At 40.6% G+C, this 60,948-nt stretch overlaps 1 protein-coding gene across 1 annotated transcript; it reads left to right on the top strand.

Moving 5' to 3' along the window:
* Positions 1 to 14,518: 14,518 nt before the first annotated feature.
* Positions 14,519 to 19,220, top strand: LOC149752682 (uncharacterized). The gene is made up of 2 exons (XM_089925684.1): positions 14,519 to 15,966; positions 18,882 to 19,220. The coding sequence occupies exons 1-2, from the start codon at positions 14,882 to 14,884 to the stop codon at positions 18,889 to 18,891; spliced, it is 1,095 nt and encodes a 364-aa protein (XP_089781810.1). The 5' UTR covers positions 14,519 to 14,881; the 3' UTR covers positions 18,892 to 19,220.
* The last annotated feature ends 41,728 nt before the right edge of the window (positions 19,221 to 60,948 follow it).

Below are 60,948 nucleotides of genomic sequence, written 5' to 3'. Positions count from 1 at the left end.
GGCTATAGGAGGTTGAAGCTACAATTGCAAAACTACAATCTCAAGAGGAGTAGAGAGGGGGCTTGACGGCAGAGGAGCTGGGGGAGCTCAGAACTCATTTATCCCTTTATGACTCGCTCCTTCGACAACAAGAGATCCTATGGAGGCAGAAGTCGTAGATTCAGTGGATCTTGGAGAAAGACTAGAACACTAGATTTTTCCACTAGACGGTGATTATTCGAAGGTAGAGGAACAAAATTAGAGCCATCAGAGGGTCGGATGGTTAGAAGACGGAGGAGCCAGATGACATTAGATGGGTGCTGGAGCAGTTCTGCAGGTCCAGATGGACGAATTAGGTTGGCAGTGAGAGCCCGCCCATGATGCCGGTGCCATCGGTCACAATGCTGCCCTGGTCAGGCTGGTGTCAACGGAGGAAATCTAGAGGCATTTTGGTTTTCAGTTGAGGACAAGGCCCCAGGACCAGATGATTTTTCCTCAACATTTTTCAAGAGATATTAGGTTGTGGTTAGACAGGATGTAGTAGAGGCCATCTAGCAGTTCTTCAGCACAACGGTGATGCCTGAGGATTGGAAGAGGACCTTCGTTACCTTGATCCTAAAGAAATCAAATACCACGGAGTCGGGCTACTACCATCCGATCAGTCTTTGCACCACCTTGTACAAGCCTATGACGAAGATCCTGGTGGCCAGATTGAGGAGCATTTTGTCGAGGATTATTAGTTTGGAGTAGAGAGCCTTTGTGGGAGGTCGGATCATCATTGACAATGTTCTTAGTGCTCAGGAGTTCATGTTTGATCTCCGGAGAGCCTCGAGTCAGAGTAACTTGATGGGGATCAAGCTAGATATGAAGAGGGCCTATGATAGGATGAGTTGGGGCTTCCTGAGGCCATCACTAGTGAGCTTTGGATTTCATGAGAGGTGGATTGATTGGGTGATGGGGTGAATCAGGACTCCTTCCTTCGCCATCATAGTGAACGACACAGGCACGCCTACGCAGTTTTTTGTGTCTTTGGTAGGGCTATGCTAGGGATGCCCGCTATCTCCACTACATTTCATCATGTGCGTGGATTTGCTGTCTAGAGCCCTTCGGCGGGCTACCGAGACCCAGGTTCTACAGGCCTATAGGCCGGGGCCAAAATTTCATTCAGATCTCGCACCTGCTATTTGCAGATGATTGTTTGCTTCTAGCTCCGGTGACAAGGCAGACGATATTGGTCATTCAGAGGATCTTCGAGGATTATTGTGCAGCCTTCGGCCAACGGGTCAATCTGGCCAAGTCAGCTATTTGTTTTATTCCATGGACCAAGTCTCAGGTGAAGACCTACATTAAGCAGATTTTGGAAGTGGGCGAGCAGGAGGGTACACTAAAATATTTGGAGGTATCTATCACTAGTCGCCGCCTTCGATGCAAGGATTGCTCCTCTATTGAGCAGAGCATTAGACACAGGCTTGAGGGGTGGCAGATGGATGCTCTCTCTATGATAGGCAGGGTGACATTGGTGTGGGCGGTCCTCAACTCGATTCCGGTATACCTGCTATCGAACACCATCATGTCGTTGGCACCTTTGAGGTCTTTGGAGCAAACTCCATCTAGGCAGGAGGGAGGGCAGAGGTGGCATCCACTTGGTGGCATGGGAGGTAATTTGTCAGCTGGTCAGGTTTGGTGGGTTGGGTGTGCACTTTTTGGAAGTGAGAAGAGAGATCCTGGCGGCGAGACATGCAGCCAGGTATATTCTGGAACTAGACAGCCCCGTGGAGTGCCCTTATGAGGGGCAAGTATGGTGCACACATTGCGGCGGCTAACTTCCGGGCAGGGCACCATTGCTCCTTCATTTGGAAGGAGATTTGTGCCTATGCTCCGACGGTGCTCTCTGCGATCAGGTGGTTCATTGGCGATGGACATACGATGTGTTGGAGGACTCTTGGGTGATCGAGCCGCCGTTGGGTCGGATGCCGGCAATGGTTGATTCTATGAGGCTGGCCGGTTGCAGAGTCAGTGATCTGATCTCCAAGAGTGGGTAGATGGAATGAAGTGCTTATCTGGGACACATCTGGGGAGTAGTTGGCTGAGAGGGTTCTGACACTTTCGATTCCTGTGGGGAGACGACGGACAGACTTGTTGGGACTTCGACAAGGCGGGCGAAGATACGTGCCAAGGACTTGTAGGTACTGATGGGAGGGGAGACAACCTAATAGATCGATGGTGGGTGGATTTGCAAGATGTGTATGCACCCTCGCGTAGTCTTGTTCATCTGAAAGGTGGCGGGGCTTTGTGATTAGGGATCACAACTCCAGACTAATTTTCGCGGGAGGGCGTCGCACCTGTGACATGACAGCCATTGGGGCGGAGCTCAGGGCAGATTGGGAGGGCATCACCTTCGCGAGGCGTATTCTAGGGGTTGACAATATTTTTCTGGAAGGAGACTTAGTGACGATGGTCGAGTGGATTCGGGATGAGGAGTGAAAGGGAGATGGCCACCCACTGCTCAAGAATATCTATAGGATAGCGAGAGACTGTAACTCATTTCAGGTTGCTCATGTATATCAAAAAGCAAAAAAGGCGATAAATTGGGTCGCCTCCTTTGCTGCTTACCACTCGGAAGAGATTCTTTGGACATGTTTTGTAGCCGCCCCTCCACTCTTGTGTCATCTCTTTTTTTCGACTCTATTAGTTGCACTTACACTAGAGCAGTGTGAGAAGCCGTTGTACTTATAAAAAAAAGAAGAAAAAAAAGAGATATGACGAATGAGGTGGCATGGAAAAAGCTAAACACTTCACAATTCATCTTCCAATAGTGCTAGCAGTCATGCATGACTTCAGTCTGCTGCCTTTCTGATGTCATGGCAGTATAACAGTTTCCTTGGGTGAGGGATCATACAGGAACAATAGTGGATGAAATGGCTTCACAATTCATGAGCAATGCTAAAAGCGAGAACAGATAGCATGTACATAAAAAATTCATTCATTGTTTAAAAGCCCATTAATAGTAGTGAATTAATTGTCTGCTGTGATGAATGACGAGTCCATATTTAAGCATTTAGGCTGAGAAAAGGTGCATTAGTAGACTCTTTTTGGAATAGTGATTCCACAAGTTATTCTTGTTTTTATTTAGCAATCTCGGGAGTAACTTTAGACTGCATTTTTTTTTCTGTCCAAAGAAGGAAAGAGGTAAATAAATGGGAAGTTTATGGCAGGAAGAAATTATGCCAGAAAACTTATTCTGGCTGTTCCTTATTCCTGTTTGGCCGGCACAAAATTTATTCGAAGAACCAACCGCTGCCTTAATATCATGTAAGAAATGTTTCTAGAATAACATCTGATGATGAAGGATCCAAATTAGAGAAAAGTGCCTTTTGTTGAAAGGCTTATCTAAATCTCAAATGCAAAATCATTCCAAAGGACAAGAATAGTGCCTTTTATTTGGTATGTATAATACTAGCATCATAAAAATTCAACGAAGAGTACAAAAGTTCAATGCGTTTTCCTCTGGAAATTTATTAATCCAGAGTGCCAATAAATAACTAGAAGCCCCACACCAAGCAGCCACGGAAATATCCCTGAAACTGTTAAAGCTGGGTAAATATTCCGTTCAATCACTGACATGGCAGGCTCCTATTTCACCGCTGAAATGGTGGTTATATTGTCTGCTCAGTTTGAGAGAAGTCATAACCAAGCACATCTTTGTTTCTAATTAATCTATTCAACATCTGTTTTTCTAATTAATATATTCAACATCCACTTGAGCAATTTTCCTAGATTAAGATAAACAAATCGGCTAAGGCTCAATTTGGTAGAGCTGTTGGCAGTAGAGCTTTTTGAACTAGTACTTTTATATAAAACTATTTTCTTTTTTTTGTAACTATATTTCTAAAGTACTGTAGAATTTTAATATATATTTGATAAATAAACTAAAAAAGTACTTTGGTATAACAAAATGATCATAAAAAATATTGCATAATATTATACAACAGGACATAATGAGATATAATATGTATTAATATATAAATATATGATATAGTATAATATTACTATAATGTAATATAATATTATTATAATATAGTAATTGATGAGAGGCAACATGGATCGTCCTATTCCAGTGTGGAGCCACCCAATTCTGGCCAAGCATATTTCAGAGCTGAGCAGGCCAGACTTCGGTCCCGCTAAGAGCCAGGTCGACCTCGGACCCCGTCGAAGGCCAAGCTAACCCGTCCGAGGTCAGCGTGGAGCCTCCCTGTTCCGTCCGAGCCGACCTCAGACCTCGCTGAAGGCCGAGCCGACCCTGGCACGAGGCCGAGGCGACCTCAGCCCTTTCAACCTTGATCTTCGTGATTCACGTCGCCTCCAGCTAACGGCCAGCTGATCACAGCTCGGCCCGAGACTACAAGTAACGGCCGAGACTCCCACCTTATAAAAAGGGGATAGAGAAAGGCCCTTCGTAAGCTATTAAGAGCGATGGTAAGCCACACTTGTCAAGAGCCATACCCTGTCACACCTGCCAAGGGCCATGCCCTGCTACACCAGCCAACACTACGCCGTGCACAAGGACTGCCCAAACCGTGTGCCTCAAGCGAGCCCTGGCCTTGGCTGCACGCCACCTGGCCAAGACCATCTCCTTCCATGACGAGGATGGACCATATCTCAGTCACCTGGGCACCCTTGTGAGGACTATAAATAAGCCATATCAAAAACACTCAGAGACTTTTCTCAGAAAAATGCTGGATCAACCCAAACTTAGTCATCGGAGGGCTTTCGCTGGAATCTCCGGTCAAGGCTTTGTGCAAGTACCCCAGAGCGTAGGAGGTGGCCCTCTTTTTCGGGCCAGGTCGGCGTCTTCTCGGCTTTTTCCGGCGTGGTCACCCTCAGGCCAAATTTCAACCCCAACAGTAACATAATATTGTATACTATTGCATAATAATATAATATACTTTGATATTATATAACATAACATATCAATGTATTATGATATAATATAATATAATATAATATAATATTTATAGTATAAATAATAAAGATATAAAATATTATAATTATTATCATTATATATTAATAAATATAAAGGAACATTGTCTGTAATTATAATATTTTATCATGGGTATTTTAGTCCAAAAAGAAAAAAAATTATAAATCAAAATAACTTTTTTTTTGGTAAAAAACAGCTACTCATTCATATAGATCTAATATGAGTACAACCCGCCACGTCCGTAGAAATAAAAGACAACAAAAGAGAAGGAGCGTCTATAGCAGACGTCCACAAAACATCCCCGGAATGCCGGGCCACAAAAGAGGCGACCCAGTCTGCGGCCCCGTTCGCCTCTCTAAACACATGACCAATCTGGAATCTGACCATCATCTGAGCCATCCTCCGAGTCTCCCGAATAAGGGGGTGACCGTCACCGTACCTGTCCACCCCCCGAATCCAATCGATCACCACCACAGAGTCTCCCTCAAGGAACACTCGCTCGGCGCCAAGGACCTGCCTGGCATAGGATAAACCCTCCCAAGCAGCCCGCAGCTCCGTTCCAACAACTGTAATCCCAGGTACTTTTGATGCATGCTAAAAGTACTTTTTCGAAGAAGCTCTATTTTGGAGCTTCTCCTAAGAAGCTATTTTAGCTTTCTGGCAAAACTAAAACTGCTTCCCCTTTTTTTACGAAACACTTCTATTTCATCCAAAAGTACTTTCTGGCCAACCAAAAGCTTTGCTAAATGGGGCTTAAGTGGTTCCCAAGCAGCAAAGGAGGGGGGCATAGCTTATGATCAAGTGAATGCTATGGAGCTTCCATGACATGTGCACGAACAGTACTCTTGCCATGTGATAAGAGAGAATTAGGTAACTCGTAAGATTTGTTACAATACATATGCATTGGTCGATTATAAAATTATAAAATCTGCAACTGTAAGCTCCATGAACCTTCGAGGCATGCATGATCAAATATTCAACCTTTCACTGTCTCGACCCGTTCTCCACAAATAACTTGCCTAGATCATGGTTGTCTCTCTCCTATCTAGACGTTGAGCTAAGTTGTCTTTTTCCCAAAAAAGTAATTTTAAGTTAAAACTTCGAAACTGTCTAAGAAAGAAGTAAAAATTAAAAATTTATCATGCTTTATTGATTTAGTTATTGATGGGAGGCGAAATGGATTGTCCTATTCTGGCATGGAGTCACCTAATTCCGGCCGAGCAAACCCCAGAGCCGAGCAGACCGAAGAGGCAGACCTCGGCCCCACCGAGAGCCTGGCAGACCACGGCCCGCCAAGAGCTGACCTCGGCCCCGCCAAGAGCCAGGCAGACCTCGGCCCCGCCAAGAGCCGACGTCGGCCCCCGCCAAGAGCCGACGTCGGTCCTCGCCAAGAGACAGGCTGACCTCGGCCCCGCCAAGAGACAAGCGAACCTCGGCCCCGCCTAGAGCCGGGCCAACCTCAGCTCGCCAAAGGCCGAACCGACCTCTACTAGAGGCTAGGCCGACCTCAGCCCACCAAAGGCTAGAGCCGATCTCGCCAAGCGCACATCGCAGCCTCCAAGCTTGCCCGACCTTGGCCGTGGCCATACCTGGCCATGCCATGATGCGCCAACCAAGGGCCACACCCTGCCACACCTGTCAAGGGTCATAACCTGCCACACCTGTCAAGGGTCATACCCTGCCACACCTGTCAAGGGTCACACCCCGCCGCACCCGCTGACATGCTATCTCCAACTATTGGCCCGTTGAACACATCTCAGCCCGAGATTTTAGGTAACATCCATCATCCTCACCCCATAAAAAGGGGATGGGGAAGGCCCTCAGTAAGCTTTACAAGCCTTTACAAGCTTCTACAAGCTATTATAAGCTATTTTAAGCTACAAGAGGCCATCCAAGGTACTCAGATACTTCTCCAAAAGCCCAGCTAACTTAGCCATCGGAGGGCCTTCGCCGGAATTTTCGGCCAAGGCTTTGTGCAGGTACCTGTTAGCATCTCTCATATGCCATGAAAATTTCGAAATAATTTTCAGATTGCAGCGGAAAAACATATGCGGGATCCGTTCATCGCATGAACGTATTTTAAAACCTTTCGTTTGTAGATAGATTAGAATTAAATTATTTTAAACCATTTTAAAATCATTAAGAAGATCAGATCTTCACCTTGTGCGGGTAGATGGTCTCCGCAAATCTGATTTACGTGGTATTTGATCAAGGCTCAGTGGAAGCCGCACACGCGTCCGGCCTCTACAGGTATCCACACGAAATAATGATTCGATCGAAGCCTTTGGATCTCCCTGGGGTGCTAGCTCCCTTGCAGAGAAGGCTATTGATGGCTGAAGTCCTCTCCTTTGAATCAACCTTTGATTGGCTTGAGAGGAGGAAGAAGAAGGAAATGCCAAGGAAGAAGAAACAAAGGCTCTTCGCAGCCTTTTACTTTCCCTTGCGCTAGAACTAAAAGAAGAAGAGAAAGGAGATGACGCCACCTTTATTTTCTTTCCTTGCTCTTGTGGCTGAATGGAGGAATGGGAGATGGTTCCTTGCTGCCAAAAATCCCAAGAAAAATCATGAAAAATTCGTAGCCCCTTTGAACCCCTCTTTTATAGTGTGTGGATAGAGATGAGCTCCTAAATTTTAGGAGCTCATCTTTATCCCTTTGTGAATTCAAATTAGGAGGGGGGTGGCCCCTCCTTTTTTCCTTCACGCCACCAGCCAAGGGAGGGGTGTAGGCCCCTCCCTCTTCTTCCATTTGGTTAGCCCCACTTAATCAAATTAAGTGGGGATTGGTTAGGACTAGTTCTAGGTCCAATCCTATTCAAAATAGGACTAAGTGCACCCAATTTAATTCCTCCAAATCCTAATCCAATTAGATTTTAATTGAACTATGACTCAATTGAACTCTTCAATCCTAATCCAATTAGGAGTCATTTAATTAATTAGATTAAAATTAAAATTAATTAGGACTTAAGAAAATCCTAATCTAATTAGGACTTATTCAAATTTCAGCCCTAAGATAATTAGGACTTTAGAAATCCTATTCCAAGTAGGACTCTAATTTAATTTGAAATCCTAATCCAATTAGGACTTCATGAATCCCACTCCAAGTAGGACTCATGATCAAGTCCAATGAATTAAATCCAATTAATTAAATTAAATTGTAATCCGATTGCAATTATTCCTTCTTCTAACCACTAACTCTTAGCGGGTTATCCATTTATCAATCTAATTGATTATTTGTGATTCCTAATCACATTCAACCATCGGATCGGTCAATACCTCTAATGTGTGTGACCCCATAGGTTCTATTCTGACTGGTAGTGAGATATATTGCGATCTCTATCACAATATCATTGAAAACTCCTTTTAATGGGTTGAAACATTTTCAACTCAACTCACCTGGAATTATCGACCATCAAGATGATCCCTGTGAGTCTCACCATCCAACAGTGACACCTAGTAGTATGTAGTGGCTATCCAGCAGAATAGAATGATGAACCTCTAGGTGCAGTTTTCGTATGATATAGTCCTTCTATCATGGATCCCTACAGACAGGAGGTTATGGATAACTCGTCAAACCCCGTCGTCTGTCATATGTCTAGATTTATTCGACTTGAGTTCGAGAGTAGAAAACTTTTTTCCACTATGTATTCTGCCCTGGCTAAGGTCTTAGAACTCAGTCTAATAAATCACATAGGATCACTCCTCTTCTATCAAGGTCGATAGATTTCATATAGGTGCATACCCTACTCCTACAGTGAACCTACTGCAGCTAATCTACACTATAAGGACTCAAATGACTAGAGACCATGTATATGTGCAGTCAAACTACAATAACCTCACTGTGAATAGCCGAAGCACCGTAGATCAAAGGACCAGTCACACTACTGCAACATCAAGCAAGCATTGACGAGTGGATAGACATCCAAGTGATTTCTTGTCTTGGTCACGCTCAGTACCCTTGTTCTCTAATAAGCACCTGCACTATCACTTCAGTGTCCCTACACTGTGGACTCGAGTCTCGTCCATCCACAAGGAAAGCGATCTGTGCACTGATCGGATCGATCACCGTCCTCGTGATGATCCATTGATCAGGAGCATTTAGAAATTAATCACCAATGATACATGACTCAAATTCTCAACTCTTGAGAGTATGCATCATTATCTTATTAATTTCTTGGACCATTCATAGACACATAAACAATATAAATGAAAAGATTGCCTATTTATTATTCAATAATAATAAAGTCAAGTACAAATCTATGTCCCAGAAATAATAATGTGTCCGCCATATTGGCTTCTAGGGCATATATCTAACAATCTCTCACTTGCACTAAAGCCAATCAGACATATATCTAAGTTCCATCTTCTCAAGGTGGGCTTCAGTCTTCTGCTGACTTTGCTGCTTAGTGAGCGGGTCCACCACGTTGTCCGTGGAGTCTACTCTCTGTACCTCGACATATTTCTTCTCGAGGTAATCGCGTATGAGGTGAAAGCGCCGCTCTATATGCTTGGACTTTTGATGAGACCTTGGCTCCTTAGCAAGAGCTATGGCGCCATTATTATCGCAGTAGAGTGGGATGGCATCTGATGGCATTACATCTAGCTCTGCAATGAATTTCTTGAACCAGAAGGCTTCCTTTGTAGCTTCAAAGGCGGCGATATACTCAGCTTCCATGGTAGAATCAGCAATGATCGGTTGTTTGGAACTTTTCCAATTTACCGTACCACCATTGCACAAGAACACATATCCAGATGTAGACTTTCTATCATCAATATCAGTCATGAAGTCTGAATCTGTGTATCTTTCTACCTTTAACTCTGATGCTCCCCCAAAGACCAAGAACAAATCTTTAGTTCTTCTTAAGTACTTAAGAATGTTCTTCACAGCTGTCCAGTGCTCTTCGCCTGGATTCGACTGATATCTGCTAGTGATACTCACAGCTAGGGCTATATCAGGTCGTGTACACAGCATGGCATACATGAGGCTTCCTATTGTAGAAGCATAAGGAATCCTGCTCATGCGTTGAATCTCTTCAGATGTGTTGGGGCACATCTTCTTGGAGAGATGAATCCCATGCCTAAGGGGTAATAGATCCCTTTTGGAGTTTTCCATGCTGAACCTTTTCAGCACCTCCTCTATGTACATCTTCTGTGATAGGCCAAGCAACCTCTTAGATCTATCTCTATAGATCTTAATCCCTAAAATGTAGGATGCTTCCCCAAGGTCTTTCATGGAGAACTCTTTTGACAACCAGACCTTAACCGAGGTTAGCATGGGAACATCATTCCCAATCAAGAGGATGTCATCCACGTACAGTATAAGGAACACGACAGCACTCCCACTAACCTTCTTGTAAACACACGGTTCCTCTTCGTTCTTGATGAAATCAAATGATTTGATCGCATCATTGAAACGAGTGTTCCAACTCCGAGATGCTTGCTTTAGTCCATAGATGGACCTTTGCAGCTTGCAGACCTTGTGATCTCCATCACTAAAAGTGAAACCCAAAGGCTGCTCTATATAGATATCTTCATCAAGATATCCATTCAGAAAAGCAGTTTTCACATCCATCTGCCATATTTTATAATCATGAAATGTTGCAATGGCAAGCAATGTTCGAATAGATTTCAGCATGGCTACAGGTGAAAAGGTCTCCTGATAGTCAATGCCTTCGCGCTGACTATACCCTTTTGCCACTAGCCTTACTTTATAGGTCTCTACCTTTCCATCCGAACCTATTTTTCTTTTGTAGATCCATTTGCATCCAATAGTTACTATACCTTCTGGTGGATCTACTAAGGTCTAGATTTGGTTGGAATACATGGAGTCTATCTCTGACTTCATGGCTTCCAGCCATTTCTCGGAATCGATATCAGATATTGCCTCGTTATAGATATTGGGATCCTGTACATGTTCCCTATCTCCCATGAGGAACATTTTCTCGGTGTCCTCTACTAGTATACCTAAGTATCTATCGGGAGGATGGGAGACCCTACTAGATCTACGAGGTGGAGGAGGTACTATGTGTACTGTCTCTGTATGAATAGGTTGTATAGGATCCATAACTCGTTGCTTTTCATAGACTCTCTCTTCAAGCTCAATTTTCCTCCCACTTCCTCTATCAAGGATAGACTGTTTTTTCAGGAAGACGGCATGTCGGCTCACAAATACATTGTGATCCTCTGAGAAGTAAAAATTGTATCCTAATGACTCTTTAGGATATCCTATGAAACGAGCACTTATGGTCCTAGGCTCTAACTTGTCCGCCTATAGTCGCTTGACGTGGGCCGGACATCCCCAAATCTTGAGATGACCAAGACTCGGTTTCTTACCATGCCATATCTCATACGGTGTGGTAGGAACGGATTTAGAGGGAACTTTATTCAATAAGTAAATTGCGGATAATAAGGCATCTCCCCAAAGAAACATAGGTAGATCTGTGAAGCTCATCATGGATCGGACCATATCCAATAGAGTCCGATTTCTCCTTTCTGACACCCCGTTGAGTTAAGGTGTTCCTGGAGGCGTCCATTGTAAGACTATGCCAATCTCCTTGAGATAGACCCGGAATTCCCCACTAAGGTATTCTCCTCCTCGATCTGATCGAAGAACCTTAACGGTTTTTTCAGTCTGTTTTTCTACTTCATTTCTGAACTCTTTGAACTTTTCAAAAGACTCAGATTTGTATCTCATAAGATACACATACCCATATCGTGAATAGTCATCGGTAAAGATAATGAAGTACGAATAATGACCCCTGGCTGACACATCAAATGGGCCACATACATCAGTGTGTACCAGGATAAGTATTTCAGTGGTCCTCTCCCCATGTCCTACAAAAGGTAATCTAGCTATTTTTCCTTGAAGACAGGACTCACAAACTGGATATGACTCGGAAGTCAATGGACCGAGAAGCCTATCTTTCTCCATTTTGTTCATTCTGTCCTCTCCAATATGGCCAAGCCTGAGGTGCCACAAATACTTCTGGTTTATCTCATCTTTGGATCTTTTAGATTCTATGGCACTCACTACTTGCTCAGACACATTCACTAACACATCAACATGCAAGTGATAGAGACTGTCAATCATGAAACCACGTGCAACTAATTTATTTTTGAAATAAATAGAACAGCAGTCTTTGTCAAAGGTCAAAACATGACCATCCTGTGCTAAACACGAAACAGAAATCAAATTCCTGCTAGCAGCAGGGACATAATAACAGTCTCTAAGCAATAAACTAAATCCAGACGGTAATCACAGAGGATAGGTGCCCACAGCTACAGCAGCAACTCTTGCCCTGTTGCCAACCCGAAGGGTTACTGCACCTTCCGCCAGCCTCCTACTTTCCTTCAGACCCTGCATAGTAGTGCACAAATGAGCACTAGAACCAGAATCTATAACCCAACTAGAAGTAGAAGAAACCGTAAGGTTAGTTTCAATTATGAGCAAGTCTAACATACCTTCAGAAGGTGTGTCCTTTTTGTTTTTCAGGCTCTCGAGGTATGAAGGGCAGTTCCTTTTCCAGTGGCCATTGACGTTGCAGTGGAAACATTTTCCTTTGTCATCAGCCTTTTTCTTGTGAACTTCCTTCTTAGGCTTCTTGTCTTTCTTTTGCTTCTTAGCAGGCTTCTTTTTCTTCCAAGTAGACTTTCTCTTGGAACCAGAAGTCAGCTCAGCAGCTAGAACAGAGCCCCCTTCAGCAGTTACCAACATATTCAACAATTCAGTCTTAGTGCATTCAATCTTATTCATATGGTAGTTTACTATAAACTGCCCAAATGAATCAGGAAGGAATTGCAGGATCAGATCTATCTGCAGTTCCTTATGCATGGACATACCGAGCTTCTCAAGCTCCTCGAGGTCCTTGATCATAGTCAGACAATGATCATGGACAGTGTGGAGTGATTGATTATAACCCTATTTGATTTTGATGAGCTCAAAGCATTTGAGTATATCTTATGTTTACTAATGAATTCAATCTAGTGTTTCAGTGAAAATTCTTATATATTTATGGTTAAGTGTCTCTAGATTTGGTTCAAGACATTTTGGATAAGTTAAGAAGTCAATGTGAACCAAAGTCTGAGACTCGAGTCGACTCCGGGAGATTACGAGTCGACTCCAAGCGTATCAGAAGCACTGGCACAGGCTCGAGTCGACTCCTGTACATTACGAGTCGACTCCGACTGAGAACAGACAGACGAACAGAAAGATCCAACTCAAAATCTGTCAATGAGTCGACTCCTGAAGAACGCGAGTCGACTCCGATACTGCCGAGTCGACTCCAGGGTAGTACGAGTCGACTCCAAGGAGTTACAGACAGAAAGACAGAGAAGTTATTTTGGACCCTGAGAGCCGAGTCGACTCCTAAGGAACTCGAGTCGACTCCGATGGTTGGCAGGTCGACTCCAAAGGAAGCGAGAGTCGACTCCCAGTGTGATACAAGGCAAAAGTCAGAGAGCAACTTTCGGACACTGAGAACCGAGTCGACTCCCGCAAAGTTCGAGTCGACTCCAAGACAGCGCGACCCTAAAAGACAGAAGACGGTATTTTCGTCTCTGAGAGGTGAGTCGACTCCAAGACAGTTCGAGTCGACTCCAAGGCAGCGCAACCCCAAAAAGACAGAAGACTGTTTTTCGGATACTGAGAGCCGAGTCGACTCCAAAACAGTCCGAGTCGACTCCAAGACAGCACGAGCCAAAAGACAGAAGCTCGGGAGTTCGGACTCTGAGCGCCGAGTCGACTCCCAGAATTTTCGAGTCGACTCGAGTGAGCAAAGTTGAAGAATACATCTATGGATTCCTTGGAATGAGCCGACTCCAAAAGTGCCAGGTCAGCTCCAGACTTTGGGGAGTCGACTCCAGGTTAAGTCGAGTCGACTCCCAGTCGAGAAGAGCACTTTAATTCAAATCTGGAACAGTTGCCGAGCCGACTCCAGAAAAGCATGAGTCTACTCCTGCTGCAGCCAAGTCGACTCCAGATCGCGCGAGTCGACTCCGATCCCAACGGAAACATTGTCAGGATGTGCAGAGTGTGCAGAATGGCTAGAAGATTGTGTCTAACGGCTAGTTTCCGTGGGGAATGGCTTAAATAGCCACAGAGAACTGTAGCAAGGTAGAGAAGCGACATTCCATTCAAAGAAAATAAGAAATCTTCATCTACCAAAGGATTTCAAAGGAAAAGAAGGAAGAGGGCCATTAACTCCATTCAACCAACTCTTCCCAGCATTAAAGGAGTCTCCTTCAGTCTTCAAGTCTTCAAGACATTCAAGAGGAGACCCCGAGTTCCAGAAGCCCTCCCTTACATCTTCATAAATTTGTTTGAGGGCTCTTAACTTCTCTCTTATTTATATCGCTGTATATCTGCTTGTTTAGAAGCTTTATTTTTCTGTTTGTGTTTGTTCAAACCGTTTGTTCCTTACTTGATTCAATCAGGGGATTGAATCAAGGGTGTAAAGGTTTGTTGGTGAGCCTAGGTTGAAACCAACGTGTAAGGGTTTGATTGTGAGCCCGGGAAAACAATCGGATGGTTCTAGTCGGTGAGCCTGGAAAAATCGACCGAGTTCGTTGTGATCTCGCAAAACAACAAGTTAGGTTGTGAGCTTGTAAAACAACCGGCTGTAATCCGAGGGGTTATAGTGAATTCCCAAGTGAGGCTTGGGGAGTGGACGTAGGAGCAAGGGTTAGCTCCGAACCACTATAAATTCCTTGTGTTTGTGATTGCTTAGTTGTCTCTTACCTTCATTTCATTCACTGCACATAGCATCTAATTAATCAACTTGCAAAAAGTATTAATTAGTTATCCACAAACATTTTAATTGTAATAATTATTTTAAAACCCAATTCACCCCCCCTCTTGGGTTGTCTATCTGGGCAACAAGTAGTATCAGAGCCGGAACTCTATTACCCAAAGAGTAAAAGATCAAAATGACAACCCCATTTGGATCTTCTCATATTGAGGGCCAGTCCACCCAAAGACCTCCATTCTTTAATGGATCCGACTACTCATATTGGAAGGCAAGGATGAAAATATTCATCCAAGCACAAGACTATGAGATGTGGACCATCATACTTAATGGACCATACGTCCCATCAATTTTTGTAGAGGGTGTAACTATACCCAAACTTGAAAAGGATTGGGATGACAATGATAGAAGGAAGGCACAACTAAATGCCAAAGCAATGAATGTGCTTTATTGTGCTTTAGATAGAAATGAATTTAATAGAGTCTCTACTTGCAATTCTGCAAAAGAGATTTGGGATAGACTTGAAGTGACCCACGAGGGCACAAATCAAGTAAAAGAATCCAAAATAAATATATTAGTTCATAAGTACGAATTATTTAAAATGGATTCTAATGAAACAATCACTTGCATGTTCACTAGATTTACTGACATTGTCAATGGCCTAAAAAGCCTTGGCAAAAATTATACTAACAGTGAGCTTGTCAGGAAGATTCTTCGTTGTCTACCAAGGTCATGGGAAGCCAAGGTGACGGCAATCCAAGAAGCCAAGGACTTAAACAAGCTGCCACTCGAGGAGCTACTTGGATCCCTCATGACGCATGAGCTAACAATGAAACAACACAATGAAGAAGAGTCCTCTCACAAGAAAAAGGTAATAGCACTAAAATCTGTTTCAACTAACAAAGATTTGTCTTGCAGCAGTAGCAGTGAAGAGGAAGACAATGAGGGAGATGATGATGAGGCTCTCCTTGTAAGAAAATTCCGTAGATTCATCAACCGGAAGAAGTCCTCTCATCAAAGGAGAGGCCCCTCAAGTTCCTATCACAAGGATAAAGGTAAGGAAAGAAAAAATGAGGGGATCGGTTGTTATGAGTGTAAGAAGCCGGGGCACTTCAGAGCTGAGTGTCCTTTGCTGAAGAAGGGGAGCAAGTACAAGAAAAAGAAAGTCCTCGTCTCCACCCTATCGGACTCCGACACATCATCTTATCATCGGATGAGGAACAAGAAGAAAAGGCCAACCTTTGTTTTATGGCTAACGACAATGAGGTAACATCCGGAACACATTTAGACTTTACTTTCGATGAATTATATGATGCCTTCAATGAATTAATGGACGAGTATAAGACAATAAACCTTAAAAATAAAGAATTAAAACTAACTAACCAAACTCACCTCCGTAAGTATGATACATTAGTTAAGGATAAAGATGTTATTATTAAAGAAAATTCAGAACTTAAGACAAGCAACCAAATCTTAATTCAAAAGACTAATCCTTAATTAAAGATAACGAAAGGCTGACCAAAGAAATATTAGAACTTAAAAATAATAAACAAATCTTAAAAGAGAGTCTCACAAAAGACCTAAATGGACTAAAAACAGAAAAACAAAAATTAGCACTAGAACTTGAAAAGTACAAGTCTTTTGTAGAAAAATTTACATATAGCTCAGGAAAAATTAGAAATGATACTTAATAGTCAACGAGTTGTGTTCAATAGAGCTGGTTTAGGGTATAAACCTAAAAATAAGCAAAAGCTCCTTAGTAATTTCTTTGTAAAAGCAGGGGAAAGCAAAACTAAGAAAATAACATGTTTTTGCTGTGGAACATTAGGACACAAAGCAAATGTGTGTGATTATAGAAAAGGAAAAACTAAGAGAAAAATTAAAAGGGTTTGGGTTCCAAAAGGAACCAACATTACTAACCATGAAGGACCCAAGAAAACTTGGGTACCTAAAATTATATGATTTGCTTGTGTAGGAGTGTCTTGCAGCCAAGGTCGACAAAAATTGTTGGTACTTGGATAGTAGCTGCTCAAGACACATGACGGGTGACAAAGACCAATTCTTCACCCTTGAGCCTAAGAAGGGAGGTGCTGTGACATTTGGAGACAATAACCAAGGTCACATCTTTGGTATAGGTAAAGTACAAATCACCCCTTCAATCTTTATCGATAATGTTAGATATGTTGATGGTCTTAAGCATAATCTACTTAGCATTAGTCAATTGTGTGATAGAGGTTTTGATGTTTTGTTCAAACCATCTTTATGCATCATAACCAACTCAAATGACAACAGTTTAGTTTTTAAAGGAATAAGACGTGGGAATGTGTATGTAGTAGACCTTGAGGATCTTGCCAAACATAACCCATGTTTAGTTGTTAATGAAACTAAGGATAATAATGCTAGTTGGTTATGGCACCGTAAGTTGGGTCTTGCAAGTATGGACACAATATCAAAACTAGTTAAAAGAGATTCCGTGATAGGTTTGCCAAAACTAAAGTTTGAGAAGAATAAAATATGTGAAGCTTGTCAATATGGCAAACAATCGAGGAACTCATTTAAATCCATAAATTGTGTCTCTACCTCTAGACCTCTAGAACTACTACACATGGATCTATTCGGACCAACTAGAACCACAAGTCTAGGTGGAAATAAATATGGTCTAGTTATTGTAGATGATTTTTCTACATATACTTGGGTCATATTCTTAGCTCATAAAGATCAAGCATTTTCAGTATTTAAGAAGTTTCATAAGGAAGTAACAAATGCTAGAGATACTTCAGTCATAGCTATTAGAAGTGATCATGGAACGGAATTTGAAAATCATCTATTTGATGAATTTTGCCATAAAAAGGGAATAACTCATAATTTTTCTGCACCTAGAACACCACAACAAAATGGAGTTGTAGAAAGAAAAAATAGAACCCTAGAGGAAATGGCTAGAACCATGCTATGTGAAAGTAACCTCCCTAAGTACTTTTGGGGAGAAGCCATTAATACCTCATGTCATATATTAAATAGAGTTTTATTGAGACCCATTATAAAGAAAACACCTTATGAACTTTGGAAAAACAGAAAACCAAAAGTAAACTATTTTCATGTCTTTGGATGTAGGTGTTTTGTTCATAATAATGGAAAAGACAATCTAGGTAAATTTGACTCTAAATCTGATGAAGGTATATTTTTGGGGTATTCTACAACTAGTAAAGCCTATAGAGTTTTTAATAAAAGAATCCTAGTTATAGAAGAATCTATACATGTTGTTTTTGATGATTCTAGTGATATCTCTTCGAGCAAGAGAGTTGATCTTGGTAATGATGCTGAAATTCTTGAAGAAAAGATTGATGAGATGACATTACAAGAAGATGAACAAAAATTAATTGGAAATGCATCATCAAGTCAAGAGGCTATTGTGGATCATGGGCTGACTAAGGCTTGGAGGTATGCTCATGGACATCCTAAGGAATTAATTCTAGATGATCCATCTCAACCTGTTAGGACTAGAGCATTTCTTAAGAACTTAAATAATCATCTAGCTTTTGTCTCACATTTTGAACCCAAATACATAGAAGAAGCTGAAAAAGATGTAAATTGGATAAATGCAATGCAAGAAGAACTAAACCAATTTACTAGAAACAAGGTATGGAACCTAGTTGAACGACCCTCTGAATATTCAATTATAGGTACCAAATGGATATATAAAAATAAACTTGATGGGAATGGAATTGTAATTAGGAATAAGGCTAGACTAGTAGCAAAGGGCTATAATCAAGAAGAAGGTATAAATTTTGATGAAACCTTTGCTCCTGAAGCTAGACTTGAGGCAATTAGATTATTACTAGCATTCGCATGCTCTAAGGATTTCAAATTATTTCAAATGGATGTAAAAAGTGCATTTTTGAATGGGTATATTAATGAGGAGGTGTATGTAGAACAACCTCCTGATTTTGAAAATCATCAATACCCTAATCATGTGTATAAATTGAACAAAGCACTTTATGGTTTGAAACAAGCATCTAGAGCATGGTATGAAAGACTTAGCAAATTTTTACTAGATCATGAGTTCTCTAGGAGAAATGTAGATACAACACTGTTTTTAAAGAAGAAAAACAAAGAAATGTTAGTAGTGCAGATTTATGTTGATGATATTATTTTCGGTGCTACTAACAATCGCCTCTGCGAAGAATTTGCTGACTTGATGCAGAGTGAGTTTGAAATGAGCATGATGGGAGAGCTGAACTATTTTCTTTGGCTTCAAATCAAACAATATGAAGAAGGGATCTTCATCAATCAAGCTAAATACATCAAGGAGATGCTTAAGAAGTTTGATATGGAGGGAAACAAGTCAATCAGCACACCCATGAGCTCATCATGCAAACTAGACCAAGATGAATCAGGTAAATCTGTAGATCAAAAGATGTATAGAGATATGATAGGATCTTTATTGTATCTCACTGCAAGTAGACCTGATATCATGTTTAGTGTATGCATGTGTGCTAGATATCAGTCTAATCCTAAGGAATCTCATCTAATTGCAGTCAAGAGAATCTTTAAATACCTAATATGAACAAAAAATATAGGTTTATGGTATTCTAAAGAATCTAGCCTGAACTTAATAGGATACACAGATTCAGACTTTGCTGGTTGTAAACTTGATAGAAAAAGCACCAGCGGGTCATGCCAATTCTTAGGAGAAAATTTAATCTCATAGTTTAGCAAGAAACAAAACTCGGTTGCATTATCTACTGCTGAAGCTGAATATGTTGCTGCCGGGAGTTGTTGTGCTCAAATCATGTGGATTAAACAACAACTTGAAGACTATGGCATTAAACAAGACAAAATTCCCATTAATTGTGATAATACAAGTGCCATTAATCTAACTAAAAATTCAATTCAGCACTCAAGAACTAAACATATTGAGATAAGACATCACTTCATAAGAGATCATGTACTGAATGGTGATGTGACACTTCAATTTGTTTGCACTGATGATCAATTAGCTGATGTCTTCACAAAACCCTTGAGTGAAGAGAGATTTAGTGTGCTTAGGAGAGGATTAGGAGTGATTGATCCATCCTAGTGATGTTCTCTTCTAGTTCATTGATTTTGATGATTAGGTTGTGTTAAATATAGAGTCTCTCATTGATGATTATCAAATCAGATCATAAACTTAGTGATTATCCCTTGTTTGGCACGAAAATAGCATGATTTTTAGGTGTGTGCCAGAGTTCGAGTCGACTCGGATACGTTTCAGAGTCGGCTCATGAGGGGGAGTCGACTCGCACATAGACGGGAGTCGACTCGAGGTCGATGGAAGCATAAGGGGAGTCGACTCGCGCATATTTTGGAGTCGACTCGAGGTCGAGTCGACTCGCGACTTACTGGAGTCGACTCGCGGTCGGGATCCGAGGTTTTAACCCTAATCCAAGCGTTTAATCAACACTTCTATTCACCGCCTCCACTGTTCACAAAACCCTAGAGCCGTCTCCGACATCGTCTCCGACCTCCGTTAGGGTTTTTCCGTCGAGGTTCTTCCGTCCATTAGGGTTTTACCCCATCCCTAGGTCAAACATGCCCCGTAAGACGGTTGTCCCAAGCCGGAAGAGGCCCCAACCCGCGAGCAGCGCCGAGCGACGGTCCAAGGCTCAGAACGATCCCGTGAGGCCACAACCTCCGGTTCGTTCCCTGCCGAGGCCGGTTCCCTCGCGCCCGTGCGCCGGAAAGGCGGTCTCCACCGGGAGATATGTCAACTTCGACTATCTCTCCCGGGAAGGCTTCACAATAGGGGATAGGTTGGGGGCCCAAGGACTCGAGTTCTTTTGCTCCCTAGATCTCCCCACATACCCAGGGCTAGTTAGGGAGTTCTATAGGACAGTGTCTAGGGGGAATGGTGGAATACAGGGAACCGTAGCGGGTGTCCCTTTATTCATTTCAGAGGATTTTATAGCGCAGATCCTACATCTTCCCCAAGTAGGGGTATCCCCTACTCACCCGGCCGATAGGACTGAGGCCCTTACGGCCATATTAGGGAGTCCACCCCAGTCCCCACTAGATGAGGTGTCCGCTAGTTCACTGTCAGTTGAAATGCGGCTCCTCTTGAGTATCATTTCTAGGACCCTTTTTTCTAAGACAGGCCGTTTTGATTTTGTATCTGAGAGGGACCTAGCCCTTATGTTCTACATCCTTCAGGATACTCCAATTAACTTCCCAAAACTCATTTACAAATACCTATGTGAGCCACTAGACAGACCTAGGCTCACCCTTCCATATGGGATGATGTATACCCTGATCTTTAGGGAGTCCGAGATCCCCATTCCTGAGGGGGAACCCTCTCGCGCACTGCGATGGACAGATCGCATGGGTGAGGGAACCCTTCACAGGATGGGATTTCATAAGGTAGAGGGAACCTGGATCAGGAAACCATCCTCCTCCACACCTACTACTAGACACTCCCCCAGTCCTGATCCTGATTCTGACCTTCCCACCTATCCCTTCACCTCAGCACCATCCACCTAAGCCGGACCCTCCTCTTCAGCACCACCCACTCAGCCGATAGAGGTCCGGATCTCTCCTGAGCAGCTCCGGGAGTTGCGGCAGGAGATTGTACGGGATCTTCGGGACGACCTACTGAGGGAGCTCCGAGGTCCAGCCACTGCCCCCTCTTCTGCATTGGTTCCCTCACTGTCAGCCGTGACCGAGATGACGGCTCATCTGAGGGAAGAGATCTACAATGTCAGAAGCCTTATACAAGCCCAATTCTCCAATATGAGCGATGTCACAAGCAACACAAGAAAGATGCGAGATGACATCCGACACGACATGGGTAGCCAGAGTCAGGGGGCCGAGCGTCTGGCAAATGTGTTGATCTCGAAGTTGGACACCCTCCAGGAGAGTCTGACTGAGCTTTCCTCTATCCACAGTAGGGCCACCTCGGCGATCATCACACAGCTAGGGAACGTCACAGAAGGGGTCAGTCTACTCATGGAACAATCAAGACTGACCAAGGGAGCCACATCCTCCTCGAAGAAACCCTAGCCTGTTGTTTCATTTTGACATGTATTTATTGCTTTGCTCTTTGTATTCACAAGTGTACCTACATATATATCAATACAATGAGTAGACAATTTTCTTCAATACTGTGCAAATTAATCTCTAATTGCTTATGTGATGTGCTTTCTTCCTTTTTGCTATGATGACAAAAAGGGGGAGAAAATATATTGAATAGACATGTAAAGGGAATCAATGAAAATCAATAAAAAGAAAACTTTTAAAACACACAATAATCTGTTCTTAGTGGATTCGATACCTCGAGACTCATTATCTCTCTGTTGGGGCTCCTAACGGAGTAATCTCCAGAATCTATTCAAGGGATATTCGGAGATTAGTTGAATCATACTCAAGAACAAATTGACAGATTTTCCCTCTAAAAACTGAAAATTTAAAGTTCAAAAGCTTCAATACACTAAAAGAAATTTCAGAGAATCAAAACAAAGTTGAATGCATGTGTTGAGGGGGAGAATCTGAATTTTTAAGAAAGCAAAATCATTAAATATATATAAGCCAAACAATTGATTGCATGACATGAAGGCTTATATAATTCCAAATGAAAGGGGGAGCTTTAACTTCAAAATTTACTATTTCACACCTTTCAGTTTTGGATAAATTAAAATAACTAGACACGTGAATTCATTTTAAAATTTTACTATAAATCTCCTTGTTTGTTGAGCAATTCACTTTACATATACTCAATGTTTTGTCATCATCAAAAAGGGGGAGATTGTGGAGTGATTGATTATAACCCTATTTGATTTTGATGAGCTCAAAACATTTGAGTATATCTTATGTTTACTAATGAATTCAATCTAGTGTTTCAGTGAAGATTCTTGTATATTTATGGTTAAGTGTCTCTAGATTTGGTTCAAGACATTTTGGATAAGTTAAGAAGTCAATGTGAACCAAAGTCTGAGACTCGAGTCGACTCCGGGAGATTACGAGTCGACTCCAAGCATATCAGAAGCACTAGCACAGGCTCGAGTCGACTCCTGTACATTACGAGTCGACTTCGACTGAGAACAGACAGACGAACAGAAAGATCCAACTCAAAACCTGTCAACGAGTCGACTCCTGAAGAACGCGAGTCGACTCCGATACTGCCGAGTCGACTCCAGGGTAGTACGAGTCGACTCCAGGGAGTTACAGACAGAAAGACAGAGAAGTTATTTTGGACCCTGAGAGCCGAGTCGACTCCTGAGGAACTCGAGTCGACTCCGATGGTTGGCAGGTCGACTCCAAAGGAAGCGAGAGTCGACTCCCAGTGTGATACAAGGCAAAAGTCAGAGAGCAACTTTCGGACACTGAGAGCCAAGTCGACTCCCGCAAAGTTCGAGTCGACTCCAAGACAGCGTGACCCCAAAAGACAGAAGACGGTATTTTCGTCTCTGAGAGGCGAGTCGACTCCAAGACAGTTCGAGTCGACTCCAAGACAGTTCGAGTCGACTCCAAGGCAGCGCAACCCCAAAAAAACAGAAGACTGTTTTTCGGATACTGAGAGCCGAGTCGACTCCAAAACAGTCCGAGTCGACTCCAAGACAGCACGAGCCAAAAGACAGAAGCTCGGAAGTTCGGACTCTGAGCGCCGAGTCGACTTCCAGAATTTCCGAGTCGACTCGAGTGAGCAAAATTGAAGAATACATCTATGGATTCCTTGGAATGAGCCGACTCCAAAAGTGCCAGGTCAGCTCCAGACTTTGGGGAGTCGACTCCAGGTTAAGTCGAGTCGACTCCCAGTCGAGAAGAGCACTTTAATTCAAATCCGGAACAGTTGCCGAGCCGACTCCAGAAAAGCATGAGTCGACTCCTGCTGTAGCCGAGTCGACTCCAGATCGCGCGAGTCGACTCCGATCCCAACGAAAACATTGTCAAGATGTGCAGAGTGTGCAGAACGGCTAGAAGATTGTGTCTAACGGCTAGTTTCCGTGGGGAATGGCTTAAATAGCCACAGAGAACTGTAGCAAGGTAGAGAAGCGACATTCCATTCAAAGAAAACAAGAAATCTTCATCTACCAAAGGATTTCAAAGGAAAAGAAGGAAGAGGGCCATTAACTCCATTCAACCAACTCTTCCCAGCATTAAAGGAGTCTCCTTCAGTCTTCAAGTCTTCAAGACATTCAAGAGAAGACCCCGAGTTCCAGAAGCCCTCCCTTACATCTTCATAAATTTGTTTGAGGGCTCTTAACTTCTCTCTTATTTATATCGCTGTATATCTGCTTGTTTAGAAGCTTTATTTTTCTGTTTGTGTTTGTTCAAACCGTTTGTTCCTTACTTGATTCAATCAGGAGATTGAATCAAGGGTGTAAAGGTTTGTTGGTGAGCCTAGGTTGAAACCAACGTGTAAGGGTTTGATTGTGAGCCCGGAAAAACAATCGGGTGGTTCTAGTCGGTGAGCCTGGAAAAACCGACCGAGTTCGTTGTGATCTCGCAAAACAACAAGTTAGGTTGTGAGCTTGTAAAACAACCGGCTGTAATCCGAGGGGTTATAGTAAATTCCCAAGTGAGGCTTGGGGAGTGGACGTAGGAGCAAGGGTTAGCTCCGAACCACTATAAATTCCTTGTGTTTGTGATTGCTTAGTTGTCTCTTACCTTCATTTCATTCACTGCATATAGCATCTAATTAATCAACTTGCAAAAAGTATTTATTAGTTATCCACAAACATTTTAATTGTAATAATTATTTTAAAACCCAATTCACCCCCCCTCTTGGGTTGTCTATCTGGGCAACAGACAGACTGCCCCTCGCGCATCTTTGTCTTGAAGAGCCTCTTGGACACTTCAAAGCATGTAGTGCGGCTCTGCTCACCATACAACTCTTGCAGGTGAGCCAGTATTTTTCTAGCAGTCTTTATGTTCTCATGCTGGCATTGAAGTTCATTAGTCATGGATGCCATGATGTAGCACTTGACCCTAATGTCATCATCTGTCCACTTTTGATGCATCTCACGCTGATCATCAGTAGGACGTGCTGGTAACCTAGGGATATCGTTCTCGAGCACATACCCAAGTTTCTCACAATTCAGAACAATTTTCGGGTTTCTAAGCCAGTCTTTGTAGTTGGTTTCGGTCAGTCGGTTGGTCTCAAGGATACGGGTCAAAGGGTTTGAAGCTGACATTGTGATATGTAGAGAGTAAAGATTCTAGTTAGACTTTGTACTTGATCTTAATTTATTCTAGGGTCTTCTAGAATAAATGTGCTCCCACTATTTTCTCGAATCCCTCATACTCCCCTGATGGAGAAACGAAAATCCTATACGACTAGGATTTCTAATGGGTACTGCGGTCTCACCGATTTACATGCCGCCTCACCTAACAGTTATTGGTGACATATAAATGGATGAGTGTACAACTCTTGTACAATGCTTCTTAAGCAAATTACAGTGGTACTTGGTCTCTAAGTCATGAAGATCTAACATAACAGTTATTGGCCTCATTACTTAGTTAAGTCAGACCCACCGTATAACCGCAGAAATAAAGTCGTAATTGGGTCCTCACCTAACAGTTATTGGTGCCCAACCCCACCTTTACGCCGCAACATCTCATGTCTAATAGAGAGGTCCAGTCTCCCGATGCAACTTGCCCACTGTGTCCAGCCGAGACAAATCAACACCGAAGAGACCTTAGCAGCTCTACTACGGTGGAAGACCTATGGACTTAATATTGCATAATCAAGTCTTAGTGTTTGCAACTTGAGTTCTTCATAAGAGGTAATCGAATAATTGGCCAGGTAAGCAGGTGGGAGGCTCCCCTTACTCAGAGAGTAAGGTCCTAATTAAGTAACCACCTTTTAGGCTTGCCTAGACACCAATTAGATCAATTAATCTAATATGACTAACTCATGTTGGTTCACTCTCGACTGATTAGGAAGGTTTCAATTTAGGTCTCACTCGATCGCGTATTCACATCTCATGCAAATATAATTCTACCCGCATAAACATAAGCATTAAACATCCAGGCATTTATCAAAAATAAAATTAAATGGTGATGATCATGGATCCAGAATGGGGTCATTTTACAAGCACATGCACGTCAATTGGTTTGATCGTCTTCAACTCTTGACTCGATCTTGATCCCTTAGGTTCAATTGTGATCAACTCCTTGATCCATCTTCAATCAACCCTTGATCTCGATCCGCGCATGTTGAGCTTGTTGATGTACATATCGATCAACCATCGACGTGCAACACACATCACAGATTACATCCCAGATTGCTTTAAAAATTAAAATAAAAATAAAAGAATAAATTACAACCCTTTTTCATGAGACACGCAGGTCTCTAATACATGAATTTAAGATGCACGCAGGCATCTAAAAATTAAAATTACATGTATCACAGAACATCGCAGAATATTTCAGCACATTCAAAGGGTCCATCCATGATCATCACCATACGCATCACATGCATAAAAATTATTTTCAGATCTGTAATTTAATTGATTATTTTATCTCATGACTTGCTGATTATGCAAGATTTGATTCTAAACATTTGTAATCACATTATCAAAGCATTAGAATCATTAATCTAAGCATCCAATAATTAGTATGCAGAAAAATCAGCAAGCTGAAAATTCTGCATACATAAATTTCAGCAAGCATAATTCCTTAAATTTCAGATCTAAAATACCATTAAAAATTTAATTCTAATCTTAATCTACATAACCATGGCTCTGATACCACTGTTAGCATCCCTCATATGCCATGAAAATTTTGAAATAATTTTCAGATTGCAGCGGAAAAACATATGCGGGATCCGTTCATCGCATGAACGTGTTTTAAAACCTTTCGTTTGTAGATAGATTAGAATTAAATTATTTTAAACCATTTTAAAATCATTAAGAAGATCAGATCTTCACTCGTGCGGGTTGATGGTCTCCGCAAATCTGATTTACGTGGTATTTGATCAAGGCTCAGTGGAAGCCGCACACGCGTCCGGCCTCTACAGGTATCCACATGAATTAATGATTCGATTGAAGCCTTTGGATCTCCCCGGGGTGCTAGCTCCCTTGCAGAGAAGGCTATTGATGGCTGAAGTCCTCTCCTTTGAATCAACCTTTGATTGGCTTGAGAGGAGGAAGAAGAAGGAAATGCCAAGGAAGAAGAAACAAAGGCTCTTCGCAGCCTTTTACTTTTCCTTGCGCTAGAACCAAAAGAAGAAGAGAAAGGAGATGACGCCACCTTTATTTTCTTCCCTTGCTCTTGTGGCTGAATGGAGGAATGGGAGATGGTTCCTTGCTGCCAAAAATTCCAAGAAAAATCATGAAAAATTCATAGCCCCTTTGAACCCCTCTTTTATGGTGTGTGGATAGAGATGAGCTCCTAAATTTTAGGAGCTCATCTTTATCCCTTTGTGAATTCAAATTAGGAGGGCGGTGGCCCCTCCTTTTTTCCTTCACGCCACCAGCCAAGGGAGGGGTGTAGGCCTCTCCCTCTTCTCCCATTTGGTTAGCCCCACTTAATCAAATTAAGTAGGGATTGGGTTAGGACTAGTTCTAGGTCCAATCCTATTCAAAATAGGACTAAGTGCACCCAATTTAATTCCTCCAAATCCTAATCCAATTAGAATTTAATTGAACCATGACTCAATTGAACTCTTCAATCCTAATCCAATTAGGAGTCATTTAATTAATTAGATTAAAATTAAAATTAATTAGGACTTAAGAAAATCCTAATCTAATTAGGACTTATTCAAATTTTAGCCCTAAGACAATTAGGACTTTAGAAATCCTATTCCAAGTAGGACTCTAATTTAATTTGAAATTCTAATCCAATTAGGACTTCATGAATCCCACTCAAAGTAGGACTCATGATCAAGTCCAATTAATTAAATCCAATTAATTAAATTAAATTGTAATTCGATTGTAATTATTCCTTCTTCTAACCACTAACTCTTAGCAGGTTATCCATTTATCAATCTAATTGATTATTTGTGATTCCTAATCACATTCAACCATCGGATCGGTCAATACCTCTAATGTGTGTGACCCCATAGGTTCTATTCTGACTGGTAGTGAGATATATTGCGATCTCTATCACAATATCATTGAAAACTCTTTTTAATGGGTTGAAACAATTTCAACTCAACTCACCAGGGATTATCGACCATCAAGATGATCCCTGTGAGTCTCACCATCCCGCAGTGACACTTAGCAGTATGTAGTGGCTACCCAGTAGAATAGAATGATGAACCTCTAGGTGCAGTTTTCGTATGATACAGTCCTTCTATTATGGATCCCTACAGACCGGAAGTCATGGATAACTCGTCAAACCCCGTCGTCTGTCATACGTCTAGATTTATTCGACTTGAGTTCGAGAGTAGAAAACTCTTTTCCACTATGTATTCTGTCCTGGCTAAGGTCTTAGAACTCAGTCTAATAAATCACATAGGATCACTCCTCTTCTATCAAGGTCGATAGATTTCATGTAGGTGCATACCCTACTCCTACAGTGAACCTACTGCAGCCAATCTACACTACAAGGACTCATATGACTAGAGACCATGTATATGTGCAGTCAAATTACAATAACCTCACTGTGAATAGCCGAAGCACCGCAGGTCAAAAGACCAGTCACACTACTGCAACATCAAGCAAGTCACTGACGAGTGGATAGACATCCAAGTGACTTCTTGTCTTAGTCACGCTCAGTACCCTTGTTCTCTAACAAGCACCTGCACTATCACTTTAGTGTCCCTACACTGTGGACTCGAGTCTCGTCCATCCATAAGGAAAGCGATCTGTGCACTGATCGGATCGATCACCGTCCTCGTGATGATCCATTGATCAGGAGCATTTAGAAATTAATCACCAATGATACATGACTCAAATTCTCAACTCTTGCGAGTATGCATCATCATCTTATTAATTTCTTGGACGATTCATAGACACATAAACAATATGAATGAAAAGATTGCCCATTTATTATTCAATAATAATAAAGTCAAGTACAAATCTATGTTCCAGAAATAATAATGTGTCCGCCATATTGGCTTTTAGGGCATATATCTAACAGTACCCCGGAGTGCAGGGAGGTAGCCATCTTTCTCCTTTCTGGCTGACGTCTTCTCGAGGTACCCCGGAACACCGGAGGCATCCCACTTTCTCCTTTCCGGCCGACGTCTTCATGATCAGCTCTCTTCCGACGTGGTCGCTCTCAGGCCAGATTTCAACCACAATAGAGGGCGTTAACAGCCGCCGCATACTCACAGGTAGAGCTGATCATGGGCCGGGCCTCAGCCTAATCTCTATTCATTGTTAATCCGGATTCGGGCCAGGCTTAGGTAAATTTTGATATTTTCTGTGCCCAAGCCCGGCCCATGATCAGCTATGCTCACAGTGAATGACCCTATAAACATGCAAGCCATTATATCTGTCAATCAAACTAATGTAATTTTGGAAATAATATATTCCATACATCGTGTTTATCAAAAATAACTAACTATTATACTTACATCTCAAAATTTCAGTATTTAAACCATTCATACATAATTGATATACAACACATTAACATATAGACTGATTCAAGGAACTATATCTACCAGCTACCAGCCGGTCATTCCTTTCCCAAAATGTCAATACTTGCCCGCAAAATTAGATCAAATTCACTTTATAGAATTTAATCAAAGTAAATCATAAAATGCAGTTTAATCAAATCATATCGGCACGATACATCAATCTAGGTAACTTTATGACAATAGTGTTGACAATAATCACATACTAACATGATACATTAATTCATCTTTTCAATATTATACATAGAATGAGTAGATCACTGAAATCAGACTAAAATTATCAAGTCTCAAGATTATACAATGTATGTATTCATACTCTCATACATCAATCTATACATATGCTTATAACGAGTATCTAATTTACAGCTTCTACTCTACAGTCAATGATTATGGTTGCATTTAGCCCTACAACATAGTTCATGCCATGCTTACCCCCATGGTTGGGTTGCCACATTTAACCCATGTGGTCTGAATTTTCAATCAGAATAGTGATCACGTAGCTATGCTTAGCCGCCGTAGCGTAGGTCATGCCACACCTTTTCTCATGGTGGGGTCGTTGCATACAATCCCTGTGGTTTGGGTCACGCCACGCTTACCCCTGTGGCGGGGCATATAATCAAGTTCGATTCCATACATGTAGTCGTGCTTAGAGCAAAATGATACATATATATTATATAAAATATTTCTTTCCTTTTATGAAATTTTTTTAAAGTGTTTATGTAATCTTCCCTTCTGGTGTGTATAAGGGAACTCTTGTAAGTATCTCTTTATATTAATGGTAGTTATTCTATAAATATTTATGCTGTTCATAAGTCTCTTTTATGATTTAAAACTAAAGACACATCTAGGATAAAATACTGTAGCAAAACACACTACAGTAATACTATAATAGAACACTAATAGAACTGTAGCAATACTGTAGCACGGCATAATATTCTAATAAGTATTATCTCTGGATTACACTGTAACCATCAGTTAATCCAGATTGAACTGTACCATACAATCAATCTACCTAGAATAATTATAAATACTTATATTTTATAATATGCTCAACATCTGTGCTTAGCTTTTTAAGATTATAATTAAGTGATCAGTTAATAGTTAGAAGTTTATAATTTTATCCTGGATTTTATATATCCTGTTGTGATGGATTTCAGATAATATTATTGGAGAAAATACAGCGGGGATCACATTAGTCTGCAACAAACTATATGTATAAGTACTACCCCCAAGAATGAAGAACAACCTAAACCATGTCATGCTCAGACAACCAGCTTGCTGCTCCATCAGCCTCCATGAATGCTGGTGTGTTCAAACCATCGCCTTCTCAAGACGTCCGAGTAAGCTGCAGATCGCCGGTGTGTGCAATTCATCATCTTTTAAAATTGTTCGAGCGAGCTGAAGATCTCCAGTGATACACGTGTGGATGCAACAGGAGCACTTCCCTAAAATCAGTCTAGACTAGTATTAGATGTAATGCAAAACACTAATCTCTGAGAAATATTCAATCCGGACATAAGACTGTTCGCTCAGGAATCAGCTATAACCTGACCGATTCAAACCAGAACTGAGAATGACCCTCTACATCATTATCTTCGATCCCCTCACGTTTAACAGTGGAATTTAAACCGCCTCCAAAAAATTCTAGTCAAAATCAGCATTTAGACAACATAAACCAAAAACAGCATATATGCTGCTCAAACATACCAACCTTTGCATCATCAAACATACTAACTGAAATGTCAACTATCATAAAGTTACAAACAGAATATTGAAGAGATGATCAATGCACTGGCTCTGTTACTTCTGAAGCTGACAACAATCCTTGTTATGTGTCAAAAGGCACCACTTAAGCCTATCAAATGGCCTTAAGTTGATTACTAAAACATCACAAAAGCATGGATTACTACTGAATTGTAATGCACCACAATTAACAATATAATTATACATGATGTTCTTGTTTGCGCTTCCATGCGACTTTTTTCCTTGTTTTCTTTTTCTTGAGGGGGAAGAGGTCGATAGCCCACCAAATTTATCGCCAAAAGAGGGAAAAATTACAAGAGTAAGAAAAGGAATAAGACAAGCATTTACATCCATGTGACTTGATTAAGATTTTATAGTTTAGTGGTTTTGAAGTGACGCAGTTTACTCAACTAGAATTGACATGCTTAAATCAATCAACTCCAAATCAGATGGTTCAGGCCTACAAGAACTTAACAAGCGCTCCAAGTTGAGTACCTACAGTTACAACAAGGCCGAAACAAGTGAAAAATAAAACCGAAATTTAGTCAGAAAAGAAGAAAGTTACACACAAGTCCTAAATGGCCATACTTCGTGCATATCAAGTAGGCGATGTTAGTAGTGTTGATTGTGTTGGTCAAAGGGGCTAGCATGAACAATAATGTGGAAGCAACACTGCGATCGGCCTTGTGTAAAAAAATCAGGCAAAAGCAATTCCAAAATGAGCTTTCCGACCATTATCACATGTCTTCGAAAAGCAATGATATGACCCAGCTTACATTCAAACAGTTAGAAAAAGAGAGATGTAACGTTACAAGAAGAAAGTACACCACACCATTAGCATTGAGCGCCACTTCTTGATACCAAACCAAAATGCAAATTTTCCTAGATATGCTTACAGTGAAACCAAAATTGCAACAATATAACCGGAAGGCCGCCAGAAAGAACAAGGCACAACAAGAAATAAAGTATGAGATCAAAGTGCTAACTTGTTTCTGGGGGACAGGAAAGGCCAGTTTGCCTCCGTACCAGAAAATCGAGCACTACCAATGGAAACAAAAGATATCCTTTACCTCTTGCCCTAAAAATATTCGGCCATGTATGTAATAACCCCAAAATATTTTTTTTTTTATATAAAAAGGGATAGAATAGTTCTTTTCAATTGATATGAGGAGTAAAATTGGAAGGAATGAAAAAATAATGGCATAGTTGTAGATGCGTTGAAGTGGTAAGGGTAAAATTGGAAAGGAATCAAAAGTTAATGGCATAACAGTAGATATGTTGAAGTGTTAAGGGCAAAATGGGAATTTAATAATATTAAACAAAGGGTGAATAGTGTTTTGATGTGATTTAATTAGAGGGTTGTGCTATCGGTGGAATGAAACCGAGAGAGAGAGGGAGTCTCAGGCGTGAAACAGAGAGGAAAGAAAGAAAGAAAAAGAGAAGAAGAAGAAGAAGAAAGAAGAAGAGGAAGGGGATTCAAGGAGGAAAGGGATCCCGGTTGCACTTCCAGCTGAAGGAAAAAGTGTAGATCTCCTTCTCCTCTACACAAGGACCTCGATTTCCAAAAAGAAAAAGGTAAATATCCATCCCTATCTAGTCTTTTGATGACATTAGGCTATACAAAGGGTGGATATAGTCTAGAGGGGTCGGATAAGGGTTGTAGAGGTGGTTAAAAGAAGAAGAATCGGATTTTTGACAAATTTTTCCGGCACTACGGAAAAACTGTGTCGAAGTCCCAACTTCGGCAAATTATTTAGGGGGTCAAATGGCCTCCGATGATGATGCATGTTATCTCTTTGGAATCCTTTGTGAGTGTAGAATGTTAGGTAAAAATTTCATCAAATTTGGAGTCCTGAAAGTGGATCAAAACCGGGATGAAGTAACCCACTGTCAGTTCGGGTTACTGTTCATCCGGATGGAAAATAGGGGATTTCATGCTATAATAGAGTATTAAGCCTAGATCAAGCTAAAAGGGACCTTGTACTCATGCAAAGGAGTCCCTAATACACATAAATAGTGAGTTAATTAATTAAAAAGGAAAAGAAGAAAGAAAAGAAAAGATTTAGGGAACAGGGGAGTTGAATCAATTAAAGTTCCCTATGTTATAATTGGCACGTAGATTATAGCCCTTGATACAAGACTAAATGTATTGTAAATGCATGTCACAGTTGGGCAAGAAGCTAGGGAACAAGAGGAAGAAGTTCCCCACTGCCTGCTGTAGATTTTTGGAGGCGTATCAGGGCTGTGCCAGATTGACAGGTGAGTGGGAGTCATGTACTTTGCACCATGAGCATCCTTAATTCATTTTCATGAATGTCGCCAGGTGTGAATTGATTCCACCTGAGCCTATTGATTAATTGTTGTTGTATATTCCTCTATATTTTGATTCTCCATGCTTGATTATTCTGTACATGCATTTGAGGAAACATTGAGAGGAATTACGAGGGGTTGATGAGTAATCAAATTGATTCTGAATTGTGAAATGATTTCTTTTGTAAATTGATTTCATTTCCTCTATTTCAAAGATTTGTAGAGCCTTTTTAATGGTATATTGAGTTGTATTGCACTTCCTTGACCCTCACTCCTAACCCTGATGTTAGTTTATGATTGGGTCATGATCGAGTGAGTGGTAATCTTGATTATACTCCTTTTAGTAGAGTATTGGGAGGGTGCATTATGGCATTTATGCATGGCTTGGCAGTATCTGCAGGACACCTATAGTCGATGGGGTTGAACATCGGCCTTTGTGCACATAGTAGCCTTCTGGGTGGGCGGAGTCCAGTCCCTTCCTAGGGGGGATACGGCCCTAGGCGTAGGATCGGCCGGTCCTACGACTTATATTCTGCTTGCCGCCGGGCATAGTAAGACCCCGCGAGGTGCAGTATGGCTTTCCGCGGATGTAGAATTTCCGCGAGGTGCCGTTTAGTATGTAGATGTGAGATGGATTTCTGTTCTGGATACTGGCCAGCATTTATATGATCAGTGTGGTGTCTTATCCTGCATATGCATGTGACAGTAGGGAGTTGTTGCTGGTTCGCCTGGGGCGTAAAACCCACCTCCCGATAGCTGTCTAGCATTTATGTTATCGGTATGGTATCTTATCCTGCATATGCATGTGACAGTAGGAAGTTGTTGCTGGTTCGCCTGGGGCGTAAAACCCACCTTCCGACAGCTGTCTAGTGATGATTTACATATTGGTGTGGTGTCATATTCGATGTATGCATATGGCAGTAGGGAGTTGTTGCTGGTTCGCCTGGGGCGTAAAACCCACCTCCCGATAGCTGTCTTGTTGATGATTCAGCCTATTGACACCTGATTTATATGATTCAGTACTATGACCTGTTGAACATATTCATGAGTAGCATATATGTTGACTTGATTATTCCATATATGCTTCAGATGAGTTGATATTGATTGTGGTGATATTGATGATTTACTCCATATTCTTTATGTTGAGTTCATGTTCATCTTGTTATTGATCTTGAGATTTTACCTCGAGCCATGATTATATCTTGTCTCATGTGCATAGTACTCTCTACTCCACTCACTGAGTATTTATATACTCACTCCCCAGTTGATGTTTTTGATTGCAGGAAAGGTATTGTATAGAGAGGAGCAGGATTAGTGGTTGCCTGCTAGCTGTGCCGCTCCATAGTATAGTATAGTATAATGTAGATAGAGGTTTATATCTTTTGGTGTATTATAAACCTTCTATTGTATATAGTGCATAGTTACAGTCATAGATCCTGTTGTGGATATGGGTTTGACCATGGATGGATTGGGAAGCAGGTATATATATATATGTGTGCAGATCAATTGTGTGCCTGTGATAATGTATTGCTATATATTGTCCAGGTTTATTATGTGACAGATTATGTGATTGCTGCTCTGACAGGTAGTGTGTTGTATGTATTGAGATAATCCTGACAGGTCACTATAGGAAAAGTGATCATTTTGTGCATGTATCATGCCAATTTTTTTCAAGATCTATTGATGATTTATAGGTAGTAGGGTTCTACGCGGTGGCTGGTGGCCTTATGCCTACCCGCACCCTAGGACCGTCGCGGCGGCCCGCCGGGAACGGGGCGGGGGTCGTGACAATGTAGTAGCAATAAAACTAAGTATCCTTTCAGTGCAATATCTCACATAACATCTAAAAGTCACCGCCGAAGATCCCTTATCCTACCTTTTCCAAAGTTTATCGCGTCTAACCTTCACTATTTTCCGGCGCCTAGACTCGTCACCACCAGGACTTCCCAAAGAAAAGCTTCCACCAGCAACAAACTCTAGACTGCCAGCCGCTTGAAATGGAGACGGGCTCTGCGGATAACCAAATTGAAAGATCGACGGCCCACCAGATGGAGCAGCTGGAGAACCGAACGAGAAGCTCGGCGTTGCAGTTAAATTTGACTGTTGACCAAATGTTGGAACAACAGGAGCAGAAGCCTGGGTGGTGTCATCAGCCATGCTATCCTGATCCACTTCCATCAGATCATTTCCAGGAGATCCTGAACCAAAGCTAACTGTCGGATTCTGTACTCCAAAAGCCATGGGAGAGGTTGATGATGTAGTGGTTCCAGCTGAGGTGAATGAGAAAGCTGGCCCAGATGATGTGCCAAAGGTAAAACGGGAACTGCCTGAAGAGGGAGCAGACAATCCAAATGAAAATCCCGTGGATGGTGTAGGTGTGGTGGAACCAAAAATGGATGACATGGGCAGCTGAGAACTGGAATTAAACATATTAGCAGCTGTTGGTGCAAACGAAGAGCTGCTGACAGAACTGGAAGAAAGATCGGCACCAGTGGAAAAAGAGAAACCGGAACTTGAACTAAAAGGTGTTGTTGGAGCAAATGAAGTGCTGCTACCAGAGCTGTAAGAAGAAACGGCACCAGGGGAAAAAGAAAAGCCAGAACTTGTACCAAAAGGTGCTGTCGGCACAAAGGACACACTGCTCGCAGAACTGGAAGAAGAACCGGCACTGGTGGAAAAAGAAACCATGGCACTTGTACTGAAGTTTTGGTAGGAGTTGCAGACCCAAAAAATGAGCTGGCCGAACCTGAAGAGGAAGAGCCAATGAGCCCAACTACTGGCTGGGAGGTAAAGGAACCAAACTGATGACTTGGGGATTTTGTGAAATATTTGAAACCCCAGTTCCTGTTTTAGTTGCCCCCAAATATCATTACACACAAGTTTAAGAGGAGGAACACGTAGAATAAGAGTGTGAAAAGAGTAAAGAGTGACTCTTACTTAATTGATATGTAGAGCAAATTGAAACTTTATTATTATTATGAAAATTCAATTATAATTTTTTAAGAATTTTAGAAATAAGGAGCATAAAGGCATGGCCAAAACATTGCCAAAGAAATTGAAAAACGCTAGTTGAAGCAACATATGCAGCGGAAGCCTTCTTATTGACAATCTCAGGTAAGAAACAGTTAGCTCCATACTTATGCATGCCCTTAAGGACGGTTTGAGCGAAGGTAAGGTCTTTCACACAAAAATAGTCATGGTGTAAGTCAAAATAGTAGGAATTATTACATATAAATTGAAATATAATAAAAGATTTTTGGTGATTTGAGGAACATGTATCATCAAAAACACAATGTTTATGATGTTGCAAGCTGGATCCAATCATGATAGGTATCATCACATCATTTAATAACAGAGATGCTATCATCAATTAGTTAACCATATTTATTGAGATTTCATACACTATTAAATTTGAATTTACCATAATAATTTGTACCATTTAATAATAAAGTAATTTTCAACTAATTTTGATTAGTTAATATAAAGTGGAAATACTGCTTACTTTGAAGATGTCAACCATCCGACAATCTTAGCACCTCGTTGAGGTTCCTTGAAACCAAGTAAACCAAAATCATATGGATATATCAAATCAGTGGCACGATAATATTTTAGAATTAATTTAAAAAATCTGTAAAAAATTGAAAATTCTTTCTAAAATTTTTAAAAATTCTACAATACTCTAATTATCATCATAACAGAGGATTTGAGCCACTAACTGTCACGCCCCAGCCTGCGCGAGGCACGTGAGGTACCCAGTGCCCACATGGGGTCCACATGAGGGGGGAACACAGGGCTCCCCTGACAGATATTGTCCGGTTCTGGGGCTTCACGCAAGCTGTTGCCCAAGGTGACAATCCAAGAGGGGGGGGGGTGAATTGGTTTCTTCTAAAATTTTTGGTACTTTTAAAACTTTCTAAATTAAGTGCGATGGATGCTCTCTTAGGTTATTTAAGTGAGTTAATCTAATGCAAGAAGAGAAGATAAAGCAAGAGAAAATGAAAGCACAAACACAATGCAAACACACCAATATATAGTGGTTCGGTGCTCTCCTTAGCACCTACGTCCACTCCCCAAGCGTACCCTTGGGAATTCACTATAATCTTGCGGATTACAGTTGGATTGTTTTCCGGGCTCACAATCCATAAACCTTGTTGGTTTTACGGGCTCACCAACGAACCTATACACTTGGTTTTCCGGGCTCACCAAGAACCTTGTTGGTTTTGCGGGCTCACCAACGAACCTATACAACTTTGGTTTTCCGGGTTCACCAAAAATCTTTGTTGGTTTTGCGGGCTTACCAACGAACCTTTGTTGGTTTTGCGGGCTTACCAACGAACCTTTACAAAGTGTTTATACAAATGAAAAGAAAAGATTTAAACTCCTAGATGAGCATATAAAGCAATATGAACAACAAGAAGAGTTAGAAAGAAATTATCGCTTTGAAGTCGCTTTGCTCTTCTTGGTCAAGGAAGCTTCACTCTTCAATGGGGGAAGGAGCTCTTAATGCCTCTTTGAATCTGCTCAATCCCTTTCTTTGATTCTTGAATGAAGCTCTTGATGAAGCTTGTCTTGCTAGGGTTCTCTCTTGAATGCACTTGATGTATTTTCCCCAAAAGCTTGCTTCCTCTGATGAATACTCCCTCTTAAATACTTCTCCAACCTCCAAATAGTCCTTTCTGACCGTTGGATTGAAGAAACTAGCCGTTTATAGCCGTTGGGAGTCCAAAAAGCATTTCTGCACAACTAGCCGTTATGTTCAGCCCGTGTTTGGGTCGGCTCAACCTGTCCTTGGGTCGACCCAACCTTCACTTGGGTCGACTCAACCATTTCTTGGGTCGACCCTCTCAGAAAACACAGAAACTTGAAATTCAGCCTTCTGTTGCCTTGGGTCGACCCAACCTTTCTTTGGGTCGACCCAAGGTCAGCTTCAGAAAATTCAGAGCCTTGAATTTCAGCCTTTCTTCACTTGGGTCGACCCAACCTTTCTTTGGGTCGACTCAAGGTTTACTTGGGTCGACTCAACTTCTTCTTGGGTCGACCCTCTCAGTAAATCCAGAGAGCATTCTTCCTTTGCATTTTGAGGTTCTTTGGAGGTTGGGTCGACTCTTGCTTACCTTGGGTCGACCCAACTCACTGTTCATTTGTGCTGTTTTTGCAGGAGTGTGCCAGATGATTCCTCGATGTGCCGGGGTCGACCCAATCAACCTATGGGTCGACTCAATCCATACTTTGCTGCATTCTCAAGGTTAGTTTCATCCAAATGAACAAGACCATATATATATTTCCAATTAAGCAAATGTACTGAGAGCAATGAACTCATAAATGAAGTATCAATTTTAACTTATAGCATACTCTAGAGAATTGCTTGTTAATCATCAAAATAACACTATCATCCTCAATCTCCCCCTTTTTGATGATTACAAAATAAAGAGTATAAGCCTATTGATACTTGTCTTTAAAATCAGTTTAAAAGGGATTGAATTTCAGAATTTCAGCTTTTCATATATATAAGTGAAATCTCTCCCTATATCATTCAAAATTTGCCAATTTGACTTTTTGAATGGCTCTCCCTTTCATTTATAATTCATTAGCAATGAAACTTCAAAAATTTGAGATAAAATATGAGTTTCAGCTTATGTATCGGGGTGAGAAAGGAGCGTGCCAAATTCTGAATTTATATGTGCCAAATTCTGAATTATGATAGAAATTTTTGATTTGATGATTTTCATTGTTACAAATTGCTCCCCCTTAGATATGTAAGCTTTCTTATATGATTTTCAATTTGTTTGCCCATTTATTTCTCTTTTCTTTTCATAACTTCTTTACTCACTCTTTCTCACAAAAGTAATACTCTTTCTTCTCAAATGAAATACTCTTTCTTTTCTTAGAGTGAATACTCTATCTTTTCGTCTCCCCCTTTATATACTCTTTTCTTCTCCCTTTATACACTCTTTCTCCCTTTATATACTCTTTCCTTCTCTTCTCTTTTATATACTCTTTCCTTCTCTTCTCCCCCTTTTTGTTATCATCAAAAACATATATATAGGAAAAGATGCAATAAAGAACAAACTTCAGACTTCATTGATCAAAATAGGAACATTTTCATATATTAATGCTCAAAATGATGAAAAGTACAATGTTCCACAATCAAGATTTAAAGATATAAGGGAAAGACAAGATTCATAAGGGAAAAAGCAAGATACATATGAGAAAAGGCAAGATACATACGAGAACTAGATTTCTAGCCTAGGCTCTAAATATAGATGCTAAGATCAGCCTAGGGAGACTCTAATTGAGAGTGGGAAATAGGGTTTTCGGAAGAGGACAAAGGGTAAACAGTGCCCCAGATAGCTCACGGGTCCCCCTTTTAACAGTGGGGTCCCGACGTTGGGTCAACTCAAGAAACTTCTTGGGTCGACTCAACGTTGGGTCGACCCTATTCTGGGTTGGGTTGACCCAAGTGCAGAATTTTTCTTTTCTCTTCCTTTTTGCTTCTAAAAATTTTCCTTGCTTCCAATCCTTATAAATTCTTTCTGGAACAATGATACATGAGTAAGGAATCTATAGATAACAAGTTTGACTCATGTTTCATGGGTTTTTAGAAATGGGAGGAATGTATCATGAGATTGCATGCTCCCTTTTATATCTCTTCAATAAAAAGGATCACATATGCCTAATTTCCTCCTTAGCGTGCAGACTCTATCTTCACTCAAGGGTTTTGTGAATATGTGAGCTAATTGTTTTTCAGTACATATATGCTCATATGTTTCCATTTTGCACATGATCCCTAATAAAATGATATCTTATTTCTATGTGTTTGGCTTTAGGAATGAGATATTTAGAATGTAAGCCAGAAGTGATCTCTAAATGTAGATTCCAAAGATAGTTTTGAAATCAAGTGTAGATGGAATCTTTTTCAAGTTATTTCAAGGAGTATCAAGAATAATATTCAAAGAAAGGCACGGATGAAAATCCAAATAAAAGTATTGGGGCATAGATACCAAAACATGAATTTATGTAGTGTAGGATACATAAAATTCAAGGCTTTGAAAGTTCTTTTAGAGCTCTCTTAAGGACTTTCTTTTACTCCTTTAAAGATCATAACATCAAAATCAATTAAAATGAATTGGCTCATGATTGAAACGCTAAAGTGCAAGCCAATAAGAGCTCATTAGTAGATTCCAAAGTAAATTTCCAATACTAAGACAAATGGAATCCTTTTCACTTAGTTTTCAAAACAAGTGATTTACCAATTAAGTACAGATGAAAATCCAACTTTCAAAAGATATTCAATAAAGCACAGAGTTTAATACCACTTTACATTTGGTATTCTTTCTCTCATCTTTAGTTGTGAATTTACATGATTAAGTTCTATATGATCTCTCCCTCTGAAATTTTCTTTCTCCCCCTCAATTAATCATTCCATTTGAGAGTTTAGAGTTTGAAGATAATTTTCAATAAAGAGATTGAGTATTTAAAGCTCCCCCTCAAAAGATGCATTTTCTTTTAAACTTTCTTTTCTTTTGTTGAATTTCAGATTTTAATGATAAACGTGAATAAAACTGAAACTTTATGATATCAAGAATGTAGAGTGATCTAGAGTTATTCAAAATTTATAGCAATCACTCTTTTTAATCTTTTAAGAACAAGTTATGCTTCCTCTTAATCTTTGAGAAAATGTACTGAAATATTAATCAGAAAATGATTCATTTGAAGCTCAAATTCTTTCAAAAGCATTTACATTTTCTTTCTTTTAAGAATCATTTGAGTGGGCTGAAATATTTCTAGACTTGAGATCATTCACTCTTTTAATAATATATATACATATATATTTTGATGAAAGTCTTTAACAATGTAGGAGAGGAAAAAAATATATAGATGACCATTGAAGTATATGTATTTATAGAACTCAATTTCTTAATCAAGGTTTTTCAGCAATGTATATATGAAGCACAATAAATCTTTTCAATATCAAAATAAAATCATATATTAAAAAATATTTGTTTGCAATCAAGATCATCAAAAGACACATCATTCAGACCAATATTAGTACACTTTGAAGATAAGAAATGATATGTTTCAGATGCGTATCAGGGCAAGCAATCAAGGCATCAGAATTATTCTATTTTTCTTAAGCTGTAATTTTATCTAGAAATTCATATTGAGTTATTCCCCAAAATGATGCAATCATTGAAGCATATAATGAAGGTTACAAAAATACAATGATAGAGGCATTTTTAAATTAAGTTTAAGCTTTTATACAACATCAGATTCTGAATTTCATAAAAATTTTCAAGGAGCCTTTAAGGATTATAATTTGAGATATGCATCTTCTACATTGTAGCTCATCTTAAATTATTAAGATTGAAGACACATATTTCAAGAACATTAGAGCACATCCAGAATCTTTGTAATTCATATTGAATTTTGGTACAAATTGGAGGATATTATGTACTAATGTTAGGCAAGATAAAAGATATGTCAGAATCAATCCATTTTGCCTAATTTGCAAATTCAAATAATTTTTTTTTTTATTTTTCAAAATATATTCATTAAAACAAAATGATGTTGTTGTTGGTAATAACATGTTTCAATCAAAATTTATAGGCATGAAGCATTACAAGTTATATCTAGGAAAGATCTTTGCTATTTGAATATTGAAAACACATAATTCAAAATATGCAAAACATAACAAGCATGTCATGGATCAAAATCAATTCTTTTCAAATAAAATTTCCTTTATTTAAATACAATTTAGCACTGATTTTATCCTTAAGGTGTGTTTTCAAGTGATTCAAACTTCATTTGATTTTTCACAACCTTCTTATATATTTTTATTTATTTATCATTCATTCCCCAAATTTTTAATTTCTTTCTTTAACCATTCAATGAACATTTTGATTATCTTCATTTATTTTTCGGTTTTACTTTTCTATGCTCTATATTCTATTTGCTCCCTATCCGGTGGAGTTGGAAGGGGCACGAGGTACTACCACTAGCCTCCCTCTTGTGCCGTCCCTAATATGCCCTGCACCGAATAGTTGGGTCAAATAGTGCCGGGTACTACCACTAGCCTCCCCATTGGCACCATCCCTATGATGAGCAATATAGAAGGTTTAAAATGTTCACTTCAACCTTTTTCTGTAATTAATTACGGATTTTATCTCTTCCAAAGGAATGTTCATATTAGTCTCACAAATGTGCCGAATGTATTATGCTTGTTTTGCTTTTCCTTAAGATTGAAGTATTTGCCTTTACTTAGATTTTACTTCTTCTGAGCAATGTTCATTTTCTTTTTCTTTATCTCTCTCTCTTTTTGTTATTTTCAAGTATTTACATGAAAGAGCAGAATAAAGAATTAATCTAATATGCTGCATATAAATATATATCATGCAAACAACATTTTCATTATGCCCAATGATTCATAGCTTATCACAAGTTATTTTGAATTAGAGATTTGAGGCATAAACTTGTGTATTTCATGGTTATGCATTATATAGGAAAAAGTAAACTTCAATTTAATCACACCATGAAACAATCATCACTAGCATGAGAATGAAGCATGATATCAAGATGATCAGCAATTAAAGGTTTAATCATGCTACCATATAATTTCAGATTATTGATTTTGCTCAACTAACTCACAAGAGAAGAGTTTAGATTACCAGTGTATTTAGCATTCTTCAAGCCAAATACCTTTTAGATTCTTTACACCCTTGGCTGAAGAAAATCTCTCTCCTTTTTTTTGTTTGCAAAGGAATGTTTATTGTATCTTTCATCAAGGTGTCCTTCAAGTTGAAATTTCTTGCTCATAAATCCTGTATCATTAATAAACTCTTTTTCTTTCTTGAAGGAAAGTCATTAGTTTCTTCAAGATACAAAACATTCATACAATATATTTCTTTAGCTAGATGACTCAACATAAGATATGACAATAATTGAATATTAAGTCACTTTACTCAAGAGATTGTCTAAATATAAGCAAGCACAAGTCACTTGAACTAAAGAGATAATTTTATTAAATAATATGGTTCAAGGACACCCATGTGAGGCAATAGGAAGATTTATCAAAGTCAAACCAAATTTTTTTTTATTTTCAGAAGCAATTTAGCTTAGATTCTATTTGCTTAAAATAATTATCAATAAGATATACCAGTTAAGTTTTAATCAAGTTATTTTAAATAGTTGTTTCTATCAAAATTCTGGTTATGATTCGGCTTTCAATACAAATAATCTTGTTTTAGAGAGATAGGCAATTTTCTTTTAGATTAATTAAGATTTTATATTTGACTTATGGGAGATGGTTCAAAGGAATTAATATTCATACTTTTAGAATATTTTTATGCTCAGATTAAACATGACGTGTTAACATTAATCAATAGAATTCGAGATAATTTTATGTAAGGATATTAATCATTCAATCAAGGATACAGTGATTATACTAAATGAGACACTTTAAAGATCAGATTTATTAATCTTAGATTTTTTGAATAGTCTTGAGAATTACAAAAAAAATCATTGTTATAAAACTTTTTAGTAGAATTTTCATTATGATCACGACACATTAATCATTTATGATTGAAACATATGATGCATACATGCGACTTATAGAGTAAATCATAATATATTTCAAATAATCACATAAGGAATGAGTGATATTATGATAAATTATACTCATACCTTCACAAATAATGAAATAAGATTTCATAAGTATTATGCTCAATAAAGTTTTAACATGAAGGTATGAAATCAGCATCAAGTGTTTATACTAGAGAGGAAATTTAGATTTTTGTAAACTTGAAGAAGAAGGTTATATATATATCCATTCATTGTTTTCTTATCATGATGCAAGCACTAGAAAGTTTCATGCTAAACTCGTTGAGATAAAATTTAACATATGAGGCATTTAAAAACTTTGATGCAGAGAGTATCGTAATTTCATAAAAAAGATAATTTCAATACACGAAGTAGAATGTTAAACCTTATACTAAATTTAATGAATAAAATGAGACTTATCTTTAATTATGTGTCAATGCACCCATTTGTATGAAAATTTCATTTGTTCCATGGGTAGCTTGGCACACCTACATCTATACCCTCATATTTTTCATTTTGGGTACCCAAGCTTGCTTGGGTCCTTGAGGGTTAGTGCATATGGTTCCTTTTGGAATCCAAATTTGTTTAATCGTAATAACTTTACCATTTGATTTATTCGAATTAGAACCATAAATAAAGTTTTTATGCCCAATCTTTTTATATTTGAAATAAGTTATCTTATTTGATGGTTTGCTTGGCAAATTGATAACCTTTTTCTTTAGGGTTTTATTATTGAGCAAAGGAATCCAGCCAAGTCTTGATTTATCAAAAACAGCATGTTGGCTTTCAAACATCGTTTTTAATTTTTCTGAACTTACAGTGAATTTGTTAATAAAAGATTTTAATTGGTTGATTTCTTCATTTAGGTTTTGATTTTCTTTAATTAAATTCTGATTTTTCTGAATCAATTGTTCTGAATTTAACCTTAAGCTTTCATTTTCAGAATTTAGTTTGTCTTGTATTTCAGCAAAAGAATTTCTTTCTTTTGAAATTTTTAGATTTAGTTTCTTAGAATTTTTATTCTTCATAGCTAGTTTTCTACATTCACAATACAATTCATGAAAAGCATTTAATAATTCATCATAAGAAAATTCTTCTTGAAAATCATTTGATGTAAGAGTAGATTCAGATTGTACCTTATCTTCTTGTGCCATAAAGCACAAGTTAGTTACCCCTTGTACTTCTTTGGAGCTAGTATCATCATTGTTGCTCCTAACTTTTATTTTCTTGCTTGACTCTTCCTTGGTCAAGGCTTTCTTCCTTTTTATCTCTTTCTTACTTTCTTCTTGCTTCCTCTTCTTCTTTGTCTTTAGGAAGCTTTTGAATTTTTCGGTGTTTGGGTATGGATCCTTGTTTTCATCACCGAATTCTTCATTTGTTGTTCTTTCTTCCGGATTGGGAGATTCAACATCGTTTTCTGCAGGCTCACTGTTAGTATGTAATTGAAGCATATGTGAGCTAAACAGAATATTGTCATAAATATTTTCTAAAGTATCCCAGATTTCCTTAGCAGATAAACATGCAGAGATTTTATTAAATTCAGTTTCATGGATAGCACAATATAGTATGTTCATAGCATTAGCATTCAATTGTGCTAAGTCTTTTTCATTAATAGTGTGAGAGAGTGAGTGAGGGCCTCTAGTAATGATGTACCATAATTCATAGTTTGAAGCTTGAATGAATATCCTCATTCTAGCTTTCCAATAAGTGTAGTTTGTGCCATTAAATAGAGGTGGTCTATCAATTAATTGTCCCTCTCCTATAGAACATCCCACTTGGATTGTCATGATCTTTAACTCTTGATTGTGAGATCAATGGGTACTATTAGAGCACCTTGCTCTGATACAACTTGTTGCCCAAGGTGACAATCCAAGAGGGGGGGTGAATTGGTTTCTTCTAAAATTTTTGGTACTTTTAAAACTTTCTAAATTAAGTGCGATGGATGCTCTCTTAGGTTATTTAAGTGAGTTAATCTAATGCAAGAAGAGAAGATAAAGCAAGAGAAAATGAAAGCACAAACACAATGCAAACACACCAATATATAGTGGTTCGGTGCTCTCCTTAGCACCTACGTCCACTCCCCAAGCGTACCCTTGGAAATTCACTATAATCTTGCGGATTACAGTTGGATTGTTTTCCGGGCTCACAATCCATAAACCTTGTTGGTTTTACGGGCTCACCAACGAACCTATACACTTGGTTTTCCGGGCTCACCAAGAACCTTGTTGGTTTTGCGGGCTCACCAACGAACCTATACAACTTTGGTTTTCCGGGTTCACCAAAAATCTTTGTTGGTTTTGCGGGCTTACCAACGAACCTTTGTTGGTTTTGCGGGCTTACCAACGAACCTTTACAAAGTGTTTATACAAATGAAAAGAAAAGATTTAAACTCCTAGATGAGCATATAAAGCAATATGAACAACAAGAAGAGTTAGAAAGAAATTATCGCTTTGAAGTCGCTTTGCTCTTCTTGGTCAAGGAAGCTTCACTCTTCAATGGGGGAAGGAGCTCTTAATGCCTCTTTGAATCTGCTCAATCCTTTTCTTTGATTCTTGAATGAAGCTCTTGATGAAGCTTGTCTTGCTAGGGTTCTCTCTTGAATGCACTTGATGTATTTTCCCCAAAAGCTTGCTTCCTCTGATGAATACTCCCTCTTAAATACTTCTCCAACCTCCAAATAGTCCTTTCTGACCGTTGGATTGAAGAAACTAGCCGTTTATAGCCGTTGGGAGTCCAAAAAGCATTTCTGCACAACTAGCCGTTATGTTCAGCCCGTGTTTGGGTCGGCTCAACCTGTCCTTGGGTCGACCCAACCTTCACTTGGGTCGACTCAACCATTTCTTGGGTCGACCCTCTCAGAAAACACAGAAACTTGAAATTCAGCCTTCTGTTGCCTTGGGTCGACCCAACCTTTCTTTGGGTCGACCCAAGGTCAGCTTCAGAAAATTCAGAGCCTTGAATTTCAGCCTTTCTTCACTTGGGTCGACCCAACCTTTCTTTGGGTCGACTCAAGGTTTACTTGGGTCGACTCAACTTCTTCTTGGGTCGACCCTCTCAGTAAATCCAGAGAGCATTCTTCCTTTGCATTTTGAGGTTCTTTGGAGGTTGGGTCGACTCTTGCTTACCTTGGGTCGACCCAACTCACTGTTCATTTGTGCTGTTTTTGCAGGAGTGTGCCAGATGATTCCTCGATGTGCCGGGGTCGACCCAATCAACCTATGGGTCGACTCAATCCACACTTTGCTGCATTCTCAAGGTTAGTTTCATCCAAATGAACAAGACCATATATATATTTCCAATTAAGCAAATGTACTGAGAGCAATGAACTCATAAATGAAGTATCAATTTTAACTTATAGCATACTCTAGAGAATTGCTTGTTAATCATCAAAATAACACTATCATCCTCACAAGCGTCCTTCATCCCTCCCCGGTTTTGTTTTCCACCCAAAATGCGTCTACAGGATTTGGAGACACCCGCCTTATATGCCCAGGCTCTGGAACGAGTCTTTCCAATGTGGGACTATTGGGCCTCACACCCTTCCCACCATCGGAAAAGAGCCGTCCTCGGCTCTGATACCAAATGTCAAACCCCCGCCTGCGCGAGGCACGTGAGGCACCCGGTGCTCACGTGGGGGCCACATGAGGGGGGAACACAGGGCTCCCCTGATAGATATTGTCCGATTCTAGGGCTTCACGCAAGCGTCCATCATCTCTCTCCGATTTTGTTTTCCACCCAAAATGCGTCTACAGGATTTGGAGACACCCGCCTCATATGCCCAGGCTCTGGAACGAGTCTTTCCAATGTGGGACAATTGGGCCTCACACCCCAAATCTGTCACGCCCCGAGCCCGAGGCGCGGCAGACGCCGCACGCCCGCATGGCGGGCCGCGCAGGCATGCAAGGCAACAGATTACATCAAAGCAAATACAGATGTTCAAGACTTATTTAAGGATTAATAGCAGATGCTTAAAATTGACAAAATACTTAAAGTCATTCAAAAGCAGTCTTACAAAATTTCAGAATATATAACATATGCCAACATAATTCAAATGTCCAAACTAATCTAACTGAAATGCCAATAACTGAAAAATCATCGAAAAATCTAACGCACTCTCCAATCCCGTGCGATCAAGCTTCTGGATCTGAAAAACAGAAAAAATAAAATAATGAGCTACACTAGCCCAGTAAGTAACAAAATACCCCAAAGTGGGGTCAGAGCATATCAGATCAAAATACAGGATAATGACTGAAATAAATCATAAATAACATCGTTTTACTATTTTCAAAACTTATTATCATTTTTCAAAAAAAATCTGATATCAGAATCTCAACATAATAGGCTACGGCCACGTAACCCAGTGGCATGGGTTGCACAAAGTGCCAGAAACCACTATTGTTAGTCACCGATGGAAACGGTGTCCAGAAACTACTATTCTATCACCGGTGGCGCGGTGTCGAAACCGGTTCCTCACAGATTACAAGTCGACAGGTCCAACGTATAATCCCCATTGGCGGGGCCAGAACAGAACAGATCATAGCCATGCTAAGAATGCATATATATATAGAAAAATAGATTTCATAAATTATCCAATCATATTTTGCAGATTTCAGAGCATACAACATAATTTTCAAATAACATTTAATAATGCCTGACCCATTTTACAGAATACAAAACATTTATCAGAATTTAATCTATTTATCAAATAATTTGGAAATTACACTTGAAGTATTAAGTTACTTACCTCTTCTCGCTTAATTCCTACTTCAGGTAGGCGGATCAGGTTCACCTGTTAACATTTAATTAATTTCTTTGTAAATTTCAGAGCTAAGCAAAATCCAAAAATAATACTACTGGACACGGCCCAACAGGGCCCAGAGTTGGCCCATAATGCGCATGGCCCGATAGGGCCCACATCGAACATGGCCTAATGGGCCCGCATAAACCCGGCCCAATAGGGCCCCCAAGGTTAGCTTCTAATTGGTTCATTTATGCAATAAAATTTATTGCAGGGACTAATACTTAATTACAGGGTACTGTTCTATAATAAAACTTGAGTGAAGGGACTAAATAAATATAGTTGGGGACCTTTATGTAATAAATCTTTCCTATAGGGATCAAATACAAATTACAAGAGATCTTTTTGTGAAAATAACATACTGCCAAGGGCTTTTCTGCAAAATTTTTCTTTACTGGCTAGATGGGCTCGGGTTCGGGTTCGGGTTCGGGTTCGGGTTCGAGTTTGGAGTTGAACTGGATTTCGAATTCGAATTTCAAATAGACCCAAATTGGGCCCATATAGGGTATGGCCCAACTGGGCCTAACCGGGCTGGACTGGGCCCATGTTGGGCCTGAAATGGACAGGGCCCAACGGGCCCAGTTTGGCCCGTGATGGGCCTCCTTCCCCCAAACTCCCCATGGACAGGGGAGATGGAAACCGAGAGAGGAAGGGGGAAACGACGGGGTGGTCGGCCTGGGTGGCCGGCCTAGGCGGCTGGGGGCTGTCGCCCGATCGACGGCCAGCCGATCACGGTGGCGGCCGGCGGCCGCTGCGGCTCCCGGCTTGAAGAAGCAACCGAGAATCGTCTCGGTTCATGGGGCCAAAACCAAGGGAGGAAAGCATGCATTGGCTAAGATCGGAGAGCACAAAGGGAAGAGGGCTTACCGGCAGTCGACGGAAGTGGCGGATCTCGGCCGGGGGAGGCTCGATCCGGCGGTCAAGCGGTGGCGGCGGCGCTCAGAACCGAGGGATGCGAATCTCCAAAACAGGGGAAGGCACGGGTGGTGATGGTGGTGGATCCGGCGGCACGCCAGCCACTTGGGAGGCAAGGGTAGAGGAAGGAGAGGGAGGAGGGAGGAGAGGAAGAAGAGGGAGCTCGGCGGTGGCCCTAGGGGAAGGAAAGATGGAGTTTTAACGCCCCATTGTAACGGCCCTCCGCCACGATTTTCGCAGCGGTCAAGCGAGATCCGTGGCCGTGAATTGGCCGCGGATGGACTGGGAGGGGTGCTGCGGGATACCCGCGGAGCTCTTGCCCCGTTTGTCCCCCAGAGGAGACGGAGAGGATCGCAATCGCGATCCTCTGTTCCGGTTCCTCCCGAATCGAATCGGGGTTGAAGTCGGCGAGGGCTGCTGACTTCAGCCCCTTATCTCACATTCTTCCCCCTAAAAAATAATTTCATCCTCGAAATTTAACATACCTTAGTTTGCAAAAAGGTTAGAATATTTTTCCTTCGTCTCGTCCTCCAGCTCCTACGTAGCCTCACGTTCTGAGTGATTGCTCCACTGGATCTTAACATAAGGAATAGTGCGCCTCCTCAACACTTGCTCTTTTTTATCAACCACACGTACAGGCTGCTCAAGATATGTCAAATATTCTCTAAGCTGCAAGGGAGCCACTTCTACCACATGGCTCATATCTGGAATATACTTTCTTAGCATGGAAACATGAAAAATATTGTGAACTCCAGACAGTGAAGGTGGGAGTGCCAATTTGTATGCGACAGCTCCTACTCTTTCCAGATCTCAAAGGGGCCCACATGGCGTGGACTAAGTTTTCCGCGTATTCCAAAATACATCACCCCTTTAGTAGGAGACACTTTCAGAAACACATGATCTCCGACCTGAAATTCCAATTTCCTTCTTCTATTATCTGCATAACTTTTCTGTCTGCTCTGAGCTATCCGGAGGCGTTCCCTGATCAGCTGGATCTTCTCTACTGTTTGTTGCACAATCTCGGGGCCCATAATTTTTCTTTCACCAACATCATCCCAACAGATAGGTGATCTACACTTTCTTCCATATAGAGCCTCATAAGGTGCCATTTGGATACTTGCCTGGTAACTGTTATTATATGCAAACTCAACCAAAGGCAAGTGATGGTCCCAAGAACCTTTCATATCCATTATACAAGCTCTTAGCATATCTTCCAAGGTCTGAATGGTTCTTTCTGATTGGCCATCAGTCTGAGGGTGGAAAGCTGTGCTGAAGCTCAGAGTGGTCCCCAAAGCTTTATGCAAACTACCCCAAAAGTGAGATACAAACCGCGAGTCCCTATCGGAAACAATGGATACGGGTACTCCATGCAACCTCACTATTTGTTCAATGTAGAGCTCTACAAACTTTTCCAAGGTCATTCCTACTTTGAATGCCAAAAAGTGTGCCGACTTTGTCAATCTGTCCACAATCACCCATATAGCATCATAACCTCTAGGAGTGCGAGGCAACCCGGAGACGAAGTCCATAATGATGTGTTCCCACTTCCATTCAGAAAGATGAATTAATATCTTTTTCATAGCACTTATTATTATTTTAATACACATATTTTATAAATTTAACTAAAAAAATGTGTTACCTTCATCACTGCATTTTAATAAATTATTAAAGGTAATTGGAGTTTTACTTATTTATTTACTGATAAAGCTTAATGTGTGCAGGTCCAGTCCGATAATTCCCAAGTCATCCACTATGGTTTAGTTGCTCCCACATCCAATTAAGTTCAACCTCTCAAGATTAGTTTCATCATCTCCACAATGCACTACTTGAACCCATACCATGACCGTAGATTAGCAATCATCCCATTTGTGATAAGCCACTCAAAACCCCACACCCAAACCCATTCATATCCCAGCCATTCCCTTCTTTCACGACCGGATCCCAAACTTCTTCCACGCCCAGCCAAGATCCACGGACCTCTTCATAATCCGAACCCAGTAAGGATTCCAAACAACCAAATCCATGAATCATCTCCGTCTCTACATTCGCATGGGATCACCCGACCAAAGAACCCCCTGTTTTTCCGAGCAAATCTTTCTCCCCGAGCATCACGGAAGAGCTCGCTATCTGTATCCATTGCATCCGCAACAATCCCATGCTCATCCCGAATCCAACTCTCCTCCTCCTCTGCATCTTTCCCATTCCGGATCAACTCTACCAGCCTTCCCGTTCTTATCCATGAACATTTTCCTTGCTTCGGAACAGAGTAAGAATCTTATCAGCGTCTGCAACATCCGAACTGATTGCAAAGAATGTCTCCCATATTTTCTCTTCCGAATCAAGCCAACCTTCATCCCGTCTGCGTTCCCTCCTCCACATCTTTCCCAATATCCCACGGATCAACTCCATTCACCGCATCCGAGTATCCCGATAGCATTCCGGATAAGAACCAAGCCAGCTTCCTCCTTCCACGCTCATCCCATCCGTGATTAACTACATCATCCCGCATCTTCAGCCGTGGGCATCAATCATGCATCCCCGTCCTCGCTATCCCCTGTTCCCAGCTCATTTTATCTTCATCCGAATCATCCCAGCATCCTCAAAACAGAATCCGTTCCCAGCCGTGAGCTTCATCCAAACTCCCGGATTAATCCCGAACATCCGCAGCCAATCCCATTCAAATCCATCATTCCATCCTTATCTCCTCTTCAGAACAAATCCCTTGCATTCTTTTCCCCTGTTCCGAAACAAAGGAAGTAACTATCCGTGATTCAAGACCCCTTCTTTCGGATCATCTCCCAGCCTATCAAACGGATGATTCCACGCATCATATTCCCTGCTCCACGTCCGCAGCATTCCGGCCGTTCGGATTGATTCCATCGTCCACGTCTGTCACAGCCTTCCCCTGTTTCGGAACCAACCTCAGCCGAACTCCCCTTGATTCATCCCAACTTCCGGATTCATCCCATCCACTTCCTCTGTGATCCATTCGCATCCCAACTGCCAGCCGTCCCAGCTTCATCTCTTCCGAATTCCATGTTATTCTTCCCCTCTGAGATCCTCTCAAACCCACTGTTTTCCCATGCTTCAGCCGTGAGCATAGTCCCCTGCATCCCAAAATTCCAGAACCATTTCCTTCCAGCTCCTTCAGCATCCGAGATTTTCTCCGCGTTCTCCCAGCAGATGCAGCTCATCTCCTTTTCATCACGGATCAGAATAACAGCTTATCACGGATAATCTCCCAGCAATCAACCGTTCGCGAGCCATCCACCTTATCCCACTTCCGGTCATCCTTATCTTCCCACTCGGAAGATCTTAAACAGAGGAGGAGAGGGGGGGGGGGGGATGCAGGCTATAAAAGGGAGTCGAACATGAAGGCTTGGGGCATTCCTCCTCTTCCCCACCAGGGGAGGGGGCTGATCCCTTTATTCCTTCTTTCCCACCGGGGACTGCTCCCATTCCTCCTTTTTCCAACCGGGAGGAAGGCAAGCTCGGGTTCACAGGTGAAGTTCCCACGGAAGAAGATGAAATAACAGGAGAGAGAAGAGTTTGGGTCTTTTTGGGAATACCTTCTCACAAGAAAGAAAAAAAATGAAGGGCTGAGGCAGAGGAAGCCGATCGTGATAGAAATGGGAGCCTGCTGCTGTGCTACTGCTGCCGTCCACCATTGCATGGAAGCCTAAGCTTTTCACTAGGGCTGGATGCAACCCTAATAAAGGGACACGGGTTTTATATTTTATTTTATATTCTTGGAGTTGTATGGACTTATTGTTTTTAATGAATATCTTCTCTTGAATCATATTTAATTTCTGTGATTTTAAGTATGATGTTCGTACAACTGTTCTTCATGATCATTGAAGTAAAAATAAGATAGTCCATGCTTAGGGAAGATGCGATGTGCTGCCACCTTAGATTAGGGTAGACATTTCATGCCAACTGAAGATGGATTATGCTTAAATTACTTCTGTGAAATTTTATTCGAATGCTTATTAGGCTTGTAGCCAATTTGCATAATAATCCAAGAATAAATTAAAAATATAATTAATCCTTATTCCGATGTTAGTGGTGAATTCCTTACCCTAGGTTCTCCTAAACTGATATCCCTTTAATTGCATTTTCTTTTATTAAATTGCTTAGTTTAATAGTCTTCACAAATTTATCCTTTTAAATATTTTTATTTTTAAGAAAAGCAACTATACCCCAATTCCTGTGGATCGATACCCGTAATCACTATCCTACTAGATACGTGCTATTGCGTGGTCTTTAAAGTTGACTATCAATTTTTGGCGCCGTTGCCGGGGATTGTTAGCATAGTTGTTTTTCTTTTCATTAAAAAAAAATTTCAAAAAAAAACTTTCAAAAAATATATATATCTAAAATAAAATAAAAATATTTTCTATTTTTGTTACTTTTCTTATCTCCTTTCTCTCTCTTACTAATTTTTGATTTTTATTTGATCAGGGATCGAAGAGGAAGTCTGGAATGATCAAAAAGGGAACGGCTGAAAAAGGAATGTTGTAGAGGTTTGCTTTTAAAAAACAAAATTGCTAGGGAAATTCTCTTTGGTAACATCTAAACCTTTCTTATTTAAATTGATTTCCAATTAGCCTGAAATTTTGTGGTGATTGTTTGATTTTAATTTTAGTAAAAGTGTGAATGCATGCTTGATACACATACATCAATTAATCCGCACATAGTAAGGGCAATCACCCCAATAAGATAAGAACTGGATTTCATCACCAGATTCTTGCCCAAATTAGGTGAATCAATTCTCACATAGTTACCACTTTAATTAAAATCAATTAGACGTTGGCGCCTAGGGGCATTCGAGCTCAGTAGGACGAAGATCACCGAAAGTTGCACCAATTTTGCTCTATGGCTCAGTTGATGTCTAGGCAAGCTTTGTCCCTTTAAGGGAGACAGTTCATCTGTTCGAGGCAAGTGGTTTTTAAGTGGGACCTTTGCAACGCATCGTGACCCCCCCACTTACCTGGGAGCTTACCTGGTCAACTCAGTTCATTAGACTGGATTGGAGGCTTAGGTGCCCTCTTCAAACCAGTTAGGAGCTATCTAGTGATTTTAGGGTAAATATAAGGAATTGATGTGTTTTTCTTTTAATGCATGCTTGGCCCATTTTGACTTTGATATTGACAAGGCCATAGAAGTAGTCAACTTCTTGCCCGACAATCAGTCTCCCATAAATTTTCTTCCTTAGATAACTCGGCATAATCCGGTAAGATTTGATAAGGATGCGCTGCGTCTGGTTGAAGACATTAAACTTAGCGCTTGTTGGGAGGCAACTCAATTCTCATATGTTATTTTTGCACATTTATCGCATTTTTCAGGAGTCCTCATATTACTGATGCAATTAAGGTAAAATGCTTCTATCCTCCATATGCATCATATTTTCGTCCAAAATAAAAATAATAAAAAAACAATAAAAATAAAATAATAATAATAATATAATATTATTCAATAAAAAACATTGAGGACAATGTCTGGTCTAGGTTGGGGATATAGAATTCAAATTTTTAAAGAAATTTTTTCACATTTTCATATTTTTGAATAAGTTTATCTCAAAAAAAAAACTAATTTCTATGCTTTAGTGCTGAAATGATAAACATACAAAGTATATAAAATCTAAAAAAGCCTAATAACTAGTCAGGATTAAGTCAATTTGAGTTCTTTTTATTAAAAGTTCGTTTAGCGAGTTGTAAGATAATTTTTACTTTAGAATTTCACAACATACATGGCCTACACTTCTAAGAGTTAGGTTCAACATTATGTTGTTAAGTCTAGTAGCAACCTTGAGTCCTGATGAATTATACTTATCTAATTCGCTTTTATCTCAAAAAATAAAAAATAATAATAAAAAAATAATAAAAAAATATAGAAAAAAAAGAGTGAATTTAGTCAGGTACATCGAAAAGGGCTACCTATTATCAAAGGTCAGCGGGCTTGTGATGATGAACCCGAGCATAGGTCCGTAGGGGAGTCTTGATGCCCAACACCTTATGCCATCTAGTGTGGGAGTGTTGATTGAATGCTCGTTACACGGAGGAATCATTACAAGAGTAAAAGTGCATAAAAAAAAAGAAAAAGAAAGAGAAAATAATATTGACCTTGAAAAAGATGATAGTGTGAAAGCCGTCGTTGTAAAAATTCGGGTAAACTAGAATATTACAGATAAAGCCCATGAGGTATTAAAGTAAACATCCACAACTCTCGAAATCCTGCAAGATAGGATGATTTTGAATCAGTGAATAGATCTTATCTGACCAATTCTTGGAACCTACTAGCTTTAGCAGTATTTTGGGAAATCTAAAGCCTTAGCTTGTGTATGGTCCATATATCACCGAGCACCCAAGTATAAATAAGCCTTACAACTCTCTAACGGAAACTTAATAACTTCAACTTAAGTTGCATACTGACCTAGGATTTGGGCTGACTTAGTAATTAAAACTTTGTGTGCTTTTGAAATTCTTGGCACTTATGCATTTAAAATTAGATTTTATAAAATAATAAACTCTTTGGGTAAAGACAACAGTTTGTGGGTATCTGAGCCGGAAACCCTCACGAGACAAAACTCATCCACTAGGGCCACCTAGGGGTTTAAAGCCTTATTGCATACGGTAAATGCAATCGCGATTCCTACGAAAGTGAGTTAGTTTTTATTCTGCTCGAGGACTAGCAAAATATAGATTTGGGGTTGTGATAAGTGCTAAATAATGCATGAATTAATATCTTTTTCATAGCACTTATTATTATTTTAATACACATATTTTATAAATTTAACTAAAAAAATGTGTTACCTTCATCACTGCATTTTAATAAATTATTAAAGGTAATTGGAGTTTTATTTATTTATTTACTGATTAAGCTTAATGTGTGCAGGTCCAGTCCGATAATTTCCAAGTCATCCACTTTGGTTTAGTTTCTCCCACATCCAATTAAGTTCAACCTCTCAAGATTAGTTTCATCATCTCCACAATGCACTACTTGAACCCATACCACGACCGTAGATTAGCAATCATCCCATTTGTGATCAGCCACTCAAAACCCCACACCCAAACCCATTCATATCCCAGCCATTCCCTTCTTTCACGATCGGATCCCAAACTTCTTCCACGCCCAGCCAAGATCCACGGACCTCTTCATTATCCGAACCCAGTAAGGATTCCAAACAACCAAATCCACGAATCATCTCCGTCTCTACATTCGCATGGGATCACCCGACCAAAGAACCCCCTGTTTTTCCGAGCAAATCTTTCTCCCCGAGCATCACGGAAGAGCTCGCTATCTGTATCCATTGCATCCGCAACAATCCCATGCTCATCCTGAATCCAACTCTCCTCCTCCTCTGCATCTTTCTCGTTCCGGATCAACTCTACCAGCCTTCCCGTTCTTATCCATGAACATTTTCCTTGCTTCGGAACAGAGTAAGAATCTTATCAGCGTCTGCAACATCCGAACTGATTGCAAAGAATGTCTCCCATATTTTCTCTTCCGAATCAAGCCAACCTTCATCCCGTCTGCGTTCCCTCATCCACATCTTTCCCAATATCCCACGGATCAACTCCATTCACCGCGTCCGAGTATCCCGATAGCATTCCGGATAAGAACCAAGCCAGCTTCTTCCTTCCACGCTCATCCCATCCGTGATTAATTGCATCATCCCGCATCTTCAGCCGTGGGCATCAATCATGCATCTCCGTCCTTGCTATCCCCTGTTCCCAGCTCATTTTATCTTCATCCGAATCATCCCAGCATCCTCAAAACAAAATCCGTTCCCAGCCGTGAGCTTCATCCAAACTCCCGGATTAATCCCGAACATCCGCAGCCAATCCCATTCAAATCCATCATTCCATCCTTATCTCCTCTTCAGAACAAATCCCTTGCATCCTTTTCCCCTGTTCCGAAACAAAGGAAGTAACTATCCGTGATTCAAGACCCCTTCTTTCGGATCATCTCCCAGCCTATCAAACGGATGATTCCACGCATCATATTCCCTGCTCCATGTCCGCAGCATTCCGGCCGTTCGAATTGATTCCATCGTCCACGTCTGTCACAGCCTTCCCCTGTTTCGGAACCAACCTCAGCCGAACTCCCCTTGATTCATCCCAACTTTCGGATTCATCCCATCCACTTCCTCTGTGATCCATTCGCATCCCAACTACCAGCCGTCCCAGCTTCATCTCTTCCAAATTCCATGTTATTCTTCCCCTCCGAGATCCTCTCAAACCCACTGTTTTCCCATGCTTCAGCCGTGAGCATAGTCCCCTGCATCCCAAAATTCCAGAACCATTTCCTTCCAGCTCCTTCCGCATCCGAGATTTTCTCCGCGTTCTCCCAGCAGATGCAGCTCATCTCCTTTTCATCACGGATCAGAATAACAACTTATCACGGATAATCTACCAGCAATCAACCATTCGCAAGCCATCCACCTTATCCCACTTCCGGTCATCCTTATCTTCCCACTCGGAAGATCTTAAACAGAGGAGGAGAGGGGGGGATGCAGGCTATAAAAGGGAGTCGAACATGCAGGCTTGGGGCATTCCTCCTCTTCCCCACCAGGGGAGGGGGCTGATCCCTTTATTCCTTCTTTCCCACCGGGGACTGCTCCCATTCCTCCTTTTTCCAACCGGGAGGAAGGCAAGCTCGGGTTCACAGGTGAAGTTCCCACGGAAGAAGATGAAATAATAGGAGAGAGAAGAGTTTGGGTCTTTTTGGGAATGCCTTCTCACAAGAAAGAAAAAAATGAAGGGCTGAGGCAGAGGAAGCCTATCGTGATAGAAATGGGAGCCTGCTGCTGTGCTGCTGCTGCCGTCCACCATTGCATGGAAGCCTAAGCTTTTGACTAGGGCTGGATGCAACCCTAATAAAGGGACACGGGTTTTATATTTTATTTTATATTCTTGGAGTTGTATTGTAATAACCCCAAAATATTTTTTTTATATAAAAAAAGGATAGAATAGTCCTTTAAATTGATATAAGGGGTAAAATTGGAAGGAATCAAAAGATAATGGCATAGTTGTAGATGCATTGAAGAGGTAAGGGTAAAATTGGAAGGAATCAAAAGTTAATGGTGTTCGTCCGATTTCTGTCTACCTAAAAATATGCTAAACAGATCGTTGTTAGAACCGACGGACAAAAGTTAAATTTAATTCTACTCTTACCTTTCCTACTCGAAGAATAGCGGTTGTAAGAGGTCGATCCACAGGGAGGCGATTGGAGTTGCATAAAAATTAGAACGTTCACTCGGATTTGAAATCGATTTTTGAATGATAAAAGGAAAATATTATTTTGAGGATGTTGAATGTTTTCTAATTGAAATTAACTAAAAGACAGGTACTTAGATTCGAAAAGCATTTATTTAATTAATCAAAAAAAGAGTTTTGGCATAAATTAAAATAGACGACACTAAGAAGATTGAAGCCTGAAACATAAATTTCATAAAAGAAAATTAAATATATTGCATCAAAGAAAAATTTAAAAGATTGCATAAAAAAATAGAAATTAATTTGAATCTAGAACAGGGATTGCATGAAAGAAAATTGATGGATTTCATAAAAGGAAAAACTGATTACAAATAAAAATGGAGATTAGAGGCCTAATACTCCTTCTATTTTGCAAATCAAATAAAGAAAGAAAAATAAAAACAAATTACTTCTCTTTTCCCTCTCTCTCTCTCTCTCTCTCACGGTGGAACATAAAATACTAATTTCCCTTTTTTTTTCTTTCTTCTTCCCAAAAGAACAGAGCATCCCCTGTTCTTTTCTTTCTCTCTTCTCTCCCAAGCCGATGGCCTCCCTCCTCCCTGGTTCTTAGCCTCCACCGAGCACACCTCTCCTTCCCTGGTTCTTGGCCTCAACCCCAAAACCGAGCCCTCCCCCCTTCCTCTTCCTCCTTCTCTTCTTATAGCCGCGGACGGACGCCTGATGCGGAAGGGAGATGGCAGACGCGGTGAGGATGCGGGGAGGAGTCGATCACGGACGAGATCCGGGCGGAAGCTTCGTGGACGGCTGCTGGGAGCTGAAGCGGAAGGTGGGGACGCACAAGAGGCGGAGCGGGATCGCCGGAGATTGGAAGGAGCTGGATTGTTGCAGCTTCGCTGGGAGGCACGGATGCGTGATTCCTTCTTTGGGCGCCGGATTTGGGGCGTTCATGGCATGGGAGAGCTGGCAGCGACGGGAGAAGAGGAAGAATGCTGGGATTCCGGTTCGTTGCTGGCACGGTGGCTGGCACGGTGAGAACTTCCTTCTTTGGTTGCTGGGAAGGAGCGGAAGGTGGTCATCCGGGATGCTGAAATGGAAGAATTTGGCTGGGATGAAGGAGTGGATCACGGCTGGGGACGCGCTGAAATGGAAGAAGCGATCATCCGAGATCGATGGGAGGACGCCGTGGACGCTGGGATGTGCGGACGGTGTGGCTGGCTGGCGGGCTGAGGCGTTGATGGCGTGATCCGTGGACGATGATTCGGGAAGGAAACCGGGATCATTTGGAGGTTGCCGCGGGATCATGGTGTTGAAGACAGGAGGCTTTCACGGCTTGGATCACGGAGGAGGATGGCATTGAAGATGCGGACGCGGGCGGCTTGGATTTTCCTTTCCCTCGTAAGATGGGAGCTGGGAGACACCAAGTTCTGTCCAATTAGTCATATAGATAAAAAAATAGTATGATATGAAATTTGGCTTGTAGACGGGTCATCTATTCTGGCTGGAGGTCAGGTGCAATTCTTTCAAGTCATGGGTCACCCAGCACCTTATAGTTATGATATAGCCAATTTAGATTTGCCCAAAATTATTTTCCAAAAGCACAAAAGAAATGGACCCGATTCGGACCCAAACCTGACTCGGATCCGAACCCGACTCGGACCCGATTTGAAGTCAAATTTGTACTCAATGTGCATTTTATCTCTAATTTATACTAATCTATGTTAAACCCAAATATAATATTAATCTAGTAAATTTATCATTATCGGTTAACAATAACACTAATTTTAGTAACATGTAGGTCGCACTTTTGTGCTCTCATCACAACCCCCAACTAGCTTATTGCTAGTCTCTAGCAATTCAGTGCAAAAATGATAAAATGAGAGAGCAAAAGTGTTATTTATTATATAAATATCCTAAGATAAATACTCACTTTGTAGAGCATTACGATTGCACTTAGCATGTGCAACAAGCCGTTAAACCCCTAGGTTACCCTAGTGGACGAGTGTTGTCTCGTGAGGGTTTGCAGTGAAGTTACCCACAAACTTCAATCCCAAAATAAAAGTTGGTTTGTGAAATGAAAGTCTTATTTCAAGTACATAACTCATAAGAATTTTAAA

The sequence above is a fragment of the Phoenix dactylifera genome, chromosome 10 (assembly GCF_051530095.1).
Source record: "Phoenix dactylifera cultivar Ajwa chromosome 10, Ajwa_hap1_PhDact_Kaust_v1.1, whole genome shotgun sequence".
NCBI lineage: Eukaryota > Viridiplantae > Streptophyta > Magnoliopsida > Arecales > Arecaceae > Phoenix > Phoenix dactylifera.
This window is presented reverse-complemented; position numbering and strand designations above follow the sequence as displayed.

What these genes read in the sequence shown, in the direction of transcription:
- LOC149752682 (XM_089925684.1), top strand. Translation starts at nt 14,882, where the DNA reads ATGACAACCCCATTTGGATCTTCTCATATTGAGGGCCAGTCCACCCAA.